The following is a 72089-nucleotide window of genomic DNA, read 5'->3' as shown; positions in this document are numbered from 1 at the left end:
AATGGGTGAGTGGTCTTGTCAGTTCAAAAACAGAGATCCCTGAGACTTTCGTCTCATCTAGTATTAAAACATCATTTCAATGCTGGATTACAAAATGACATCACATACATTTGGTTACCTGATTTCTGGCTCCCACACTACCCCCATTTACTAGAAACTGAAACAGAATCTAGCACAAATGTGTCATAATACACAAAGAGTTGTTCTAAGATGTGTTATGGCATCTGGAAGCTATAAAACCATTTCAAAATTGTCCACCCTTCCAAAGTAGCAATTAGTTCGCCCCTAAGGACAATACAGTAGGATTCCTAGTCATGGTTTTCAAAGACATTTTATCTATACCTGCAATCAGAACTGTAAGATATAATCTTTAAGGCCTAAACCAGGTAATTTAATTTCAGACTATTTTTTTAAAGTTATCTGGACTGAGATTAACCTCTTCTCTTCCAGTATCCTCTGTTACAAAATAGTAATTTCAACAGTTACAGTACAGTCTGACATACAAGTGCATTTCTTTTCTGTCCAGCAAGACCCATTGTTGGTACTTTAACAAAAGCAGCTTTACAGATACATTTTCAACACAAGCAACTGTACAAATCAGTTTGATATACACATGAAATATAATTCTTTACAAACCTACATCTAGCTATGCTGGCATATGTTACACATCCACTGCCCTACTTTCTCTGGCAGAGCTGGTACTACCTCACATTATCACAATCATTATTTTGCCTTAAATACCTGTTGTAAAAAAGATGAAAGTCTGTATCTATTTCTTTGATGAAAATTAATTTAAAAAATGAAGTTGCCAAAAAAGGTGTATTATTTAGTCCTGAAAAAATAAACATAAAGAGTAGCATTGGTGGTAAATATAATTTCTTGGAAAGGTAAAGCAGTCTTACTGTTAAACATTGCCTCCTCTTCCTCCAGTGTCTTGCTTAACACCCCATTCTTTAATGCCACAGATGTGTACTATGAACCTGAATCTATAGTGCATTCCCATGTCCCTCTTAAAGTCTCTCAGTAGAACCACAGTGACAGTTAATATTGATATTATTTACCAAGCACCTCTCTCACTATCTCCAAGAAGGCTGAATATTTTTAACCTCAAGCTGAGATGCCCTTACTATAGACTGAAATAACTTTGAGACAAGCTCTTGTTTATAGTGCAACTCCATCTGTACAGCACTAAGCTGTGGGGTTGTGTCTCAGAACTAGACCGAAGCCTGTACTTGGAAACAACGTCAGCTCGAGAGAGAGAGAGAGACAATCCCTGGCTAAGAAACATGCAAGAAGAATTATAGATAACTACAAAATTTTGAAACTTACACACATGCATCTTTAGCAGTTGTATGAATTTCAACCTCCCAGGATCCAGTATGCAGTTCTCATGTGTTTAATGCATCCTAATCCTGCTCAAAGCTTGCCCGTGAAATCACACATGTATCTCTCTCTCTCTCTGTCTGTATATATATATATATATATATATATATATATATATATATATATATATATATTTATATGTATATGTGTGTGTGTGTGTGTGTGTGTGTATATATATATATATATATATATATATATATATGTGTGTGTGTGTGTGTGTGTGTGTGTGTGTATCTATATCTATATATGTATATATATATATATATATATATATATATATATATATATATATATATAGTTTGTGTTTTTTTGTTTGTTTGTTTAACAAGGTGTGTGGGCTTGACCACAGGTTTTCCATTTTAGCTACAACCTAGTTATATGTAAGGAATAAAAGGATGCAAAGAGAAAAACAATACTTAAAAACAGTGTCACTGCAGTCTATATATGAAATACTAGGATATCAGTCCATGTAGGGGAGCTAAGAGTGGAGGCAGGGTAAGAGATATTATAGAAAGAATTAGAAATGAAAAAGTGTAGTAGTTAGAGCAATGTAAATGAATTGCAATGTTATTCAATGCAAACAAGAAAGCTCCAAACAGGAATGTGTTAAGTAGAAACACTAGTTCCCTGAGTTGTGCTTCCCATTAATTGTGGCTTACTGACAGATACATATTGGGGATGAGATATATGGAAAGCAAGAAGAGAAGAAGTCTGATCAATGTAGCTGGGAAGAATTGTGACTTTGAAGGTGTTTTTAGTTGAGATGGTTGGAAGTCAGCTTGTGCGCGTGTGTGTGTGTGTGTGTGTGTGTGTGTGTGTGTGTGTGTGTGTGTGTGTGTGTATTTATGCAGGTGTATGATGCAATTCTGGTATCTAGAATCATTGATGGAAAAGTCTAACGGTGAACATGTGTTAGGAATTATTTATTTTTTTATTTAATACATTTTTTAACCAGATAAACCCACTAGACACCAGTGCCTCTTTTCAGGGCTGACCTAGCAGCACTGCCTGATGATGTGACTTGCTCAGTCATATAGTAGGCATGGTAAGAATCAAACTTTATACCCATGATGAGAGATATCAGCTTATAAATACCTCAAAACCTTAATCCTCCAGACACAATTAAAAGTGAATTTTTCATTGAGATGATCACAGAGCACTGTAGCATGTATGTATGTATTTTTGTATGTCAAGTACAGGAGTCTGGAGTCAACTAGAGAAAGGAGCAGGATGCCTGATAAAGGTGTTTATCTGCGGGGTTATAGGCAAGTTGAAAGTGTAACTTTGTTGAATGGTGAGACAATTTTCTTTTCCAGCATTCAGACTATGATGTCTGCTTCTTTTTGGATGATTGGAGCATGAACTGACAGATATAATTTAAGGAAATTTAGAGTTTTTACTTTTTTTTCTGACAGAGATAATAGAAGAGGAGCATATATGAAGAAAACACCTTTTCTACTACAGAGGAACTTCTTTTGTGAGGGGGTGTATAATTAGGTAACCGGCTCATAGCATACAGGTTATTTTTCTGTATTCAGTATGTTGGTTAAAGATAGAGATAAGCATCTAGAAACAGCTTTAGATAAGGTTTACTGCTAAGAGAAGCTATTATGCCTCAATTTGTTGCAAGTTTTGAGTAGTAATTTTTACTTATGTATAATTACTTAAGGGGGTTGGGGTTTAGCCTAATGATTAAAAGTGTTTACCTCTCAGACACAAGGTACAGAGTTTGATTCTCACCTTTGAAAGTGAAATTGGCTAGGCTTAAAATGGCCTACAATTGCAGCCTGCCTAGTAGTAACTTATGAACCTATCCGTGTGAATTGTTTGGAATTAAGGCACATGCAAAAAAATGGTAAATCTTACTGGATTTGGAGTTTAATGCTGCCATTAGATAATGTAGCAATAGTTATAAATGTATCATCAGAATAGTTAAATAATGTTTTCCCAAAAGTTTTCTGTCACAAATGTTGATGAAATCTGCAAAGACTAAATGATCTGGGACATACACTTGAAATAAGTTGTTATTATGAAGAACTTCAGCTGTGAAATTATAAAGCTAGATGGATAATAACTAAGGGTGGAGATATGCACCTCAAAAGATCTGAGTTCTTCAATTAGAAAGGGATGAGATGCAGATTCAAAAGTGTTGTTAAGATATAGATATATGGAATCTTTCTATCAACTTTTCATACACAAAATTATTTAATGAGAGTGAAGTTGATATGTTACTGTATTCCTATCTCTGAGATTATAAAACTATTTTAATGATGCACTCAGTGAAATTTAACACCGCATTCTTCTTCATTTTTTTGCTTAGAAATGGTAGCAATGTTATAGCTCTAACACTGGACACTCATTGATCCAACACCTTGCAATATAGGGATAAAGTTGTGGCTTTGACCTTGCTGACATGGGATCATTTAGTAACTTGAGCACTGGTGGAGCAAGAAAGTAGATGTGGGAGTGAGTGACCATAGAGCATTTAACCATTTCATGGAGTGATGTAGGCAGGTACACTGATGCAGTGCCACTAGTGGAGTCAGCGAAACAATGAGGGAGGCACAGAAGAACAGTGGTATTATGGACCACTACTCTGCACATCACTCTGCTAGTATAGACTTCAAATCTCCTAGAGATGATGGATGTTATGTTTATATCCTGTAAAAATTCCTTATACTGCTGACAGTCAAACTGTAAAAAAGACTGAACTGAAGTTTCCTGGCTTTTGGGCAGTTAGATTTTAGCCCATAACTGAAGTAGTACTAAGTCTAGAGGAGTGAATCCAAATTCTCAGACAATTGGGGCAGAAGGCCTCCTGAGGATAAAAATGTATAGTTAATGGAACCAAACATCCTTCATAGCTGAGCAAGCTGCACACACTGGTGGTCTCTGAACATTCTCTGTAACTGGTGAATTAATGCGTTCAAGGCTAATAAAAGGGTGTTGAGAAGTAAAATGGGAAATGATATATGTAAAATATGATGGTACCTTATGGAGGTGGATTTTGGTTTTGGGATGTAGGCCACTGCAGAGGATTTCAAGAGATCTGGGAATAGTAAGAAGGTAAATATATGAGTTAAGAAATGTAATAGAAAAGTATTAAGAGGATTGAAATAAGGGACAAAATCATTACAAGCTGGGGTGACTGAAAGAGAGAGCTTAGTCAATGAAGATGGCAAAACCAGTTTAAAGAGAAATTATTATGAGAAGATTAACCTATCTGTGACACATATGATATCTTTCTAGATTTTTCTGTTTTTATTTTACAAAGGATTTCAGCTATTTCAGTAGAAATATTCATCTGACTTTAAATGTGCTCATTACTTGATTTCTACAAGTATTTCAAGACGTTTAAAGGATATTAGATGTTGTTCTTTTTAGTTCACTTGCACCCTTATTGTAGTTGGACCAAAACTTGTTTTTCTCTAATTTTGGGAAGAATACATGATGACAGCCAGAGAGCTGGAATATTAGTATTCATACCAGCAGTCTCTCAGGATCTTCGGATTACATTTACAGCAAATTGTTTGGTCTATAACTTAATGGCAATTTTAAGGCAAAGTTATTTTATCAAGACTACCATTTGTTGTGTAATGAGACATTAAAATAAATCAGTTTGCTGGCAGATGAAGTCCTCATAAACCAACAATGTCCATGCAACATTTCTGAAAAACTCAAAGCCAGACACAATATTTCACAAGAAACTAACCACAATGTTTAATAAAACAATGTATAAAACACCACTCAAAATATATATGTAGCTATTGCTGTTCAGTTCAGGTTGTGAGTTTACAGGTTGGAGTGGTTTCCAAAAAGCTATTGAAGCAACAGGTTTGTCCAGTCGCATTTGCAACTGTTGTCTACAAGCTTGAAAATAGGGCATTATTCATTGATATATTCTTTTATTCTGCACACTATATATTTTGTTGATTCAAGCAAAAAAGCATTCAATGACTGTTTTATTTCACGTTGTAGTACAATCCCTAGCCCTTAATTTAATAGCAATGCTGTCATTGTCCTGTAGATTGGTTTGTCTGAGACTGCCACTTCATTTGAGTAGTTCTGACTAGGAAATTGTCCATTACAAGTAAGATAAGTTGGTATGCATCTCTGGATACTTTGCCATGTGACAACTGTACTGACTGGTATATGGAATCAACTTTGGGTATTTGAAATAAAGATATCGACTTTCATTGTTCCCAGCCAATGCTATTCACCTTGAGGGTGGTGATCCCATGTCTTGGGCCCACACAGCTTCCATAGGTTGAGCATGATCACTTCAAAACACTAGCCTCAGACTGGGTCAAAAGTATAGTTCCTGTATCTCAGTTCTGGTGAAAAACTCTTACTTTTTGCATACACATCATGGGGTCAGATGTGTTTTGTCATGCTTTATCTGACTGCTTAAGGAATATCTGTTTTAGTTAAAAGCAGTATTAAGACATTTTAAAATTATTTTTTACCATTTGCACAATCTCTTTAAATTGGCAGGAGACAGGCTGACATAAATGAATTAACTATCAAATTAGTTTTTAGTATCCCTATATGGAGGTTCATTATTTTATAATGTGTATGCTCAGTTGAGACATTTTTTTATAGATCACATTTTTCATTTTAATATTGCTTAAAATATCAGAGCAAGATTTTGAAGAAGTTCAACTAATGCATTATACAGCCTTTTGCTAAATAAATGCACCTTGGATTTTGTACCAAACTCTTTAAGAATCCAAATATATTTTCTTGCAAACTATGAGTACCTTTCTTGTAATCAAAAATTATTCAACCGTTTTCTTGGTTCCTGCACAACACAGAAGACTGCTTCACCCTTCCATTTTATTTCCTTGCCTGTGATACAGTATGTCAGCCTTTACTAATTATTCTGTCTATATTATGGAAAAAATCATTACTAAGTTTTGTATTTAGAGCACATTGTATGGTCTATAACTTAATGACAATCTTAATGCATAGTTAATAAGAAGGATTTTACAAAACGATAAGTCTTCCTGATAAGACCAAACTAAATGAAGGAGATTTAATTAAAAATTCTGGCATTGGTCGTAAGTTATATTTTAGTAGTATGAATTCATGAAACACTGAAATTTCAATCCATTTGAATGAGGTCTTATACACTGATGAGCAAGTGATGAAACGAATTTAAATTAGAATAAATGTACATAGCTGCAAATGATTTTGCAGATATTCTTTGGATGCCTTTTCTTGTTATATATCTCAGATCTTCACTTTTAACCATAGGCATAATCACGTATCTGGAGGAGAAAGAAAATGGCATGGCAGCAGCAGCAAAACATGTTAGTAATGGCTGACTGAATCCTCCGATGGTCTGAGCTAACTAAAGCAAGCAATGCAGGATTTGTGGTCTCCACATTCATAGAAGCCAAAACCAGAATATATACATATACGTGTATATGTATGTATGTATGTGTGTGTGTGTGTGTGTGTGTGTGTGTGTGTATATATATATATATATATATATATTACATATACGTGTATATGTATGTATATGTTTGTGTGTGTATATATATATATATATATATATATATATATATATATATATATAGATAGATATAGATATATCTAATGACTTATAACAAAAATGAGGATGTCCACCTTCTGAACATGGAAATTAATGGTATACTGCCAAAAAAATAAAAGAATTAGAAATGATCCAAACAATGCACTTAACTCATTCATACTTGACAACACTCATGTTAGTGAAGTGTGTTAATAAAGAGTCAAGTATATCAAAGGTGAAGGACTGACTGAAGTAGTTTAACAGAAAGAAATGTTAATGTGAAAAGATCATTTAATTAAGTAAAATGGCATTATGCTTTATTTATAAATAAATGCTACTGTTATAGATTTAGCTATCTATCTGCACCACTGAATGCCATAACTCAGTAGTATGAGTAAGTTAAGGTACATTGTTTGCAGCCAGTTAATATAATTATGTATTTTATTTAAGTTTTTAGGCACTTTTGATATGAGATCCTATCGCCAGGTTACAAGTGGTCCATCAGCTGAAAAGCCTATTAGTAACCCATGGTGATATGAAACACTGCACAATGCTGGAAGCATAGAACAAACATGGCTGCCTAAATAACAACCACTACAGCTAAAGCTGCAAAAAAATTCCAATGTCTTGACAGCCAGTTCTATAATTAAAGGGCAGATGACAGTCCTGAAAGGTAAATATAAAACGAGAAAGAGAGAGAGAGAGAGATAGAGGCAGAAAGAGAGAGAGACTGTTTTGTGAATATCGCAGCAAAAATAAAAAAATCTGATTCAACAGTATAAAAGAATTTCTTTTTTTTTTTACTGTTAGGTAGCCTATACAGGATGAAGACTGTAAAGATGCATAAACAGTCTCTGTGCAAGCAATCCTATGAAGTTACATAATGAGCAAGGACTGCTGTGTACCTAGTCCTATGAAGTTAGAGAAGGAGTGAGGAGTGCTGTGTACCCAATCCTACAAAGTTACAGAACAAACAAGGAGTGCTGTGTACCCAATCCTATGAAGTTAGAGAAGGCGTGAGGAGTGTTGTGTACCCAATCTTATGAAGTTAAAGAACAAGCAAGGAGTGCTGTGTACAGTGTATCCAAGTCTATGAAGTTAGCGAAGTAGTGAGAAGTGCAGTGTACTCAATCCTATAAAGTTGCATAATGAGCGAGGAGTGCTGTGTACCCAATCCTATGAAGTTAGAGAAGGAGTGAGGAGATCTATGTACTCAGTCCTATGAAATTACAGAGCAAGCAAAGAGTGCTGTGTACCCAATCCTATGACGTTACAGAACAAGTGAGGAGTGCTGTGTACCCAATCCTATGAAGTTACAGAACAAGTGAGAGTGCTGTGTACCCAATCCTATGAAGTTACAGAACAAGTGAGAGTGCTGTGTACCCAATCCTATGAAGTTACAGAACAAGTGAGGAGTGCTGTGTACCCAATCCTATGAAGTTACAGAACAAGTGAGAGTGCTGTGTACCCAATCCTATGAAGTTACAGAACAAGTGAGGAGTGCTGTGTACCCAATCCTATAAAGTTACAGAACAAGCAAGGAGTGCAATGTACCCAATCTTATGAAGTTACAGAACAAGTGAGGAGTGCTGTGTACCCAATCCTATGAAGTTACAGAACAAGTGAGAGTGCTGTGTACCCAATCCTATGAAGTTACAGAACAAGTGAGGAGTGCTGTGTACCCAATCCTATGAAGTTACAGAACAAGTGAGAGTGCTGTGTACCCAGTCCTATGAAGTTACAGAACAAGTGAGGTGTGCTGTGTACCCAATCATATGAAGTTACAGAACAAGTGAGAGTGCTGTGTACCCAATCTTATGAAGTTACAGAACAAGTGAGGAGTGCTGTATATGCAATCCTATGAAGTTAGAGAAGGAGTGAGGAGTGCAGTGTCCCCAATCCTATGAAGTTAGAGAAGGTGTGAGGAGTGCAGTGTCCCCAATCCTATGAAGTTAGAGAAGGAGTGAGGAGTGCAGTGTCTCCAATCCTATGAAGTTACAGAAGGAGTGAGGAGTGCAGTGTCCCCAATCCTATGAAGTTAGAGAAGGAGTGAGGAGTGCAGTGTCCCCAATCCTATGAAGTTAGAGAAGGAGTGAGGAGTGCAGTGTCCCCAATCCTATGAAGTTAAAGAAGGAGTGAGGAGTGCAGTGTCCCCAATCCTATGAAGTTACAGAGCAATCAAGGAGTGCCATGTATCCAATCCTATAAAGTTACAGAAAAAGCAAGGAGTGCTGTGTACCCAATCCTATGTTGTTACAGAAGGAGCAAAGAGTGCTGTGTAACTCAATCCTATGAAGTTAGAGAAGGAATGAAGAGTGCTGTGTTCACAACTCAGTGAAGTTACAGAAGGAGCAAGGAGTGATGTGTATGCAATCCTATGAAGTTACAAAAAGAATCAAGGAGTGTTGTGTACCCAATCATATGAAGTTACAGAAGGAACGAGAGGTGTTGTGTACACAATCCTATGAAGTTAGAGAAGGAGTGAGGAATGCTGTCTTCACAATACTGTGAATTTACAGGAAGAGTTAGGAGTGCTGTTTACTCAGTCCTGCAAAGTTTCAGAAGGAGGGAGGAGTGCTGTGTTCATGATCTTATGAAGTTACAGAAAGAGCAAGGTGTGCTGCGTTCACAATCCTATGAAGTTAGAGAAGGAATGAGGAGTGCTGTGTACCCAATCCTGTTAAGTTACAAAAGGAGTGAGGAGTGTTGTGTACGCAAAACTATGGAAGGACCATGTACCCAATCCTGTTAAGTTACAAAAGGAGTTAAGAGTGCTGTGTTCACAATCCTGTAAAGTCACAGAAGGAGTCAGGAGTGCTGTTCACTCAATCTTGTGCAGTTTCAGGAGTGAGGAGTGCTGTGTTCACAATCTTATGAAGTTACAGAAGGAGCAAGGAGTGCTGTGTTCACAATCCTGTGAAGTTAGAGAAGGAGTGAGGAGTGCTGTGTACGCAATCCTATGAAGATGCAGAAGGAGTGAGGAGTGTTGTGTACACAATCCTATGAAGTTACAGAATGAGTGAGGAGTGAGAATACTTACTGGCATTCGAAAATATTTATTTGGAAGCTTAACTGAATTGTGGTAGATAGGAAGAGAAAGGGAAATTGAAACTGAAAGTTACAATACAATTGGCACTTCAGACAGAACAGAACAAGTGAAAGAGTAGCTGCATTCAAGTAAACATATTGCAAACCCAACTCTAGGATGGCAGTACTAGAACATGATGCAGAATAATTTCAAATAATTTTGGTATACAAACACCTAAGTGCCCATAACACTGATGTGCAATTTTTCATAACTGGTGTTTGGTCAGATTAAATTAAGGAAAATCCTGTTTCTGGATGCTGCACAAAATTAATGGGCTTCACTTTACTGAAATAAATTAACAGTGCAGCATACAGTTTTGCCATCAAAAAGTAGCATAACAAAACAATGGTTAGAGCAAGGCAAACAGAGGTAAACATTTATTAATGGGGAAGCCCCTAAGATTATATATACTACATAAAAGACTGGTCAGCTTTCAAATGGGAGAAGACTTAATTACCCAAAAAATTCTTCAGTCTCTGAAACAGTGGAGCTGCTGTGTGCAACTATACTAAATTTCAACAAAACAGACAATCTATATCCATCTCAACTTAAGGCAACAGCAGCAGGGTTTATATTGGAAGGAAAATGCAGGTTGAATACTATTTCCCACTGTTCATCACTTACTGAAAAAGCTTAATTCAATATTAAATAAGATTATGTATGAATATATCCAGCTGTGAAATATGGAAGTATCATGCTCTGGGTATAATAAAGTAATTATCTGTCTCTCATAGGTTCATAAGTTCATAGTTGTTTACTAAGCTAAAAACCACAAGGGCCATTTTAAGCCTAGCCATGCATCTGAAATTTGTGACAAGTTCTGATGCCCTTGATAATTGTAAGCATGGGCCTGGGAGATGAACCATTTACAGGTTACCTCTGTCCATTAGAGACATAGGTGCTAAACCAGGGATGAATTTCCAGTTTCCCATGCAATTGTTTAAGTTGCACTTGAATTGGATTGGGGAGGAACTCTGCTTCACATGGGTGTGGAGCCTGTTCCATAGACAGGGTATTCTCTGGGAAACATAAGTATCTCTCCAGCAGGTCCTGTTTATATCACAGACAAGGTTTAAGTCTTAGTGCTGTTTGTTTTGTGGATATGCAGGAGGTCCATCAGAGTGGGATCTGACAATGCCATGTATACCAGGTATAGATCTCCACTCAAAAGCCTGTAGGAGACAGATTACAGGGATAGGGCCTTGAGGCAGACTGCATAGGACATTTTACTTATGCACTGTATTCTTTTATTGAGGAACCAATGTGAAAGTTCTGGTTGTTGCATATGCCCGGATAGGTACATAACAAAGGGGGCATTGTACTCAATGATAGGTCTGATGAATGCCGAATACAGTGGAACAATGAATTCCTTGGATTTAGATGCAATACCTTTGTTTATAAGTTGTGCAACATGTCTCTAATGGACACAGGTAACCTATAAATGGTTCTTCTCCCAGGCCCATGCTTACACTTATCAAGGGTATCAGAACTTGTCAGAGATTTCCCAGTGTTTGTAGATGGCCCACCTTTGGGCAGAGAGATGACTGTTGCCTTTCAACATTCATGAGGCATGAAGCCTGTTTGGAGGCTAAAGTTAAACAGTAATTTCAGAGGCCAAGATAGGTCATGGTTCATGCTATTTATAAGGCATCCTGGGATATTGTATGGGCCCACTGATGCAGTGTTCTTGGTCTTAGAGAGAGAGCATTAAAGACCTGTTCCCTAGTGATAGTAGGGGGAGTTATATTTGATGATATTTCCTGAGGGAAGGTTGAGGGGGAGAGAGAGGTAAAGTTGGAGCAGAATTTATCAGCCAGGAGGTTTGCTATATCTTCTGGCTCAGTATAGGTGGCTCCATTTACAATGAGCTCTGCACACAATTGAGTATTGCCTTTGAGGTTGTGGGCATAGTTATAGAATGCTTTGTTGTTGTCCTTGTCTTGAGAGGTTAAGCTTACCTCAAATTTGGCTTTGGTAGACTTTATTTGCCCTCTGAGTTGTTTGTTTAGTTTGATGATAGTGCTTTTGTCTTGGTGGGTGCTGCACCTCCTGTTATATAGCCTATTGATTTTGTGATCCCACCAGGGTGGCTTGTTTATGGAATTAGTTCTTTACTTCTTCCTGGTGGGTACAGCTGCCTCTATGAAGCTATTAACATGCGTGTACAGGGTTTCTGTGAACAGTTCTGCATAGGCAGCAGTGTTCTCAGGGTTTATGGGGGCTTGAAATTTTTCCAGGTTGTCACTTAATAACAGGAGATTAGCCTTAGAATAGGTCCTGAATATTTCAGGTTAAGTTGGGAGTGCAGGTCTTATTTTTATTTCAAAGGAGACCATTTTTTAGTCTGACCTTACTATGGAAGGCATTACAGTAGGGGGTGTGTGTGCAGCACTCTCCCTTATTAGTGTGCACCCCTGGTTGGTGTACTGACTATGCGGTCCAGGGAGTTGTGTTTACAAAATCCATTGATCTCCGTGTTCTTAGGTTTGGTGTCACATATGATTCACAGTTAACATTGGGGTAATTAAAGTCACCCATGAATATGGTATGGGGTTGGATGGTTAGTGTTTCTAATAAGTTTAAATACATGGTATGGATTTCCTTGGGTAATAGAGGTGGACTTATAGCTTGCAAGGATGTGGTATTGGATTTTGCCTGTGGTAATTTGAACATGGAGCAACTCAAGTGCATTATCCTGTTTGACCAGTCTTGAAGTATATTTATTTTTGATGTAAATAGAGACACCTCCACCTTTAGTCCCTTGTTGTTATGTAGCTGGCCTGAATGTGTGGTAGTCATTTTAACCTTGCACTGTCAGTGTGCTCTCTGTGGCTTTGAACCATATCTCAGTAACTGCACAGATGTCAGCATTCTCTAGTTTAAAGAGAACTTCCAGGGAGTGGAGTTTTTTGTGTAGACTCTTAGCACTGAGCAGTAATACCTTTAGATCTTCTTGGTTTTAATTTGCTATGTCATTAGTGCTTTCAGTTTGGCATTGCCAAAAAAATGAACTATGGAGGAAGACAATGATGATCTTTGTGTTTCACTGTTGCCATTATATTAGGGTAATCTGCTGGTAGGTTGCCCTCAGTCGGCCTGATTAACAAAGTCTTGGGTCCTATGTCGGTTGCTGTCCCTTCTTCCATGATGTCAGGACGTCAGGGGTATAAAACATGCAGCCGATACCATTACATCAGTCTTTCTTGCTGTGCGGTGCCAGAAGCAGAAGCAGTTTGCAAGTGCCAGTCGGCTGACTCCTGAAATTTTCGTTTTCGAGTTTCAAAACCAAAGTCTTCAACTTAAAGCTAAGTACCCCATTGGGGAAAATTTTTCTTGCTCCTTACCGATATCAGTAAAAGTTAATAATTGCATTACTTGTGGAAAGCAAATACCTCATAAAGATTTTAATTTGTACTGTATTCCTTGCCCAGACCCTGACCACGACATACCTTGCTGTCAGTTTTGTGCTTTATTTAATCAGTGCACTATCCGTCGTCGGTACATTTTAGCCTCTAAATATTTTGGTTCTCGGTTTAATCCAGAAATTACTTTGGTTAGCCATCTGACTACTGGAATTCTGAAAAAATGCAAAGAAAAAGACAGAGACAGGCCTTCAAGGTCCAAAACTGCCGACAATGCTTCTCCTAAGCCAGTCACCAGATCGCCGGTACTCAGTGAGGTGCTTTTGCAGCCCCTGAAACCCACTACTTCTGACTCGCAGGCCTCTACTGACACCCATTCAGAGTCCGGTATGCCGCGAGATGCTTCTCCTATGGAACCCGCGGATGTCTCTACCTTGGATGGGTCCAGAGCCGCTGTGCAGGCACCGGCTTCTGAGAGTGTATTCAGGCCTACAGACTTGCATATTAAACCGACTCCACCTTCTATTCTAAGGCCTAAATCTCGATCTATGTCTAAAAAAACGAGGCCCAGGCCACATGTTCAGGCTCCTATGCCTAAAAAACAAATGATCAAAATGGTTAAAGATCTTATTACTCTAATCAGGGGTAGTCAACCCCCCACCCCCTTCTAATAGGCCTAGGATTGAGCTTGACTATGATTCTTCTGATCAGGACACTGTTTCTTCTAATTCTTCCAATGACCTAGATTTGTCCATACCTACTTATGAGGATTCTGATGCAGAGGATTCCATTCCCTCTGCTTCCTCCCCTGAGGATTTTTCTTTTGGGGAAACTTTACATACCTTAAGGGAGCCTTTCCATTGGAAAAGTCAGGAATTTTCTGAATCTAAAAAGAGGCTTAGGGATTTCCTTCTTCTACCTCAGCATAGGCCTTTGGCTATACCTCCTGTACTAGACATTGTTGATGATGTGTTTTCGGAATCCAGTATGGCCCCTGATTCCCTGCCTCTGGCTCCCAATAAACCTGACAGACACTACAGGGTTCCTGAGTCCCACAAGTTCATTTTCAAAAACCCTGTTGTGGATCCAGAAACCATGTCTCAGGGGCCCAAGGGCATTAAGGCTTCTACTGCTAAAAATCCTACCCCTTCTGATAGAGATTCCAGGGCGCTGGATAGATGGGGTAAAATGGTTTATATTTCTGCAACCTTGGCAATCAGGGCTTTAAACTGCCAATTTCATATGCTAAAATATCAAAAGCATATTATGGGACTGCTCAAACAGAAAATTATGTTGATTTCTGACTGTGTGGAAAATAAAGATTTGCAGGATTTATTGCATTCTGCTGAACAAGTTGGAAAACATACTTTGCAATGTGGTTTTGATTATTTAGAGGCCTCTTGCAGGGCTGCTGTTACTAGATCTGTGCTTGGAAGGTATGCTTGGCTTAAGGAGCAATCTCTGCCTGATCATGTTAAAGCAAAATTGTTGGATGCCCCTTTAAATCAGGACCACCTGTTTGGCAATAAGGCTGAAGAAAAAAAATGGAAGATAAAGGTAAATCTATGCAAACTGTAAAAGATTTCTTACAAGTGCAACCTCCAAGATTTAGTAGGCACTGGCCTACTAAGAACTGGTCCTTTCCAGCTCCTTCCAGATCCACTCAAGCCAAACCAAAATCACCAGGTTTCAGTCCCAAGGGACTCTCAGAACTAAGCAATGGGGGGCCTCCACTTCCAAATCTGGAAATAACAAGACACCCCCCTATGGTAAACAGTCTCAATGACTTTCCTTTAAAATTACCAAGCACTTACCTTTTAGCCGCCCCTTTGGGGGTAAAGATTGCTCTTCATGCAAAAAACTGGGAACTCAGAACCTAGGAAAAATGGATTTTAAATATAGTGTCCCAGGGATACAGATTTCATTTCCACACGTTGCCAACACCAAACGGGTGGCCAGACCTGCCCCCAAATCAGTGGGCAGAGGCTCAGAAACAAGTACTTTCCCTCTTAAATATGGGGGCTAGTCAACCGGTTCCAGAGGAAGAAAAGGGACAAGGCTTCTATTCCAGACTTTTCCTGGTACCCAGAAAAGACAAATCATGGCGTCCAATTCTAGACCTGTCTACTCTAAACACCTTTCTGGATATTCCAAAATTCAAAATGCTGACTCTTCACCAGTTACTTCCTATGCTAGGCAAAGATGCCTGGTTGGCAACTCTAGATTTAAAAGAAGCTTACTTGCATATCCCAATCAGAATCATGCAGAAGATACCCACGCTTCAAAGCAGGCTACTTGCATTATCAGTTCTCTGCACTGCCCTTTGGCTTGTCTACTGCGGCCAGGGTATTCACAAAGTGCCTGGCTCCAGTAATTACATTTTGCAGGCAAATAAATATTCAAATATATCCATACCTGGACGATTGTCTAATTCAGGCAGAAAACCAGGCCATACTTATAAATCATCTGGCGTATGTAAAAAGGGTTCTAACTTGTCTAGGGTACACCATAAACGAAAAGAAATCGCAACTGGTACCCTCTCAACAGATTACATTCCTGAGTGCAAGCTTGAATACAACTGCTCAGATGGCTTTTCTCACGCCAGAAAAGCAAATTCATTTGGTAACTTACTTCAAACAAGTGGCCACAAAAACCCTGCTATCTGCAAGACAAATACTGCAAGCCTTGGGGTTCATGGTCTCCTGCATTCTTCTAATTCCATATGTAAGACTGCATATGAGGAAACTTCAGTGGTACTTAAAAAGTCTATGGAGTCAGCATTGTCACAGCCTGGAAACAATGATTCTTATCATACCTTGCCTCCACCTGAAGGTCCTATGGTGGGTAGAGGCCTGCCACCAAAACAAGGGACTGCCATTCACACTACCCCCTGCTGCCCAAACCCTAATTATGGATGCATCAGACTATGCATGGGAGGCTCACCTGGCAGGGAAGTGCATTCAGGACAAATGGAACCCAAATCAAATGCACCTACATATCAATCAAAAAAGAAATGTTAGTTGTACAGAATGCTCTGACAGCCTTCATGGACTACATTTATCCAGGACAATTAATGGTAAAGACGGACAACACCATGGTTATGTGATACATAAACAAGCAGGGGGGTACACATTCCTACCCCCTCTGCAGACTAGCCATGGCCTTGTGGAACACGGCCTTGAGCTACCAAGTGCAACTACAAGCTCAATTCCTGCCAGGAAAACTGAATACACTGGCAGACGGACTAAGCAGAAATCTCATGGACCCACACGAGTGGAAACTGGAACCAGGGATTTTCAACATGTTGACAAGCAAATGGGGGAGCCCAGATATAGATCTATTTGCCTCCACCCAGAACTACCAATTGGACAAATTTTGCACAAGGACTCCTCACAAAAAAGCCTGGAAAGTGGATGCTCTGTCCTTCAGCTGGAAAAACCTATCAGTCTACACCTTTCCCCCTCAGCCTCTGCACTCCAAAGTTCTGCTAAAAGTCAAGCAGGACAAACCAAAAATGATTCTGATTGCTACAGACTGGCCACGCCAACACTGATACCCACTCCTGTGCAGTGTGTCACAAATATCTCCATGGCACCTGCCTCAGACACCTTCCTTACTGTCTCAGCAGGAGAACCAAATTCTGCACCCTCAGCTCCCAACATTGAACCTTGCAGCTTGGCTAATCACTTAAATTCACCCTTAGCATCTCTCAGCAAACCTGTGATGGATGTCATCTTGGAGGCGAGAAGACCTAGTACTAGAAAATCTTATGTTGACAAATGGAAAAGATTCTGTGCCTGGAACCAATCTTTAGGGATGAGCACAGCAACGCTCAATTTACCTCAGAGTTTGCAATATTTAACTAAGATGCTTCACAAGGAACTGTCTTTTTCCTCTATTAAAATCCATGCTTCAGCTATTTCAGTTCACTATAACACAGAGCCAACCCTCTTTTCTCATCCCCTGCTCAAACAGTATCTCAGAGGGGCAAAGAACTTGAGACCACCCAGGAGAGCTCCTACCCCTGCCTGGGTCCTTAACTTTGTTTTGGAAAAGCTCACTTTACCTCCTTTTGAGCCAGCTGCTACTGCCGACTTAAAATTTCTTCTTGGAAAACAGCCTTCCTCTTAGCAATCACTTCAGCTAGAAGGATATCTGAATTACAGGCACTTATGGCAGTGGAGCCTTTCATCATCTTTCATGCGGACAGGGTATCTCTGAGGACCAATCCATTCTTCATGCCCAAGGTGGTTTCCAGTGTGGCTCTTAACCAGTCCATTAATTTGCCAACCTTCTATCCCAATCCACAAAACAAAGGGGAACGGATTCTCCATTCCTTGGATGTACACAGACAACTTAGATTCTACTTGGAAAGAACTAAATTTCAAAGAAAATCTGAACAATTGCTAGTGGCATTTGCTGCAGGGGCAGAGGGGAAGGCTATTTCAAAACAAACCATTTCTAAATGGATAAGCCATTGCATTCATTTCTGCTATAAGCACCATGGAAAACCTATCCCCCAGGGGATCAGATCTCATTCCACCAGGGCTGCATCTACTTCTGCAGCCTTTCAGAGGTGTTCCTACCAGGGATATTCTAGAAGCTGCTATCTGGAGTTCAGTATATACTTTCACTAAGCATTACCATTTACCAGTTTTCTCTAAATCCAGAGCTGGCTTTGCCATTGCAGTCTTGCAGGGCCTTATAGCTGGTCCTAATGCTGTATAAATCAATCCTCCCAACCATAGCTTTGGGAATCTACCCAAATATAATGACTGCAACAGTGAAACACGAAGAGCATAGTAGAGTTGTATACACTTACCATAAATGTAGATGTTCGAGTGTATTCACTGTTGCAGTCCTAGTTACCTTCCCTCCAGCCCCCTGTTTTTCTCTTACTATACCTCTACTTTCCTTTACTATGCTTAAAAGCCTTTTTGGTGTATTTGCTTTTGGTTGGAGGTATATTTTTGTGTTTTTAATTTTATTTGCTCCCCATTTGGAGGGCACCTGACATCTGGGGCAAGAAAAACTGATGTAATGGCATCAGCTGTATGTTTTAGACCCCTGACGACCTGACATCATGGAAGAAGGGACAGCAACTGACGCAAGACCCAAGACTTTGTTAATCAGGCCGACTGAGGGCAACCTGCCAGCAGATTACCCTAATGTAATGACTGCAACAGTGAATTCACTTGAACATCTACATTTGGTAAGTGTACACAACTGTACTTTTTATCTAATATTCGAAAGGCTAGAGGGGAGAGGGGCAGACAATCCCTGGCAAAGCAGCATGGTCTGTTGACCATCTCCTTCCATGCTGACAAATATTGCACCCCCTTAGAATGACACCAGAAACTAAGCCAATTATTAAAGTTAATCATATTTTGATCATATTGCGGCATCATCCTTGGAGAAGGTAAAATGCTGCTGAATGCTAGGCTCATTCCAGCCTGAGACACATATTTGAAGGGCTCCATGATGTCTCTCTTCGTATAGTCTAGGGAGGTATGTCTCAGGTCATTTACTCCAACATGGACTGTGGCTGAGTCATATCGGTAATTATGGTCCAGTAGCATGAGTGCATGGCTGCATCTACTTCTGCAGCCTTTCTCAGAGGTGTTCCTACCAGGGATATTCTAGCCCCTGATAAGCAACTGATCATGACTTTCTCCTTACTCAGCCTGGTGAGAGGGACATCAGTGATTCTCATGATGGAGTCTCCAATTTCTTGAATGTTGGATTGTGAGGTGGCTTGCTTTATGGGCTTAGAGCTAGAGGCTCCATGAGCTGTATACTGTCTCTGTACTCCTTCTCTCACAAGGAGAAAGCAGAAGTGCTGATACCAAGATGGCTACTGAGAGGCAGAATGCAGGCTCTATTTTTAAAAGAGCAAGATAGACTGAAAGGGGGTGGGCACTTTTGTATTCTGGTACTATGGAATACAGCAGGATGGCCAATAAATGTAAATAGGTGAAGGGGAGTGATTTCACAAAATGATAACTTTGTGCTTACTCACACCAGCCAGTGAAAGGAGAGAGGGAAGGAGATATTTGGTCAAAGTAACATAAGGGGCAGGCAACTAGAAAGACAGTGGTGTTTAAGAGCACAACAGTAACAGGGTGGAAGGGTGGGAAAAATGTCTGTCTGACTCACAAAAGACACAGGTGTGGCCTCTTTTCAAGTTTTAATATGCAATTAATCTTGGTTTGTGATGAGAAGCTTTGCTTTCTTTCTTGTAAACTGGCCCCTACCAGTGAGCCTTGCTAAGCATGATTCAAAGCCACAAGTTATATAACTGCTTACTGACTCCGCAATTGAGTTACATAATTCAAATGTTTAATCTGATTCTTATTTGGTATTAATCTTTCATATACAATATTGTTTATTCCACTAATATGCTATTATACCTGAAAAACTGAGTAATGTCTGAAGGACATAAATCTCCTAATGATTTTCCTTTAACAAATCAATGACATGGGAAAGCCTGAAAGGGAAAGGGCTTGGCCAGATGGATGCATTATAAACCTGTAATGGAGTGTGTAATACCTGCTTAACTCCCTACCTTCATGCATATTTAAAAGAGGTTATACTATTCTATAAGCATTTGGTCATCTCTACTCCTCCAAATCCAAATAAGAGTCCTAATCTTCCAGCAAATTCTAGGCCTAGCTTTTTACTGTGAGCTGACATCAAACTACTTTGTTAATTACTAGCTAATAGCCTAATACCTGTCTTACATGACATCATACTAAAGATCAAGTCATTTTTTGTGAGAGGCAGCGCTCATATAAACCAAATTAGAACCTACTTAATTATTCGTTATTTATCTATAGTCACAATTCTGCTTGGTTACTCACTACCACCTGACATTCACATTTCCTATGACAAATAACTGAGTGTTGTGATCTGACTGACACTTTCTTTTGAGTGCACAAAGTACTTATCTAGACTGCATTGCCTTTGTTTGGACAAAAAGTTATACCAGCTGCTTCTTTAATTTGAGAGGAAGAATTACTTAGGGATGACATATATCTCAATAGACAGACCCACAAGCAGGGATAGAAACATAAAACAGATTTATAAGAAATTAAAAACTTTGCTGATGACTGCCCAATTCTTGCATGCAGTCATGTGAGCTCAGGTCCTTATATTGAATATATACTTAAAGAATTTACCTGAGTGCTATGTGTCAAAGCTAGTTTTTCAAAAACAGAGATGACAGAGAAGACAGAGAAGATGTCCATGAATGTACAGTAGAAACATTTTGAATGACTGTCAAATCAGGTTTCTTTGTCAAGTAAAATATTTAGGAGTCCTTATTGTGAACAGTCCTTGCCCAATTAAATCAGCTAGTAAGGAACTTGAAAATCTATGGGACAATCAATTCTTTCTTCCAAATTAAATCATGGCATCACTTTGAGCTCCCTCAACCAGACAGAATTTGAACCCTCTGTTTGATTTTCATTTACACAGAGTAAAAAGCTACAGCAATTAATTCTGACTTTTATATAGAAATAGAAATGGTTCACAATCTTTGTAAATCACTGTGTGTGGATGATAGGAAATAGGGTAGTCTGGCATAACCTTTATCAACATCTATGCACTAACAAACAGCGTCCACTCCGGTTGCTTGAAGGAGCTTTACTAAACTGACCAGAATGGATTCATAAAGGAGTTGCTTTGTTAGACTTCACTTCCCAGCTGGTGACCTTAAACATTTGACAATGTCTTCCAAAGAAATGTTCAAAGTAATATTGCATCAACACTATATTTCTGAACTTGCTAGGGTTCAGTGCATTCTACACAATAAATTAGCCTTAGTTTTAAAAATATACATTTGGCATTAACTTTGCAAATCAGACAGAGTAGAACAGAGCAAGTCAAAGCATAGCTACACTCATGTAAACATTTGGAGTATAACTGAAATAGATAACATACCATTAGAATATAGCAAATTCAACTTTAGGATGCCAGGGCTAGAACAAACAGGAGAAGAATTTCAAATAATTGTAGTATACAGACATCTGAGAGCCTATAACACTAATGTGTAATCTTTCAGAACTGGCATATGGTCAGATAAAATTAAGGGAAATCCTATTTATGAGTAATTCAGTCTACAAAGCATAGAATGAAAAACAGTATATTCTAAATGATGCAATGAATTAATAGTTTTAAGCATTCATCCAAAGCATTTACCATTTCTGAGAAGAATCCTTTATTGTTTCATCTTATTTTCCTTTTGATTAATGTGTATAATCAGGTAATGGGCTAACATAAACTGTATCATTTTTGTTAACCTGCAGCCTTGGGCTGTTAGTTGCTGCTTTATATGACTTGCTGTAGAAAAGGTTTATAATGCAGAACTTCAAATTCTTCAGTCGGTGTCACAGAGTCCAGTCAGTTATCAAAAGAAAGAAAGACTACCTGAAGAAATAAGAGAAAAGATGGACCAGCTAAGAAGGAATATTGACTGCTAACAAAGAAGCTAAAACAGCAGTTGTAATGGCAAAGAATGAGGTATCAGAGAAACTCAATCAGCTTCTGCAAAGTGACTCAGAAAGTTTAATAATTGTATTTATTTTACATTTGTTAACCGGGAAAGTCTGACTGAATACAGGTCCATTTTCAGCACAGGCCTGATGAGAAAAGCTCCAAATGTACAAAAACAAGTGTAAATACAGTGAAATTATTCCAGTGTGTTATCACAAAACTGAGATTTGTTTAACAATATGTACACACAGGTACATGTTTTTCTCACATACACACAGCAAAGGTTGGAAGCAAGTAGCTGAGAAAGAAATAGTTAAACATTTCATCTGAAAAAGGAAAACACATATATTAAGGTGGTTATCATACATGGTATAGTGTTAACTTTAAATCTTTCCAGTAGGTGGGTGATAACACCGAATTTTAAACAGTTAGAGAGTCAGAGTTTTATTCTTGTAGTGAGGTTCTCATTTATGAATTATGTTTGAGTGGGGGTTAGTCAGGGTTTGTACAGAGACAAAGCTACTGCATTTTTAGGTATTTCCTAAGTCATGTTTTGAACTGGGATAAGGAGGGGCCAGTGGTGAGTTCAGCAGGAAGTAGGTTCTAGTTTTTACTGGCAGAGTTGGAGAATAGTGATTCACCAGCTGAATTGTTGGTTTTAACAGTTTGCACTAGCAATTTTTTGGAAGAGCAAAGGATTTTAGGTTACTGTAGGGGGTGATAATATTTTTCAGTATGGGTGTACTGTCTGGTTGGTAGATGATTTTGTGAACAACTATTAGTTGGTTATATTGCAGTTGATAGGTAGTTCAAGCCAGTCTAACAATTGAAGGTTAAGGCAGTGATGGGTTCTATAAGCTGATCCTGTGGCAAATCTGGCAATGTTATTGTAGCACCTGGTAAATTTATTGAGGTTTGATTTGCTTAGGTGTATGAAGATGGGTGAGGCATAAAGAAGGGTTGATAGCAGATGTGTATTGGCAATAACAGTTCTAGCAAATAGGGTTAGCAATGGTTTAATCCTGTATAAAGAGCCTAATTTTTTATTAACTGTTTTAATAGTTTTGTCTATGTGAGCATCAAACTTGAGGTTGTTGTTGATGATCACTCCCAATAGTTTAGTACTAGGTTCTGGGGAAATTATGGTACCATTCTTAGATATTATGTTGAGAGGTGGTGAGGGGACCTTGTGAGTGGGGGAGAAGAGTAATAGTTTGCTTTTATTTGGGTTTAATAGTAGTTGGTGACCAGTGAGCCAGTTCTCTACTTTATTGAAAGTGATTTGGGACAAGGATTGTAAATCTGTGGGGGAGGTGCCAGAGCAGATTAGGGTTGAGTCATCTGCATACTGAATACAAGTTGCATCAGGGATGACTTTGTACAGGTCATTAATGAATATGGAGAATAGGAGGGGACCTAATATAGATCCCTGTGGGACTCTAAGGGTGACTGGTAAAAGGGATGATAGTTTATTCTTCCATAGTACAGTCTGTTGTCTGTCACTTAGTAAGAATGAAACCAGGTAATTGCTAGGTTATCTATGGAGAGTGATTTTAATGTGTTTAAGAGTAGCTGGTGATTTACCATATCAAATGCCTTGGATAGGTCAAGGAAGAGGGCTGAGGAGAGCTTGCTGTCATTATGGCTTTGATTTTTTGCATGGCAGAAGGAGAGAAGGGCTGCGGTTGTACTATGGCAAGGTCTAAATCTGTGCTGGGAGGGGGCTAGGAGAGTGTTTTGATTCAGATAGGCAAGAAATTGCTTATGGGTACATTTTTCCATTATTTTAGCCAAGGGAGACAGAATGGCTGTAGGCTTATAATTTGAAAGTTCAGTGGAATCTCCCCCTTTATGAATGTGGGAGATTTTCCAGATGTGGGGGATATAGGCTTTGTGGATAGTTCTATTGATTAAAATTGATATTGGGTATGCTATTTCATTAGCAGCTTTTTGGAGATATTCTGCAGATAGTAGGTCTGCTGAAAGGGTGGCTGGTTTCAGTTTTTTAAGTATGGGCTTAATAAAAGATGTTGGTACTAGATCGAGCTTAAAGGGGATCTTATTATCAGGTGTGGGATTGGTGGTACTTGGGGTATAGGGAGATAGTTTACTGGCTAGGGATTGTACAGTTTCTGTAAAGAAAGTGTTAAAGGTATTAGCAACAATTTTAGGAGGCTGCTGGAGGGTAGTTAAGGGGGTAGGAGTAGTTGATTGGCCTGAGTGGAGAAGTTTGTTTATGCCTAACCAGAATTTTTGTGGTTGATTTTGGTGCTTTTGTTGCAGATTACAGTAGTAATTCTTTTTGTCTAGCATAATAGACTTCTTTGTATCATTTTCAGCTTTTTATATATAAGGTATATATACCTTATATGTAAAAAGGTACCTTTTATATATATATATATATATATATATATATATATATGCTGACTCTCACTTGACTGTAAGGATGAAAATATTGCAAATTGTGTTAGTGCCTAAAAAAAAAAAAAAAATTGTTACTTAGCATTTGCGGTGTTCTTACTATGTATTCTTGCTGTGTGGACATTCTGTTGTAATTTTGCATTTGCAGTGTTCTTACTATGTATTCTTGCTGTGTGGACATTCTATTGTGTTTTATCTCATGCATTGTATCCTTGATTGTACTACCTTTGGAGCTTTTCTCCCTGGGCTTCCACTGAAAATGGGTACTTCTTGGCCCAGTGGACTTCCCCGGTAATCAAACTGAAATAAATAAATAAATACATACATAAATAAATAAATAAATAAATAAAGGTGGTCTTTTGCGGATTTAGTGGTTCTCCAGGAGGTCCACACTTTGTTTCTGCTAATAATTGTTTGTCTTGTTTCATTGGACAGTCATGGTGCTACTTTGTTATTGGTTAACATCCCCGAGAATAACAGTTTCCTGGGGGCAGTTAGTGGAGATCCATTGGAGGATACCCTCCAAAGTATTTATGTTGTCACCTGGGGAAATATAGATACATGCAATGTTTATAGATTTGCATTTGTTGAGTTGGACCTTTGTGATGATTATTTCTGTATTGTAAATAAACAAGGCATTTGGGGTACTAGTTTTGGATACTTCTAGAGTGGATTTATACAAGATGGCTACCCCCCCTCCTTTCTTAGAGATGTGATCAAGTCTTAATATATTGTACCCTGGGGGTATAATCTCATTATCAATGGTAGTAGGCTTGAGCCAGGTCTCGGTAAGGCATAGTATATCAGGGGGGTGGACATCCAGGAGTGCATGTAAGTAGTGAATTTTCTTGTTTATACTTCTAATGTTTAGGTGACACACTAGGAGTGAGTTGGGGGCATTATTTGAGTTTCATAGGCTAGTATGGGTGTTATTTGTGGGGCTGATAGTAATAGGTGGGGTTGGGCCTGGGTTAGGGTGGATGTTACCATCCACTATGAAGTTAGGTAGTACTCTAATAGCAAGTTTCTGGAGTTTTAATAAGAGTTTGTGGTAGTATTTAGTTCTAGGATTAATATATGAAGCATGGATGTGATGTTGAATTTTTGCATTAGAAGAGTTTGATGAAAGGTGGGGTTGTGGTTGGTTAGAATTATGCGGCTGATTAGTAGTACTGGTTTTGGTTCTAGGGTAGTGAGTGCCAGGGATGTGTTGTATTAATAGGCTGTGAGAAGATAGAGAATTATAAGTGGGGGTATTAGGCAGTAAATAGGATTAGAGTTTGAAGATTTGTTAAAAGTATGTGGAGGCATTGTAGGGGTATTTGAGTAATGCTTATTTAAAATAGAGTTGGGGTGTTTATAATTAGCATATAGTGAGAGACTGGAGAGAGTTTGAGTAATAGGGCTGGGTCCTGTGAATGATTGGTTAATGCTGATTGATTCTGATGACTGGGAGTGGTGTCAGATGAGGGGGAATGGCAAGGTGATAATAAGTGTAGGACAACTGGGGGGGTGGGAATTGGGGCAGGGTAGGGGAGTGTAGTGAGCCCACAGGGCAAACAGAGTGGGTAGAGCCAAAAGAAGACGAGGATCGAGGAGAACAATCAGTGGAGTGCTAAGTCTAAAGGTAAGTGTGTTGAGATATGTAAGAAGGTAAGAGGCTTAAAAAAGATAGAAGTGGGATTATAGCAGAGTGATATAAGGAAATATTTGTATGGCTATACTGGGACCACAGAGTGAGGAGAGAACAATAATAAAGAGATGACTAAGAACTCTGTTAGGGGGATTTGATGAAGAGTAGGTAAAGGGATTAAGAGACTCTAAAGCTAATAGTATGGCACCACCTAGTGGGCAGGTGGGGCACTTGGATGCACTAATAGTATGGATCCACCTAGAGGGCAGTGGGCTACTTACATGCAAGCACACTAATGGGGATTCCTATGAAGCAAGACAGAAAAGCTAAGTCAAAAGATGGTGCATTTGTACATCAGGCTTTTTTATACCTCTGTAATTAAGCAGGAGTGGGAGGGGAGGTGTGCAGGTTCAGGGTGGGGCAGGTGAGTAGACACAAAGTAATGCAAGGTTGTCAGTCAGAAAAACTGGACTAAGCCAGGTGCTAAAAGGAAAACAGGAAAACCAAGCTAAGTTAATTCCAGGTCTGTGTGGTGCAGCATTTTCCTAATAATTACAAATGTTATGCTACTAATCTCATACAGAGTGGTGAAAAGGACCACCACTGCTGCAGGGAAAAACAAAAGAAGTATGGGCTGCAGGTACATAGGTAAACTTTTACCAAGAGAAAGTAGTTTTAAGCAATTGACCTAGGAGTACTATAGGAAGAGAGAAATGGGGGGGGGGAGCAGTAGTGTGCACGCGTATAGTAAAAGGGGAACCAGTCTTCAGTTTGGAGGACAGATTAAATACAGCTCTGACATACACTAGTGTAGCTGAAATCACTTTAGTGTGCCACCGACGCAGGGTCTCACAGTGCAGGGCAATGAGACAGCCTTGGGTTGATTGGAGGATGGCCAAGACACAAGATGTAACTTTTGCTGGGGGGAAATAGTGTAGCTGAAAGCACTTTACTGATCCACCGTTGCAGGGTCTCACAGTGCAGGGCAATGAGACAGCCTTGGGTTGGTTGGAGGTTGGCTAAGACACAGGCTGTAACTTTTATTGAGGGGAACTGGTGTAGCTAAAAGCATTTTAGTGTTCCACCGATGCAGGGTCTTACAGTGTAGGGCAATGAGACAGCCTTGGGTTGATTGGAGGTTGGCCAAGACACAGGATGCAACTTTTGTTGAGGGGTACTAGTGTAGCTGAAAGTGCTTTAGTGTTCCACCGACACAGGGTCTCACAGTGCAGGGCAATGAGACAGCCTTGGGTTGATTGGAGGTTGGCCAAGACACAGTATGTAACTTTTGCTGAGGGGAATGCAAGCACTCTACTGGGGATTCCTATGAAGCAAGGCAGAAAAGCTAAGTCAAAAGAGAATGATCAGATAACCATTTATAAATGATATGAGAAACAATCTGCTCACCTGTCCAAAGGACATCAAAAGTGGGAAGAGGGAGAATCCCTATCAGATTCTAAATTATGAAAACACCACAGAAACTTTATTGCCCCATGCACAGCCTATGATGAAACAGAAAGAAGAACCACCACAGCAGAAGAAGAAGAAGAAAGAACAGTATTAAGGAAACTACAATAAGGAAAGCAATAGGTTTCAGTGATGTCATAGCAGATATGATCAAGATGTTGGGTGATTTAAGGGAGAAATGACTTCTGATGGTACTCATTATAGTTTGTGCAGAGTCATATCCAAGATGGGTAGACAGTAAGTATTTCAATTCCAGAGAATAAAAACAAGGGGATCATTCACAATTATGAGCAGCACAAGGATATTAAACTAAAGTTACATTACATGAAAATGCTTGAGAGGGTGACTGTTAGATGAGCAAACAGAGTAGTAGAAAATAAGATGGGAGATGAACAGTTTTTTACTCAGAGCATGATGCAGTACAACTAACTTAAAGCCTGCAGTGAGACAAGTACTGAAGAAGAAGTCAGAGATAAGGAATGAATTCAATCAGCCATTCCTAGACTTGTAGAAAGTATATGAGAAGGTCCAAAGAAAGATGATTTTGTCAATCCTCCAATAGTCTGAAGTTCAGAAAACTACAGCAAATTAGAGTAGGTTATTTACAAGGATCCAGTGATACAAGTTGGACAATGTTTCCATTCACAGAGGCATTCCGACTGGAAGTGGGAAAGCATCGGCTCTGACCCCATTGCAGCTCATGTGATGACGGAGTTAATTAGCAAATGAATTGAAAGGGACACATCAACAGAGCTGCTGTCAGCACTGAATGTGGAATTACAGGCAAATTCTGAGCATAAATGTCAGAAAATTACAGGAGAATTGAATGCAAAACATGTGGAAGGAAACTGAGTTACATACAAGATAGTTGCCTTGGGAGCAAATGGCAAGATCAAAAGAAGATGCAAAAACAGCTTAACGTCTTCAAATGTTTGGGAGGAGTGGCTCAGAAGAAGAAATGCCTAAATTAGGAGATCAAAGCTAGAAACAGAGGTAGTACAGCCAAATGGCACAGAGACAGAGTTAGTATGTGATAAAAGATTGCAAATGGCGCCGAATAAGAAGGTGTTCAAAACATAGTGGTGCAGCTAGTACATTTGTATGCCTTAAAACCTGAACACTGACTACAGCTGAGGAAGTCTAGAGGGGATAGAGGTGAGGTGCCTCAGACAGTTGTAAGATGCACACTGTGAAATGAACAATGAAATGCGGAAAACAGAGCAGAAGCCAAAGTAATCCCATTTGCAGAGAAGGTCATGGAAAACAGATTATGGTGGTTTGGTCACATGTGCAACAAAGCAGAAAACAATTTGGTGAAGAATATTTGGGAGTGACAGGAAGCATGAATAAGAAAACAAGATCATCCAGTAAAGAAACGGATAGATTATGTGACAAAAGACCTGTGACATTCAGACATGAGTGTTGAAGAAGGAAGGAGAGTGGCAGTAAACTGAGACAGGTGGCAACACCATGAACCCCAAGTAGAAAAATGCAAAGCAGGAGACATGATGATGATGATGATGATGATGATGATGACAACCACAGAACAGTCTGGCAATTACACTAAGTACTCAGTTATTCTGATCAAAGCATCTTGATTTGTTAAAAGCTGTCTAAACTTAACTTAATATACTATGTATATACGTGCACTGAAGCATTTTATTTCAGGAGTCTGTCTTTCAATTTAACAGTCGGATATATGCACTTTGCAGTTGCATCTTTGTTTACATGATGTTGCTCTTTGTGCCTTTTTTTTCTGTCATCTAAATGAACTAGTAGTACATTTGTAATATTTTAATTTATGCTATTACATATACTTAAACATTAACTTAAGAAAATACTCAAATACAATAAAACTTAATTAAAAATAACAAGGACCACTCAATATAGGATATGGAGTAGAAAAATAAAGCCATAACTCCAGTATTAGCAGAAATACCCTGGGAAAGTGCATTGATTTGACTGATTTGGACCCACTGACCAGGGATTATGTGGAGGCAGTCAAGGATGGTTTCACATATTTCACATAACAGAAGTACAAAACTGCAGTACAGCCACTGACATAAGAAATAACATGATTAATGGAAAAAAGTCAAATGATGATTACAGATGATTAATGTAAGAACAAATTGTAATAGTACTTACGACTGGGGAAGGAAATGGAAAAAGGAGATAGCAAAAGAAAATGAAACAGAATTAAAATTATTCAGTGACATCACAACAATTAGGAAATTGTCTGATACATTTATCAAAAAAACAGGAAATAAATAGATACAGCGGTCTGGATGGGATTTAACCCCCCCCTCAAATCGTTTTTTATCTTAATTGTGCAGTAATAGTCCAGGTAAAAATGAATTGCAGAGATATGTATCACTAGCATATAAGTGACTGGTAACACTTACAGAAGTGGACTTCACCATGTAGGAGCATTGAATGACAATCCCTTATCTGCCCCTTTTTTGACAGCACAAAGCCATGTGCAACTGCATATCAACACAGACCCATGAAAAGCATGACATATCCTGGTATCTGTGTGCTTTTTATTTAAACGTATGCGACACCAGCAAATAATGGTGTATGTCATCCATGTAGCACTACTTCACATGGGAGGTTTATCCTGAAGCACCTTTGCAGTATCTTCATGATTAGAGGTGTCATTACATTTTTGTGGACCTGTGATACCATATTCAAGTTTTCTTTATCATGAGAGCATCCTGCAGAACTAACATGCATATTCATTATCTTTTCTAGTACAATGTAATTTTTATTGATTATTTCTGAACTGCCCTATCCCTAAATACTGCACAAGACTACAGATTCTAATGCAAACTGCATCACGTTTTTTAATCTGGAACAAATGTACTAATGCATCTGATTGAAACAAGAATTAAAACAAAATGTCGGGAATACTAGAACCTGTATGATTGTTTTTAATGACTTATTCAAGGCATTTCTGGATGAAGACAGTGAAGATACAGAGGCAATAAAAATGCACACAAAACAATATGAGATACCTAAAATAATACTAGAATACTAATATGCATATATACATATATAGATACATAGATAGATATACATATGCACACATACACATAAATATATATGTATATATATATATATATATATATAGAGAGAGAGAGAGAGAGAAAGAAAGTGTAAAAGCCTTATAGCAACATGTCTGAAAATCATGAACATAAGGACATAGTGAAAATAACAAGTATTTAAACTTCAACTTCATATTTATAATTTTGCTAATTACTAAGTAAAGCACAAACAATACACAGCTTAACAATAATAGGACAGATTATGCAGGGAAAAACAAAATATTATAATAGATAAATATCAATCCCAAGCTAAAATGCTGGCATAGTAAAATAAACATGCCAGCAACTGGGATATTGAAATGAAAGCATTGATTAAATGAAATATAAGAACAGCTGTTGTAAATATCAGCACAAACAGAGCAGTAAACTGAAAAAATGAAGCTTGTAAATGTCATTTAGAAACTGTCCAAGATAAAGAAGCCAAGAGACAAGTGAAAATATGCATGACTTCATGCCAAGTCTTTGGAAAACAGGACAGCTTGTAAAGGCAGACAAAAATGGATAATGGTCATACTGATTACTACATATGCTTATGGCACTAGGGTTACATCATGTTATCCAATAATTTATCAAATTCTATTTTTTTTTCAGATCAGTCTTCCCTTACCTGTTACATTAGAACTCCAAACATCTTGAATGAGGGGAAATGAAAGAAACCTAAATATCTACAATGAAACAAACTTTCTGCCAGTCCTTCCCACCTAAAATCCCTCTCTAACCAACACATCCTCCAAAGCTTGAAAGGTATCTGTGGTAAACAGTCTATTACTGAACTTCCTATTATGTTAAATATGACAAGGGATTAAAGAGTTAAAGCACGTCCTGGCAAAACAGAGGAAAGCTGATGTCACCACATTGTCCTCCTATAGGCAGAAATCAAGATCATCAGGACCATTAGTTGACATCTAACAATTAGCAACTTTTGTCTGGACAAGATGTCTTGAAGCTGAAGAAGCCAGCATTTGTCACCTGCAATGCCATAGTAGGATAGTGACTATAAAGCACAGAAAACTAAAATTATTTAAGACAAAACATGATCAAGTTAGCTAGATAAAATATGTATATGAAAAATAATATGAAATATGTATATATATATATATATATATATATATATATATATATATATATATATATATATATATATATATATATATGGATGAGTAATAGAAAGTTCACCCATCACTTCAGTGGCTCTACTTGATAGAGGCACTGGGAGCTAACATCAGGCAGCAAGATGCCAGGGCACTTCTATGGGCTACACTTGTAAAGGTTCCAGAGCCATTAGCCTAGTACACACCTATGAACCTATGTAACACATCTAACTTGGAGACACTTGAGAAGATAAAGAAAACAAGATGACTTAGAGAGTAGTCACACACTCAGTTGTTTTCATCCTGATTTTTGATATAAATGGGAAGATTTTAAGGTCAGAATACTTATCTAATATCCAATCATTTTAACAAGCTGCTTAAGAAAATTATTTTGAAGGTTGGATATCAGACATATTTCAGAATGAACTAAACAGATTTGACATTACTGATATACTGTTCAGATATAAGCAACGTTATTTATCTGCATTAGCATTTTATTGATTCACTAGAGAAGTAACAACAAAGAAAAAATGTGCAAACACATACCATTTACTTAGACTATAGAAAAACTTTTAATAAGGTAATGCACGATGCAATCATAAAGAAACTGAACTTAGTGAAAATGAATCCATTCTTAAACAACTGGATATTTAACTTGCTAGTAAATAAGAAATGAGAGTTAGTCCTAACCACCTCAATAGGACGGACCAGTAAGGGTAATGAAACTGCAGCTGCTGCAAGTGTCAGTTTTAGGAATAGACCTGAATATCACATCAGCTGCTGTACAAGTACACTTACTTGGGATTACACAATGTTTTTTGTTATTGTATTCTTTAAACTGGAACCTGTTTTAGTGATCAATAATGGTCTTTTTGCCACCTTCTATATAATATCCACATCTGTAAAAAGATGGGGACATACAAATGTGAAAACTGTAGTCCATGTGGGTATGTAGTTAATTCTCCTCATTATTAAAGTGCAGGCAAAGGAAGGACTTATGTATGTACTTATGTGTTTCTATTCCCTTGGGCATCAGACAATGCTACACCCATATTTATGAAAACATCTATTCCATTAGAGACAGGAATATTAGCAGTGCCTTATGTTGGCATACTTTGACCTGTGCAGTGTGTAAAGGTTTGCTTTATGTAACTGATTTTAACTAAAGCAATCCTTGAGTCCTGATAGGGATGGCCTGTTGAACATGAAAGAATGCAAACTGCAGTTGACGTTTGCTGTGTTTAGTGCTTTAGGTTTACATTATGTCATCTTTGATCAGGTCCATCAATCACACAGTGGTTTGCACCATTAAAACCTAGCCCAAATGCTCACAAGCCCTCCCATCTTCAGAAATTTCTCTAAGGTAAATTTACTTCCACTATATCTTGACATGAGAACGTTTAAGAGCCTGATTCCCCTTGAAAAACCAACAGCAAGCACTGCCACATTCCTGCAGAGGTTCTAGTCTCACCTCAATACCTACATCCAGATTTTGGTCTCAATCAATTGCAAAAAAATACCAAGTTTGGGAATAAACCTCTTTGTTGGAACACTGTCATAAACAAGCTTTGTAGCAGGAAAAAAGGACTCTTCTCCTACAGGAACAAACCAAAAATCTCACACATCAAAATGTAAACTTAATAACTTAAACAAATAGCTTTTAAACAAATTTTCCAAGGTTAAGTATCAGCTGAAATTTGTTACTTCTGTCAACAAAAATTAGAACTCCTTCTTCAATACACAGCACTGTTCAGAGTTGGTACATCCCAACTCTATCTGCTCAGGCCCTAAAGACTCAATATTAGTATTCAAATTGTGTTCAAACTTCATGGCCCTATCTCATCCTAGAGACTTCATGCTTGACCACAAGTCCTAAAAGCTCTCACTTGATGGTAAAAAGTACTAGGTACATGGGGTATTTCCCTGACAGTTTTAAGCACTGTTTCAAAGCTCCTTGGTATGGTCAACCTCAGCCATCATCTACCTTCATGCATATGGCATGAAGAACTACAACAGTCATCCATTTACACAAGGGATGCTCTCCTGTTAAGTCTAGAAACTGCAGGTCCATAAGCTTTATCTGCCTTATCTGTGAGACAATGGAATGCATCAGTATAAACCTCATAAACACAGATATTGCAGTCTAGAACCCATTCACTTAGATTAGTTTGGTTTTGTGAAGGAGAGATCCTGCCTGCTTTGCCTGGCTGACTGCTTTGAAAAAGTTACTGAGGACTTGGATAAGCACAGGTCACAGCTTTCCCTGACCTAGCCAAAGCCTTTGGCTCCATGCCTCACTCAGGCATCATAGATAAGCTTTTCAAACTAAATGTAAACACCTATGATAGCTAATTTGTGTTACTTGAACTAGTAAACTAGTTCAAAGACAAAACCCAGCATATTAAGATTGTTGACACGGTCTGCTCCAAAAGGCTTGTTACAGACAGTCTCCCAGGCCTTGAACAGAGACCACTCTGTTTAGTTTAGATGTCTCTAATGCCAAAGCAGATGCCAATGGCCTTTAGCTAAATACATTTGCTGATGATTGTAAATGTGAAACCATTATCAGCTCCCCCAGGACATCTTGATTCTAAATCAAGGGCTATCACATACAAACAAATGGTGCCATGGCCATGATCTTAAGCTGAATATCAAAAAGTAGAACAGCTAATCCACTGGCAAACAGAAGCATCCTTCCTCCTACCACATAAGTTCTTCCTCCCATGGATGCTATTCTCAGATACGTTGGCACATTTGTTCACAGTGTGCTTTTCTTTAGCCATCATGTATTACAGTATTACAGGAAATCTATCCATTTAACCTAACTTTTCTTCAATTGTATTTCTTCCAGGTGTAAGGATATTAATCAGTCATCTCTACTATTCCCTTATTGGGCCAATAACTGAATATAATACTCCTTTAGACATGTACCTTTCATACAAATGATCCAACTAGAAAGACCCCAGTGTTCCCTTACATAGAAAATCAAGTGCCTGACTTCCATTAGGTATGAAGAATACCTTACAGCCCCATCTTTCTTCTCTGTCTCATACAAATACTTTAAAAGTGACCTCTGTCTGGCCTAGAAGGCCTCAAATTACACTGTCCTGAATGACATCCTTTATATTTGCAAAACTGGCAACACCACAAACACCTGTACAAAACACTTTTACCTTCACCAAAACATCAACAGACCCTGCTGACATGACAGATACCTCACTCAAAGAATTCTCTGCTCTGGAACAAATGCCCCTTCTTTTTAAGCAGTGTGATTTATTTGCCTTCTTCAAAAGCAACCTGCATTAATGAATGATTAACTGCAAATACACCCCTGGTCTTGTACTGACATATTTCATGGAAAGAGGTAGGAAGTAGTGGAAATTCCACTGGTTAGGCTACAAATACTCCACTTTACTAACTGCCTGGCAATGACCTATAAACCTGTAACTATGTTAATTATAGGTGTGTTTTAAAAACAGAATATTTAAGCACTGAATATGTTTCTGAATTGTTGTTTCCTATACAGTGTTATAGGATTTTTGAAATGCAAATCAGTTTTTGTTGTCATGTGGTGTTGTGTAACATTTCCAGCTGTAGTCTGATGAAATCTCCTGTTTTGTGGAAAGAGACCAAAATAGTTGTTATAGTGGAAGATTTTTAATAAAACATTTTTAATAAAACATTTTATTTTACTGCTAGTTTTCCCTACAGTACTCATATAAAAGAAGCATGACACTTAATCCAGTGGCCAGAATTCTAGGACTCTATTATCATAACACATGGAAAGCTTAGCTAAAACCTTTCCTACTTTTTACAAAATTCTGTTCTAAACAAAATCTTATATCAGTACATTCCATTGCTGTCTTTAAGATCATTTAATTTCAAACTTTACTGCACTTTTATTGGACTCTTTCTCATTCTGTTAGCCTTTACTAGGAAAATATGGCCATTTATGGGGTGAGAGGGGGGGTGAAGTTGGCACTGAATTGATCTGCCAGGATATTGGCAATATCCTTGGGATCAGTATATTTAATGCCATTCTGTTTTAGCTCAGAGCAGATCTGAGCATTGCCATTTAAATTCTTGACATAGTTATAGAATGCCTTGTGGTTGTCTTTGGAATCTTTGGCAATTTTGTTTTCGTAACTAGCTTTGAAGGATTTTATGAGGGATCTCAGTTTCTTACTGAGGTTGGTAAGGGAGTTTTTTGCATCCTGGGATTTTCCACTTTTCTGCAACAGTTTCTTCCTTTTGTTGTAAAGTTAGTTTATGGCAGGGGACCGCCAGATTGGCTTCCATTTTTTGGATGAGAGCATCTTGGTTCTATTTGGGATGGCACGATTCATGCATGAGTGGATGTGCTCGTACAGTGCCTTAGTGTAGGATTCAGCAGTTGAACTTTCAGTTCCCGTCTGCATGGGTGTCATGAAGTTTGTCACTTCTGACTTGAGTAGCATGAAGCTGGCTTTGGAGAAGTCTTTTATGGAGGTTTCCTTACTGGGGGGAGGGGGTGGGATGTGGATGTTAAGGATGATTAGCTTATGGTCAGACCTGACTAACGAGGGGGTGACCATAGGTGTGGAGGATCGATTTCCCATGTTGGTAATGACCAGGTCTAGGATATTGGAGCCCCGGGTGGGAGTATGGATTAGTTGATCCAGGGCATTGGAATTTATGAATTCCAAGAACTGTTGGGCAAAGGTTTTTGGTACATGAGTAGTTTTCCCAGTTAATGGCAGGGTAGTTAAAATCACCCAGTATTAGGGTGTTTGGTTCTATCTTAATATTTTCCAGTATGTTTAGAAAAGTGTAGTGAGAATCTTGGAGTATGGTGGGGGATCTGTAGCAAGCTACAATTTGGATTGCAGCCTTACCTAGTGTTAGTTGCACCTGGAGAATTTCAGACGCATTGTGTTAGGCAACTAGCCTGGTGGTGTGAATATCCTTGGTGAATATTGACACTCCTCCACCTTTAGTGTTTCGGTCCTGGTTTGGTGGCCGAAAAGTGTGGTAAGAGTTATAGCCTGGTATTGCAGGGGTGCTCTCTGGAGTCTTGAACCAGGTCTCAGTTACTGCACAGATATCGATGTTCTCCATTTTTAGAAGTGCCTCGAGAGAGTGCATTTTGAGGTTTAGACTTCTAGCATTGAGTAGCATTACCTTGAGATTTTGCGTGCTTGTACCTGTTATGGTGGTGGTTTTGTCCTTTGAACTTTGCCTAAAAAAGACACTATAGTGGTGGCAAGAGCCTTAGCCAGTAACCTGAATCCCAGGGGCGACAGGTGCAGACCATCTTTGGTAAAGCATCGTGGTCTGTCAATCATGTCGTCCCAAATCTTTCTGACAAACAAGGATGGATGTAATATTATCATGACCATGCAAAAATACTATTTTTGAGAGGAGTTAGTTTATTTTATTTAGTTTGATCAGATAAACTATTGAACAATGACCTTTGGATTTTCTGCAACTAAAAAACAGTCTTAAATAATAGCTTAGCTAAAACTGTAGATGCCAAGCTAAATCTTGCCAGCCTAAGTCCTACAAGTTGTTGAAAATAACTCCTCATCTCAGATCCTCAGTTTAACATTCATATTGACATGGATGTTGCTATCAATGTGTCAGTATTTAATGTTGCTTCTAATATACGACATCAGGTCCCTAATGTATGTCTATAAATGCTCCAACCATCCAGTTTCTAAAACTTTCTCATCTTGGTGCAGAAAGTTGAGCATGACATACGAGGCACCTCTAACCCCGGCAAAAGTCTTCAGCTCATTCAAGAGGATCACCAAGCAATATCTTTGATCTCACCTTTTAATATCTCTCAAACATGGTTTGCATCTCCCCTGGGGCCTCCTTCCAGCACACTTGCTGCAAGAATTAACCAAATCACCTCAACCCTCTCCTATCAAGCTGCAAAAACTCTCTCTGCTGCAAGATCCCCCCCGCCCAGATTGCAAAGCTTCTCATTCTGTCAAGGAAGGTCAGTCCAACATCCCTGGGGGAGGGGGGACAAGTATCCACAATCTTATCCCTCTGGTCAGTACACAAAGCTCATAATCCTATGTAAGGAGAGGGAAGCAGACTGACCAGCACAGTGACAGCTTTGTCCCAGGACTTAGTTTCTTCTTCATCAAATGTCCTGAAAAGCAAATGAAGTACTGCCATTATAGCACCCATTCACTGGAAAATGTCTCCGATAGCCTCTACCCTTACATGTGAATATTACCTACCCTTACATGTGAATATTACCTAAAGATATTTAAAAGCACCCCCACTCTAGGCAGCAACTCAACTGTACAGAACAATCTATTCCTTTACAGGGAATAAGCATTTTCTCTGATCTGAAGGCATTGACAGTCATCTCAGCCATGTCATGGTCAGCAGCAAATGGCCCCAGTACACGCCACAGATGATAGTCAATTGAGGCCAAGAGAAAGAATAGTTGTGTAAGAACTTAGCATAACCATAGATGTCCTTCTCTTCCATGTTGCAGTATTTTTCACTTTAGGGTGTTACTACCTGCAGTATGCCAAACTCTTGAAAGCATGGGTACATGCAATGTCGCATGTAAGAGTCATAAACTGATGCTGGCTATATCTCCGATGTCTGCACGTACCCAAATCAGAACTGTCTGCCACAGAGAGAGCCCTCAGGAATTAGGAGTAGTAAAAGGTAGTATAAAATCCTTCGCAGACACAAGGTCAGTAGTCAGGGGAAGAACCCAGTTTATAATATGGTCAAAGAGAAGGGGGGTAGGCGGGTGGAAATTAATACTGAAACATGGAAGAGAAGGTTATCTATGGTTATGTTAAGTTCTTACACAACTATTCTTGTGTCCTTCGATTCTCATGTTGCAGTACTCTTCACTTTAGCGAGAGTACCAAAGCTCTCTAGGTAGTGGTGTGGGTGGCAGGTGAGGGAGCAGAGTCTATGAGACTCTGCAGAATACACCTAGCAAACCCTGCTCTAGCCCTGAAGATGGAATCCAATTTGTAATGCTTGGTGAAGGTATGTGCAGAGGACCAAGCTGCTGCCTCCAGAAGAGAAGAGTAATCAATGTCTTTGAAAAGTAATCAATGCCTTTGAAAAGTAATCAATGTCTTTGAAAAGTAATCAATGCCTTTGAAAAGTAATCAATGTCCTTGAAGAGTAATCAATGCCTTTGAAAAGTAATCAATGCCTTTGAAAAGTAATCAATATCTTTGAAAAGTAATCAATGGCTTTGAAAAGTAATCAATGCCTTTGAAAAGTAATCAATGCCTTTGAAAAGTAATCAATGCCTTTGAAGAGTAATCAATGCCTTTGAAAAGTAATCAATGCCTTTGAAAAAGGCTGCTGAAGAGGAAACAACTCTGGTGGAATGGGCTTCAACAGATGAATTCAACAGTTTTCCATGAAAGGAATAGCAAAAGGCAATAGTCTTAGAAATCCAAGAGGCAATTGTCTGTTAAGACACACCCTTTCCTAGGGTCCTAGGATGCAAGGACACAAAAAGTTGATCAGACTGCCTGAGGGATTTGGTCTTGTCTAAATAGAACCTCAGTTGCCTACGATCATCCAAGGAATGCTATCCGTTTCTGAGGAGTTCCATGGCTGAGGGTAGAAGACAGGCAAGTTAATGGTCTGATTTAGGGAGATCTCATTAAACTACTTTCGGCATGAAGGAAGGCTTAGTCCTTAGGGAAACCCTATCTTTATGGAAGACAAGGTAGGCAGGTGAATCCATAAGGGCTTGTATCTCGGACACCCTCTTGACAGAAGTGGCAGCCACTAACAAGACCGTTTCTGAGAGTGGAAGAATGGGCTGCCTCAAAGGGAGCTAGTGTAGGCTTTTCGAGCAAAAAAGTTAAGGTCCCAAGGTGGGGGAATGGGCTTACGAGTAAGCCTGATATGAAGGACCCCTTTCAAAAAGAGCTCGACATCTAGCCAGAGGTGGAGTCAGGGGAAGGCAAGCAGAATTAGATGCACTTTTACTGAAGAAAAAGTCAACCCTGAATGCAGCAATTCACATAGGTAGGAAAGAACCAGTGGAACAGAAGCTGGAGATGGATCCGGTTTACTCTTATGGTACCAAATGCAGAATCTTTTCCATTTAAATAAATAGTTTTTCCTAGTACTTGGTTTTCTGGCCTCCTGCAGAACACTGAGTACATCCTCTGAATATAGGTGCCTAAAGGGGATCAAAACTCTATCACCCACACAGTCAGATTGAGAAGGTGGGGATGAATAAGGGACCCTTTGTCTTGTGATAGTAGGTCGAAGTGGTGAGGTAACCTGTGTTGATTGCCCTGGGCTAGATGAAAAAGTAAGAGAGACCAATGCTGTCTTGGCCAGAAGGGAGTCACCAACAGGAGTTCTCATTTGACCTGCTGTATTTTCAGGAGGACTTTGTGAATCAATGGATATGGGGGAGGGCATAAAGGAACATTCCCTCCCATGAGAAGGAGAAGGTGTCCACCTTCCAAGCTTGTGGATGAGGAAGCCTTGTGAAAAACAGCAGCATCTGTCTATTCTGGGAGGAGGTAAACAGATCTGCCTGAGGATTACCCCACCTGTGAATTAGATCCAGAGACACCTCCTTGTGAAGCATCCATTTGTGGGAAGGTGTTAAGGTCCTGCTCAGGGTGTCTGCCATCATGTTGCCTTCTGATGGGATATAGACTGCCTGTAAATAAATCTGTAGTACTGTTGGCCAGGACCAGATTTGAACTGCCAGACTGCAAAGAGGGTAGGATTTTGTTTCTCCCTGTTTATGTACCATGTTGTCTTTGATGACCTACAATGTGCCTGGCAGAAGGACCCCTTGAAAAGTTTGAATTACAAAGTAAAGGGCCCTTAATTCTTTTAGACTGATGTGGACCATTCCCTCTGCATCTTATGATGGATGTTGGTGCTGTAAAGTACAACCCCTACAACCTAGGTCTGATGCATCTGTGTAAAGATGCTGTTTGGGTGGAGGAATCTTTAAGTGCATCCCTTTATTGAGGGTGATAGTAGAGATCCAGCAGGTGAGTTCCTTTTTTAAACATGAGAGAAGAGGAAGATTTGTTTCCAAGGGATGAGTGTGCTGGTTCCAAGAATTTTTCAATACTCGCTGAAACTTCCTCATGTGCATCCTGGCTAGAGGGAGCATGGCGATCAAGAAAGCCATTAATCCCAGGATTCTCAGGAATTCTCTGGCTGACATGAATGGTAGTGATACGACTGGAAAATATGGGTGAGAAATTCCACTTTCTGGGCAGGGACAAAGACTGACATCAAGTATGTTCTTATCCTGCACCCTAAGAAAACAAGGACTTGTGATGGGGTCATTTTGGACTAAGTGATTGACAGTGAACCCTAGATTTTGCAAAATCCTGCAAGCCCAGTTCAGGTGTTGAGACAGAATCCTGGTGTAGGATCATTAGATCATCTAAATAAGGGTGAATTTGTATGCTCTGTAGTACGCAATGACTGAGGCTAGATATTTGGTGGTGAATACTCTTGGGGCTATGGAGAGTCCAAAGGGCAAGGCAGAGAACTAAAAATGTGAGGAACCCACAGAGAAATGAAGAAATTTCCTGTAAGTGGGGAGAATAGGGATGTGAAGGTATGCATCCTTCAAATCAAGGGAGGCCATGAAGGCTTCAATGAAGCAACCAGGAACACACCAAGGAAGAAACAACGAAAAAGGATCCACCAAAGAACAATTTATTGCAGAAATTTTTTTCTCTCTCTCTGACGTCTCGGCCTAAGCCTTCAAGGAGTACAAATGACTAAAATTCTATTCACATATATATACACACCACAATAATTCATTGATTGAAACAATTATACAATTAATAGTAAAAGACACCATAATTCAATTTATAAGCATTCTCCAATTAAAATCTTCATTAAGACCTTCAGGAAATAAAGTTTTAAACTTTAAAATAAAAACAGCTTCTTTTTGTTGCAACAAACGTTTTATATTTGAACAATTATACTTATAATCTGGTATTTGTTCTAAAATAGTTGCATGTAAACAATTAAAATTACTATTGTGACACTGTAGAAAATGCATTGCTACAGGACTTTCTTCTTTTTTGTTAGCAATATCCCTGACATGTTCCAAGAGCCTTATTTTAAAGGCTCTCTTGGTCTGTCCAATGTAAAACTTCTTACAAGGACAACTTAGGGCATAAATAACCCTTTCTGTACAACAATTGAAAGAATTTTTAACTTGAAAAGCAATACTGTTGATATATTCAAAAGAGGGAACAACGAACTTACAGGCTTTACATTTACCACACCTATGTGTGCCCCTACTTATAAGATGATGATGTACAGCATCACTTGGAAAATTAAATTTACTTTTTACTAACATGTCTTTGATGCTTCTACCCCTACAATATGAAAATTTTAGATCAGCATTTAACCAGGTTTTAACATTATTCAAAGAGCATAAATAATTCCAAAATTGAAGGACTATTTTAATAAATTCACCAGTAAAACAGCTGTACTTAGTAACAAAGTACATGGTTTCTTTATCATCTGAACTAATATTCAAAGTCATTACATCGTCCTGCTTCCTATATGTTTTATTGTATTTATATTGTCCATCAATATTTCTACAAAATTTTCCATAGCTCTCCTTTAATGTAGCCTCATAATATCCCCTTTGTAAAAATGAATTATATAACAAATTTAATTCTCTATAGAATATATTTTGATTGTTACATAATCTATTAATACGCAACATTTCACTATATGGTAGAGAATTAATGGTATGTGGTGGGTGACCACTAGCACTATGTACATATTGCGTTGTACCTGTAAATTTTCTATTTACTGAGGTGATTAACTCATGACCATTCAAAATTTCCAGTTTAACATCAAGAAAGGGAACACAAGTATCTATCTTTAATCCCTCAAATTTTAAGGAAAATCTGTTAGAATTTAAATCAACAAAAAATTGATGGGCCAAAGACTGTTCACCTTCCACTAAAAAAATTAAATCATCCACATATCGATAATACTTAATGACATGTTTATGATAAAATTCATGTCTATATATATATACTCAAGCTCAAACAGACCCATGGCTAAGTTTGCATACATGGGGGCGAAGGCAGCCCCCATGGCAGTGCCCTGTTTCTGACGATATAGCTTATTGTGAAATTCAAAAAAATTATTGGTTAAAGAAAATTGAGTTAACTCCACAATGTATTCAGTAACAGGAGAGTTACCTAAAAAGAACCTGATAGCCTCTATGCCAAAACTATGGCTAATGCTTGTGTACAGGCTCTTAACATCAATGGTAACCCAAAACATGTTATTATTCCATTTAACATTTCTGATTTTATCAAGAAAATCAAATACATCAATCAAAAAAGAGGGTAATACTTTGACATAGGATGAAAAATAGTTATGTAAAAAAATACCCAAATTACGTAAAAAATATTTGCGACCCGAAACAATGGGTCTGCCAGATGGTTTCAATAAATTTTTATGTATTTTGGGTAAACAATAAAAATAAGCCATGTCACAATCATCAACTTGAAATTTATTTTTAACATCACTAGTCACGAAGTAACCTAGTCTCAAACCTTTAGATATAAGATTTTTATATTCCATAATAGCAGAATTGTAACTTTCAATGTCTACCCTTTCATAGGTATTGATGTCATTAAGATGTTCCATGCACATGTGAAAATAATCATTAGGATCAAGAACTACCAATTTGTTGCCTTTGTCGGCAGGTTTAAAAATTATGTCATCCCTTTTGCTTAACAAAAGCAAGGTTTGCCATTCCTTAAAAGTCATATTATATCTAATATTACTTTTATTGCGCATAAATGAATTATACGTTGTTTCAATAGTATGGTTAACCATTTTCACAAAATTCAAAACTTCACTGTGTAGAACATGAGGTGTAAAATGACTATTGGAAGGTATTTTTTCTGTGTTTAACCTAGAATATGCATTAACAAACTCATCAGATGTACATGAGTAGAAGCTATCAGAAGAGACACTAGAATTGTTGTCAGAATCACCCTGAAACTGGCTATTACTCTGACTGAAAAAATACTTAAGATGTAATTTCCTGCCAAACTTATACACATCAGTTTTTAAATCATGTAGCCTTGACACAACTGTGGGTATAAATTTCAAACCTAGGTTCAAAACTGCAATTTCTTCATCACTAAATGTATATTTAGATAAATTTACAACATAGTCACTGTTATAATTTTGAACTGGGTTACCATTTACCTCTCTTATGGCCCCCCTGTCCATTCTGTTCATATGTTGTATATTGTATAAATTCCCGTTGGCGTTTCTGTCCTTGCAAATTCCTGGAGGGCTGAAATGATTCATTACGAAACGTTTGCCGAAAACCTGCTGGTTGTTGAGCTGCCGGTAAGCCAGGAAACTCTGGATCTCCATATTCTTCCTCGCCAGAGGTGAAAGGAGGAAGCCTTGTGAAAAACAGCAGCATCTGTCTATTCTGGGAGGAGGTAAACAGATCTGCCTGAGGAATACCCCACCTGTGAATTAGATCCAGAGACACCTCCTTGTGAAGCATCCATTTGTGGGAAGGTGTTAAGGTCCTGCTCAGGGTGTCTGCCATCACGTTGCCTTCTGATGGGATATAGACTGCCTGTAAATAAATCTGTAGTACTGTTGGCCAGGTCCAGATTTGAACTGCCAGACTGCAAAGAGGGTAGGATTTTGTTTCTCCCTGTTTATGTACCATGTTGTCTGTGATGACCTACAATGTGCCTGGCAGAATGATCCCTTGAAAAGTTTGAATTACAAAGTAAAGGGCCCTTAATTCTTTTAGACTGATGTGGACCATTCCCTCTGCATCTTATGATGGATGTTGGTGCTGTAAAGTACAACCCCTACAACCTAGGTCTGATGCATCTGTATAAAGATGCTGTTTGGGTGGAGGAATCTTTAAGTGCATCCCTTTATTGAGGGTGATAGTAGAGATCCAGCAGGTGAGTTCCTTTTTTAAACATGAGAGAAGAGGAAGATTTGTTTCCAAGGGATGAGTGTGCTGGTTCCAAGAATTTTTCAATACTCGCTGAAACTTCCTCATGTGCAACCTGGCTAGAGGGAGCATGGGGATCAAGAAAGCCATTAATCCAAGGATTCTCAGGAATTCTCTGGCCGACATGAATGGTAGTGGTACGACTGGAAAATATGGGTGAGAAATTCCACTTTCTGGGCAGGGACAAAGACTGACATCAAGTATGTTCTTATCCTGCACCCTAAGAAAACAAGGACTTGTGATGAGGTAATTTTGGACTAAGTGATTGACAGTGAACCCTAGATTTTGCAAAATCCTGCAAGCCCAGTTCAGGTGTTGAGACAGAATCCTGGTGTAGGATCATTAGATCATCTAAATAAGGGTAAATTTGTATGTTCTGTAGTAAGCAATGACTGAGGCTAGATATTTGGTGGTGAATACTCTTGGGGCTATGGAGAGTCCAAAGGGCAAGGCAGAGAACTAAAAATGTGAGGAACCCACAGAGAAATGAAGAAATTTCCTGTAAGTGGGGAGAATAGGGATGTGAAGGTATGCATCCTTCAAATCAAGGGAGGCCATGAAGGCTTGTTAAAGAATGAGAAGAAGAAGGTGCTGTAATGTGAGCATTTTGAAGGTTGGCACCTTGAGGAAGAGATTGAAGAAGGATAGGTCGAGGATGGGCCTCCAAGGACCATCCTTTCTTGGAACCAAAAACATCCTAGAGTAAAACCCCCGAAGTGATACTGGGCCAACACTCACCTCAAGGATCTCACCGGATTCCTGAGGCACAGCTTGGACGTCTGGCCTTTTTTAGCCTTTTTCCTTGGCGGCTTGTCGGAGGTGCTCTCTCCGCTTTCCATCCCGGACGCCAAGCACTGAAGTCACTGATTCTCCAAATAGAGATTTAAAGCCAACAAATGGCTTCTCAGGGTTTTGGGGACAAAAGATTGGCAAATATCACAAGACTTGTAGTCGTGACCTGCCCTGAAAGTGAATAACACTGATCGTGCATGTCCTTGTGTGGAATTTGTCTTCCACAAGTGCACTTTCCCATCCTAGATGACATGCATCTGAAACAGGTAAAGAAACAAGTAAAAAACCCACAAGGGTACTTATCTGAATGCAGACAGCCTGAAGTGATCGTTGAAAACAGATGGCTGAAGTCAAACAAATGTTGGATTACTGGAGCTGGCAACTGGACGTTTGAAACGGAATGCAGCAGAAAAGTTCTGATTTGGGTAAGTGCAGATGTCACAGATATAGCTGGCATCAGGTTATGGGTTTTACATGCAATGTCACATGCTTTCAAGATTTTGGTATACTGCCCGGATGTCTGCTGCTGCAGGCTGCAACTCCCTAAAGTGAAAAATACTGCAACCTGAGAAGAGGAGGACATCAACCTGTCTGCAGACAAAGATGCAACACTCAAGTAACCAGCACTTAGTTTGTGTTAGTCTGCCTTGTGGTAGACTATCCTCTGGTCTGTCTATTTCTGTCTTTCTTTCTAGCTGCTAGGTCATATCTTCCTTCCTATACACCACTCACTGTGCCATCAGGCTGGTCCAGGGCCATATATCTAACCTGGGGCTCTTCCCTTTTGGGACTTTCTGGCCACTGCATGTCTCTAAGATACTGTCCTCCAAGGACTAAATCTTTATCCCTTTCCTTTATTCGGCATGTTTTACATTCCTACCTGCTCATACATTAACACAGCTACACAGTCATTGATTTAACTCTCTCACCTACCACAACGTACGTTACAACATGCAACTGTTAAAATGATATTCTCTCATCTGTACCTACTACATCTGTGAATCAGTACTCCTTATAGGCCCATCTTCTCCCAGTTCTCCTTCACACCCAGTATCTTAACCCACTTCAAGCTTCTACTACTGCAACCCATGACATCATTGTACATGTTGTACTTTTCAATTACCTGCTCTAATTGCTTCACCCATGACTCATGTTTAGGACAGCCCACCAGGAAATGGATATACCATACCATCACTGCACACAACGTTAGTGAATCAACTTTTATCACAATGGCCTATCTCAATACCGGAAGAATGCCAAATTCCAGTAATAATGGCCACACAGGTAAAAAACGCACTCTCTAAAGCTAAGAATACAGCATCCATGGGACCAGATAACATCCCGGGCTGTGTACTACATGAACTACAATATGAACTGACACCTCACCTAAGTGTCATGTTTAATCATAGCCTCACCTCAGGTTCCATGCCACTGAGTGGCGCAGAGCTACATTTATCCCACACCACAAGGGGGGATCCACCTCAGATCCCAGAAACTACCATCCCATCAGTCTGACAAGCCTTATCTACAAGGCCATGGAGCGTATTATCATGGAACTTATAAACCAAGACATTGGCAACCTTCAAACACTGGACCCCACCCAGTTTGGGTTTGTGAAGGGCCGATCTTGTCTCCTGAACCTGATTGACTTCTTCAAATCAGTCTCCAGAGCCATGGACAAGGGTAAGGTGGTCCACACAGCCTATCTAGACCTTGCCAAGGCCTTTGACATCATCCCCCACTCTGGAATCATAGATAAACTTACTAAGCTGGGCATTAATCCCTACATCACCCAATGGGTTGCTAACTGGCTTACAGATAGAACCCACACTGTAAAAGTAGCCAGCTCCAAATCCAGCTCCAGACAAGTGGAGTACCTCAGGGTTCAGTCCTGGGACCGCTCCTGTTTGGCATCTACTTCTCTGAAGTACAGGCCAACACTAAGGGACTCTGGCTAACAAAGTTTGCAGATGATTGCAAACTGGGAGCCATTATTGAATCCCCAAATGATGTGGATACTCTACAAAAGGGCCTTACAGAAACAGATGCTTGGTGCCAGAGCCATGGGCTCAAGCTCAATGCCAAGAAATGTATAGTTATCCCTTTTGGGAAAAAACATGTATCTGTGAATTACCATATAGGTGGCAGTACACTAAACACCGAAAGTGTGATAAGAGACTTAGAGACACAGGCAGACAGTGGTCTCACCTTCGATAACCACATCGCCACAACAGTCAGGAAATCCTTCTATGTGGCACACCTCATCACTAAGGGCTTTTCATCCAGAAAAAAGGAGGTCATTGTCCCACTGTACTCATCCCTCATTAGACCCATTATAGAATACAACACCCCATTTGGTATGTACCTCTCAAGACATCTGCAACAACTGGAAAGGCTGCAGAAATACCTCACTAAAAGAATCACAGGCCTAAAGCAGATGCCCTATGCTGACTGCCTTAAAAAACTCCAGCTATACACTCTCGCATATCGTCTACTCAGAGGCGATCTCTGCTTAACATACAAGGCCATGTCAAACCCAAAGCTGTTGGACATGCTACACTTAAAGAAATCCTAATCCCTCAGAGCCACACGCTCCAGGGATCTAAATCTTGTCATCACAGTAAACAAAACATGCTGGAGGGATAGGTTCCTGACCCAGAGACTCCCCAGACTCTGGAATAGATTGCCCATACATGTCAAGCAGAGTGCCTCTTTGGCCCTCTTCAAAAGGAACCTTGACGATTGGATGGGAGAAAGGAAATTCACCCCGGGGATCACGTCAGTCGCCCTGTTAGACAGGGGTCCAGGGAAGTAAATAGTGTGGGAAGAAATAGCCAGGGAATTGTTATGGCTAGGCTTATATAGGCCCTAGGGCTGATAGCCTAGTACCAACCTATGACCATATGAACCTATGAGACAGGTCACCATCTAGGCAACCATAAATGGTTTTAAGGTTTTCTATTTTTTCTACCAGTTCTGACTGTGCGCTCACTCAGGCAGGTGGTCTGAAAGGACATGCAGCAGGCTGACCACAGAGGATGTTCTCTGAGTACCACTCAGGGTGTTCTCTCCAAGCAGTCCTGTCCCTTTCCACAGCATGAGCTGTGATATCTCCAGTCTTTAACAGGGAGAACCCCTACCTGTGTGCCACTGCATGCATACAAAACATACCATCCCTGTAGGACAAGGGATTGAGACATGCCTCTTCACTCCTCCATGTCCCTGTCTGGCTACTCCAGTGCCAGGGCCTCTAAACAAACCATGGTCACCTAGATCATTCATAGCCTGGATTGTATCCCTTGTTGCCGCAGTCCCATTGACATTTTTTAAAGGAATCTGTCACCTGAAATAAATTTTGTGAATCTGTGGTTTGTGTCAGCTCCAGCAAAGACAAACTCCTAGTGCAATGATTTTCATCTACTAAATCTGATTTTACTTTGAAATTGAAATATTCTTCACATGACACCAGTACTCTTATCCTATGTTTTTTTTAGTTTCTCTTTACCTTTTTTATTCAGTTAAGTTGACTTTTTATTTCTCAGCCTTTACATAACTACCTTCTTTGTTTACCCTCACCTTTCTGCACATCTGCCCTTATCTCTAATGCATTCTCTTATTTTGTTAAGCTTGTTCCTACACTTTTTCTCCTTTTATGATGCTTTTGGAACAGTTCCTCTGCTTGCAGGTAACTGATTATTGTGCATGAATCTGTATTATTTTGTATACTTCTTATTGTGGAACATGTTGTCTTTCTCTAACTGGTAATGTGTGTGTTTTGTGCTTTTTAAATTACAGATTATAATATATTATATTAACATTTATTTTTAAATAGTTTGAAATGTCTCATTTTGAAAGGCATCCCTGTATATTTTTGGTATGTAGCATTTTAATGTTCATACTGATTTTAAGATAGTTTGATAGTGTATACAGGAATATTTCCCCTCCAGGCTATACTGAAATAACATCACAGTCAGTTCAAATATATCCAATGACAAAAGAAGTAAGGAAATTAAGCTAAATGAATGTAAAAAGGGGAAAGGCTTGTTGTAAAATACTATTACATGGCTGTAGAAAAAAATGGATGAGCTTTTTTAGCTAGTTAACTCCTTCTGTCCCACTAAGTAGAAGTTACTTAGCAATCACATTATTAGGGAGAGTACATGATGATGTAAAGTGTCCTTAATAAAATGTGAATGAATAAGTGGTCGAAAGACATGCGTGCATAAATGGGCATGCCTTAGTGGAAGGTTGGGCGTCGAGCTGGCACCTTGGCGTTTCGTAAAAAAATCTACTGCCAATCATTAGCAGACCGGAGTTCCACTGTGAAGACCCCTTACTGGGAAAAGCCAAAAGAGAAACAAATCACTCATAATTCAGATTATCCAAATTATGGGTGTTGTACTTCCCATTCCATGCAGATAACGGTATGTTATTTGGGAGAGAATCTTTAAATAAAGTATACTGATTCCAAACGAACAGTTTTAAGCCTTTCATCCTCATATATATGACATCCAATATCTGCTCATAGGCTAAGTAAATCTGCTTTGATACTTACACTGAAGGAAATTGTAAATGATGATAGATATGTACTATTTGTCCTCTGTTATTAGCTCCAGATGGTAGAAACAACCACAATAAAAATGTTTTCTCATGCATCTCTTAGCTCCCTTATATAGATTTTGGGAATGAGCATCCTGGCTACAAGTTTGGAATGAAAGCATATTGCTATAAGACAGATCCCTAGCATGTAGGAATGTAATTGACTAATACTGAATAAATCTTACGACAGTTCTTCTCCTGAAAGACAGTCAGTGCAAACTATAGAAAGATGTATAATACATTCCAACCATGGTGTTTCAATTCATATGTAATAGCTACATTTTATACACAGTATAGATTACATTGATTATCAATTGTGCCCTAAGCAACAAGAACCGTGGGAATCTAATCTGAATAACAGACCAGTTTCTAATCCCGTGAGATGTTCATAATACACTAGGGAATAGATGTGGTTTATTGTATTCCCATTATGGCCAATGCAGATTCTTTGGTGCATCATTGCATAGCCATATATCCTTTGGTTTATGTTTCCATGGTGACAGATGTATATCCTTTGGTTTATGTTTCTTTGGTGGCAAACGCATATCCTTTGTTTTATATTTACATGGTAGCAGACCCAGATCTTTGTGAATTACTTCACCAATGTATTCATCATTAGTACATCACTTAAGATTATGTCTGTTTCCATTCCTCCTAGATTAGGAATATAAACTGTACCATTTGCACCATCTTTAAATAACCAGTCTCTTGAAGCACCTTGGTATCCTTGGTGTCCTAGTACTTGTTTATTTTTTTTTTACCTGAGAATAGTTTGAAGTCAGTTTATGATATTGAACAAAAAATTGTTAAATACATAAGGCAGACTGCATGTCAGCTGAGGCCAGAAGCACTCTACCCCCAAAAATATACCACAGGCTCATCCAGACCTTTCCGATTAACAAAATACAACAAATACATTTTGAAAGCAAACCTTTTTTTAATGTTAAGATAATTAAGTTGGTTCCATGTAAGGTAAGGAATTGTATGCTGACCAAAGACCCTCCCTAGAAAGGGGTATCTAGGATATCAAAGACACATGTTGATAATCAAAGTAAGTTTTCCTGGTAGGCAAAATACAGCAGGTGTACAATGTTAAAGAGAAATATGATGCAAATCAGTCATAAAAAATACAGCAAAGCACAGCAATGAGTTTAATAAAATTAGATGACATTGTAAAATACTGTGCATAATGAAATGGCAATGCCAGGTTGAGTTGTACAAATGACAATTGTAAGACAAGTAATAAAAAAGTTGGCTGTAAAAGTGAAATGAATGCTAACATTTCATGCTCTGAATGCATTGTAAAGTTCACGCAGTAATATAAATACGTATTCCTATAATATATAATATAAACATTATATAGGAAGTATCTTTCTTTCGGCTTTTCCCGGTTAGGGGTCGCCACAGCGGAACTCCGGTCCGCTAATGATTGGCAGTTGATTTTTACGTGCCGAGTTGCCAGCCCTGAAGCACAACCTTCAACGAAGGTACTAAGAACATTAATTTACCAAAAAAAAAAGTGTGAGACAAGCAATTTAACACCATGTGTCAGTAACAAAAAATAATCTAACTTGGTTCACAATGGACCACTTTCTTACATTTTGGATAACTTCTGATGAATGATCTAAACCCCTCAGTCACCTCAGTATAGGTCTAAGTCAGCAATTCCAAACTGCTGGATAAGTTATAGGCCAGAATTCAGAGACAGACCCATCCAGAAATGGTAAGGCTGCTGCAAACAAGAGCATGTTATTAGGATTAAGGAAACCAGTAATTCAGAGACACATTAACCACAATGATGAAATACCTAATTATCGACTAATTTGCATGTCTCTGAAGTGCTCTTCTGTTACCTCAAGAGGTGACAGACCCAATTCTGCTGCCATTGCAATAATCACTGTTGATGGCCAATGCATCATGGTAGCACAAGCAACCCCTTCATTCATTACCCCATACACATGCACTCATCCAAATACAAACAATCATACACACACACACACACACACACACACACACACACACACACACACACACACACACACACACACACACACACACAATGCACATAGAAAACACTACTCGTCTGATAAACTCACCAGCACCTTCCTCTAATGCAATGAAACCATTAAAAGTAATGGATGAATGTGAGCTTTCGACCAAGTTAATTACCTCTGAAGGCAGTAAGGATTTAATCAGTTGAACAGTTCTGTGACTCACTCAGCTGAGGGAACACCACATGTCTAATTGCGATATGCTGCTTCCCATTAGAATTTGTGGTAGCCCAGAGAAACAGGCCATGGCACCTCTTCAATGTAAGGGCTGCAGTATGGCTATCTATGAATCAGAAACAGTTGCCAGTGGTCAAGAGGGGTTACTGCTGCAGGCCACCTTTCTGAATACCAACCATAATGTCATGTTGTCAAAATTTCTGGTCAGTCAGTGGGTTCTGACCTAATAATTTTGAAGGAATCAATCCATGACAAGCTGACTGTATGCAAAAAGAACACCTGAGAAGAAAATTACTATAAAAGCATCTCTGGAAGCCTTTGCAAGTGCCTGAGAAAAAAGAAAAAAGCAATGTTAGAGCAGATGGAAAGAGTGAAATGTGTGTGTGTGTGCGTGTGTGTGTGTGTGTGTGTGTGTGTGTGTGTGTGTGTGTGTGTGTGTGTGTGTGTGTGTTACTAAAATCTACCCAAGTAACACAGATGGGAAATGTATTCTCTCATGTTAATGCCATTCTTTCAGTGTGATGCTTTAGATATAAATTCAGCATCTAACACAATAAAACATTGCATACGTTAACTTAATAAGGAATTTTCAATTCTTTGTGATATTATTATGGAATTAAGAGAAGCTATTTTCTTAATGCACATTAGCAGGTAGCCCCTTGCTAATTATATATGGGGATATTATTGCTCTAAGTGCTTGCACAACAACTTTCTCTACTTGTGACACCCAAGTCTGCTGAAACAGGACTACTTTTGATCTTTTAGGAAGTACAATGTACGACATAAACAAGTAGCATCAGGTAATAAATATCACAGGACTACTGCTTGTTGTTCTGTAATTATTCCCGCCCTTACACTGAAGGTGTATTTAAAGGATATCACTGTGTGGCAGAATACTGTTTTGGATTACATTTTGATGTCAATGGTTTGTACTTGTGGACCATGCTGGTATTCAAAGCTTTCTCCAAAATATATAGTTAGTTCATACGCAATCAGGAGAGCTTGTCTCTTCAAAAGTGCTGTAAACACACTGTCAAAATGTGCTGAAGGCATCATTGGGGAATAATGTTATTTTGTTCTATGATCCCAGTTTGCAGTTTTGAGCTGTAGTAGTAATAAGCAGAGAAGGACATTAGGGAATGCACTGCATGGGTTATTAGAGAAAGGATTACATTTGATATGAGAGATTGCCTGTTGTCATTTACTGCAATACCACAAATGCCAAACACCAAATTGGAGCTAAACACATCTTCACAATGGTGAAAGACATTTCTCTGGCAATTATTGCAGAGATTATTATTTTTTCTCTGAGATGCTATGCAGTGACATTTTGTCTGACAATCTTCATTATGCCAGTCTGTCAAGAGTGTCTGACAAATGCCACTAAACTCTTTATTCAGGAATCTAAGCACGGGAATGAAGATGACTTCTGTGTCACTGTGATACCAGTGTGATTGACCAGTAGAATAAATGGCTCTTCCTGTATAATAAATTACTAATTTTGACAGTAAGGAATTCAAAGCATCTATGATATCTAAGTAGAGGCATACTTGAGGGTTTCAGTGGCTGCTCATTGTATGAACTTCAAACATTCTCTGGGTAAGACATGAAGACAGATGTGACTGTGCTATTCATTAGTTGTAATGCAGTGGAGGGGAGTGGAGCTTCCAGAGCAACATTCTCAAACAGCACATTTAAAGCCAGAATCTCAAAACACACAGGTGAACCAAACTATAAAAGAAAGCTTGCATTTCTGAGTCAAAGGAGTCAAAGATCCCTGGCTTTTTTAAATGCGTTGCTTTTAGCAGGCTACACTTTAAGGCATAATCCCCTCTACTGTATTTTCAACAAAAGAAGGGAGCAATATCATCTGTCTACAAGTCTTCATCCAGATAGTGCTTTATAAAGTATCGCATTTGAAAATTCATTTTTATTAAAGATTTAATAATCTAGCTTTTCTGTCACTTTCCTAAGAAAAAATAATGCCATTGTTTAACTTACAATTCAGTTACATAATTTGCTCTGTAGAGGGCATCAGGTTAAAATTGTGACAGTGTCACGGGGATAATAAATATGCATTTGCCAGTGCCGAATATTATTTTTTGTAAGCCTAGGCAAGAATCCTATATAGACTGACTCAGGATTCAGAGAGAACTGTGCTATATGGCAGGAAAAGAAAATGGCCTCCATTTAGAAATCTGGGTCTTAGTAGCTCAGCTTATTAGCTACACAGCATGACTCACCATGTGATAAAAGTTGAAAGGCAGCTCTACACTGTACAAACCTAGCTAACTTTTGAATGTTGTGTTAAACTGCAGAAGAGACACACAGTGATCGTATTGAAGCAAAGCTTGCAATTATTGCTGTAATAGTGACAGTGTATCTGGCATGATCCAGTCCACCTTCGACTAAGACAGCAGGGCTTAAGCAGGTCTGCAAGGGAAACTTCCATAGGCTTTTAGTCCAGTTCTTTATGCATAATACTCAGCACTTCTTACAGCCTCACAGGATCTCTCAGTCCTTTGCTGTTCTTCAAGCTCTCAAAAGGGGAAATGGCTGAACCCATTTCACATATCTGTTCAATATTATATTATCCTCTGTGTGTTATATCATATTACTATTCAGTTTTCCTCTTTTGATGTTTGGAAAATAACTCCTTCCAGTTTTTAACTTACTCTGTCAACGTCATATATGTGCCTCCTGTTTAAACAATGCCTTTTTTTGCAACTTTATTCTTTGTGTTGCTGACAATTCAGTTTTGAACTCTTTTCAGTTTAGTCTACTAGGACAGTTTCATATCCTGGAGCTTTTAATTGTTTTTAACTGAGTTTTTTATTTTTTCCAACTAACCACTGATGTGTGGTTTTGTGTCTCACATTCACATCAAATAATTATTTAGCACTTATTTGCCAAGGGGAGCAAATCTTCAGGATTTGAAAAAAATGTGAATCTTGTAAATATGGAATTGTACGCCAAGACCTCTATATGCTATGTGTTATCTGCCTTCATTCTGGTCATTGAAAAGTGGAAAGTACTTATATCATTTAGGTCAGTCAAGAAGGCATCAACCTTGCTCATTCCCACGTAAAGTACCTGTACCTGTCTGGGATTTGTAACTACTCCTGCAGCCATGCAGCTTGCTTGAAAATTAGTCAAACTTGGTGATCCATTCAGTAATTTAAAGTAGTTCATCCACATTTTTAGCAAAGGGACAGAGTGTGCATATATATATATATATATATATATATATATATATGGGTTACCTTCATTTGATTGACAGCACATTTGAATGAAACCCATTTGATCGAAATTTCATTTGACTGACAACCAGTAATTCAGTACACTTCAAGGTACATAACAGGGATTGGTTCCCCTCCCCAATGTCGTGCAACCCTGGAGTTGCTATATATAGTTGGGGGGTGTGGGGTTGCAGCCCCCCACACTGGGGGGTGTGGGGCGAAGCCCCCCACCTAGTTTCCTTCAAAAGAAGAAAATAACACAAAAAGTACAGATTGTGAACGAAAATAGGTGGGGGGCTTCTCCCACCACAGCCCCCCAATGTGGGGGGTTGTGCCCCCCACATCCCCCATAAATATATATACCAACTCCAGGGTCGCGCACCTTGGGGAGGGGGACAAATCCCTGTTATTTGCCTTGAATACTGGTTTTCGATCAAATGAGTTTAGATCAAATGAATTGTTGTGCTGTATCTGAGGAGAGGGACAAATTGTAAATGCGCTGTAGTGGTTTGAAATGTTACTCAAATGGCTGTAGCTGCTGTGCAGGACAACCGCCAAGATGTTCTTGCCAAGATAGTATGTCTGCATTGTTTGAGGTTGAGCTGACTAAATAAATTTTTCCAGACTTTTTGTCTACCTGATCATTTATGTCCACTAATTTCTTCTGTAACTCTTCTGTGACAATTAACTTAGTCTATGGGAAGATGACAAGAGCTGCTTTGCATGCACAGATTGATGTGGGCCTTATTTCTTCTACCTGTATTTCCAGAGCAGAAGGGGATGCTCTTTTCTTGGCCTGTCCTGTTACTGTCTCCTTAACAGTTTCTGCTCTGGCTGCAGTTACTATGAAGCCAATCAGTAACCTGCAGATGCCGCAGATGTCATCAGAAGGGGCACGGGCAGGGTCTTCCATGCTACCTCCAAGTTTCCTTTGGCACATTTGGCATCAGACATACCATCAATGCCAATGACTCATTACTAATATACTAAAAGTTTTCATGTTTTACTTTGTTACTTTTGTAATTATCATCGTTTTACACCTCCATACTTTTTCTGTATGAAAACTTTTTTTTCTTTCATCTTTTTTTTCTTCTTTGTACTTTTATAAATTTATCTACTTCACAATTAAACTGTATGACAATTTTAAACAGAACTTGAAATCCCAGTCCACTAAAACGGTTCAACTCCCTTTTGTTGCTTAATATTGTTCTGTTCCCCAGAAAATCATTGCTCATATCCTCCCATCTACATGATTATTTATTATTTAAAGTACTTTCATTTGATAGGAGCAGAAAATAATATTTGAAACAATTTATGATGATGATAAAAAGTAGCTAGTTCACTGTAAGGTTACTGTCTTAAATGATAAATGCACCCTCACCACCAGAGCTAGTTTCTTTTAATTGCATGGTAATGGTTGTTTCTACACAGACTGCATACAACTCCCTTCACTGCTGCAGCAGTGTCATGAATCTTCACTTTCAGTTAAATGCATAGATACATGCATGTTTCTGCTACTGCAAGTTGTTTAAACCCTGCATGGCCACTTCATACAACAAATGAGAACAAGGATTTAATGTAAATACTTCATTGTTAATGATTGATACGGTCTTGAGTGCTTATTGTATAAATTACCTTTACTTCATTTATCATGGAGCAACATTTTATTTGATTTTATTTCAGTTTGTTTTTTTACCAGTGTGAGGAGCTGGTCCACATTGTCCGTTTTCAGACTCAATTTCAGGCTTACTTCCTTCCTTCCTTCCTACCTTTATTATTATGATGCAAAAGTATTTTAATACTTTTAAAGTAATTTATGAAATTATATGTTCGCTTCTCAGTATTCATATGTTTACATGATTCTAGCACAGATATATGTTTTCCCTGAGGTACGAAGGCATAGGGTAAACATGAAGAAAACTATTTGCTGTTCGGAAACAAACGTACTCACCAACATCAAACTACAGCTTCAGAAAAGGAAGACATTCCTGTGTACAGAGGGGAATGTGATTTGGGTGGTGCATTCATATCTAACTGTTGAGATGATTCCCCTGGGAAAGAAAACAATGACGGAAAGAATAATAAGTATGTGAAGGAATAACTCAAGAAACTTCCAGTCCCTGACTGAATAGAAAAGTAACAAGTAAGCAGAAAGGGTGTGAGAAGGCCGGGCCATGCCTTAGGGGTGCCGCAGGGAAGGAAAAGATAAGCAAATATGAAAGAAAGCCAAATGTGGCAACATGTATGAGTGGTACATCACAAATGTTAGCCTGTAGTTTATATGAAATACATGCTAAAGCAAAACAATGTGTAAAAACTGCAAAATGACTGAGGAAAAGGAAAACTAAAACAGCCCATTATTTTGCAGATGTGATAAAGTTAAAGTCGCTCATGGACTGGGATGCAAGTTGCTATAACTATTCATACATTTAAATCAGCAGAAAAAAATTATTTTATAAAGAGAAACTCACTGGTGGTTATATATCACTGAATGAATTGATAATTATTCCATTAGCAAAAACAATGAATTCTAAACAGGCTGTCAAACAATCCTACAAACATTTTCACTAGAAGCTGGTTAAATATAATTTGTGTTCATGAAATGCTCCCAACACATGTTTTTGTGATGTGGGAGGAAACCAACACGAACGCAGAGAGGACATGCCGACTCCACACAGAAGGCATCCCAGCCAAGAATTAAACTGGAGAACCTTTTGCTGTGAAGCGACAATGCTTCCCCTAAACCACTATGCCCAGAATCTATATTAATGAACTGCAAACATATGAGTAAAACCTTATTAACATTTTTGTTTGGTGTTTTATGAGTCCAAGTAAAGCTAAGCTTTTAACCGTGTTACCAGTTGATGGCTTATTGGCTGATACTATGAACATTTTTGAAAAGTGCCTTGATGGAAGATGATATAGCTGAATCTCCTTTTGGATGCACCTGTCTTCATACTAAGTATGTGCATATAGGATGAACGGTGTCCTGGCCTGATGCACACCTTTCAACATATTAACATTGAAAATAGAAGCAAAGGCCCTTAAAAATAGGAATATACAGCTGAAAAACATGCTGCCTAATTAGCATAACATTTGAATAACAAATAGCACATGACTTTTCCATCTTTTAGTAGGAATGTGGGATGCTACTCAAGAACACATTTAAAAAGCAAAGCGTGACAAAAATGATGGAAATATAAAAGCACATTATCAAAGAGACAGTGTAAAATCTGTAGACTTTTATGAACTGTATTGCAAAATTATACCCCAAGTGGTCATGTATTTTTGCTTCAGAAAAAGGGAGATGTAAGATATTTCTTTAAAGTATGATTACCACTAGTATGTTAGTCATTTAGTAGAGTTTTCTCTGTACTAGACAGCTTCATAAATCTGCTATGATGAGAGGGATTCAGATTGTGTGAAGGTGTAAAACAAGCCAGAAAATCGGAGCATAATTAAAAAAATAAGGGCATCCGAAATCAGTCTGAACACAGGAACGTTTCATCAAAATAGGGACATTTAAAAGGTCTGGCCTAATGACTCTATGGCTATGCTCTGCAACACAACAGGGGTTATTTTTTTAATTCTGTCTCAGACTGTGTTTTACGTTTTGCTTACCTCCACAAATCCTGACTGCCATGCCTTTGCTAAATAAAGTTAATCCCATTCATTCCTCCTGTACTGGGTGAGGGCTGCCCAAAAAGGCCATCATTTAATCAGCTACAAGGGAGCTTTCTGTCCCCTCCATTATCCTGAAATGAATGTATACAGTATAGGCCCTATCTTAGCTTATGCTTGGTGTGCCTCCTTGGTTTTCTAATAAGATTAATGGCAGTAACTCTAGTTATGTGCTAGTGATGCAGCAATGGATTCCTGTGGTTCATCTGTACTATAATCTTCTGCTGTGATCCATGGTAAAAATGTAGATTCAGCTTGGTACAACTTTTGCAGTAGACTTGAGGACCAATTAAAAGATACAGATAAAATAGTTAGTTGAAAACTAGAAAAGAGAGTGGAGCAGAGGAGCCTAGTGTAGGCTGTTAGGTATGATGATGAATACATTGGCATTGATTCTTCAAACTCTGTGAAAAAGAGAGTCCTTATTTTCAACATGTACTTAAGAATGCTGATTCTGTGCACAATGTAGCATATTTAGAGACAAATTTAGGTATTTGTAACCAGTTTATATTCCCTTCTTGTTATAAACATAGAGGAATTATCTTTGCTTGCATTTGATTGGGTTTACCCATCCAAATCCATCCGTGCATCCACAAGTTCTTTTTCCCATTTTTTGCACTTGGAGTTGGGGTGTCACTTCAACAGACGCAATCATATTTAGGCAAGTTTTGCACCACCAGGTGGCTAGCCCTGCCTGTTTGAAGTCAGATTAAATTCTAATTCCTTCTCGTGTACTGGGTAAATGCACAGATTTGTGTAGTCAGTTAGCGTTCTAGCTTTAAATCTGAATACCAAAAAAAAAATGATAGAAACCTTCTCTAGCACTAAAGCAAACAAGTTACACACAGAGTCATTGTGAATAGTTGTGTAAAGCATGTCCTTCCTTCCACACTCACAAGACAGCCAACACCTATGCACAGCATCTTTTACCGTCCACAAACCCACAAGGTTTACTAGGCAATTAGGAAATGCAAGTAGATTTCAAGGCCTTTCTTCAGCATCAAACACCTAGGAAGAATATGGCATTTCCAGTCATAGCTGTGAAGCCCTGATGTCCAGAATCAGGGAGAAATCCATAGATAATTGGGTTCCCTTCAGCTATTAGTACTATTAGTTGACAAACTGACAGAATAAGACAACCTTTCTAAGTAAAGTAGTTCTATAGCACTGATTATTGACATTATTTATTAGTTATAATTAGCCACTTTTGTTGCTGTAGCATAGGACCAGATTCAGGCCTGCTGAATTTAGCTTTGTTTGTATAACATGAGCATTTATCCAGGTCATCTTTTTTGGAGAAGGTTCCCCGGCACCCTAGAAGCGGGAGTGTGCAGTTAGAACTTGTCTGATTGAAGACTGCTGGAACATGGCTCAGTTTTGAGTTTTTTCTGGTTAATTGGATAACTTGTTTAAATCAGATTGTTTGTTTTCTATTGTTTTATATATATATATATATATATATATATATATATATATATATATATATATATATATATTGCACTTTATTCATCTGCTTTTACTGTATTTGTGTTTCTTCCTACTTTATTACTAAGAGCATTGACTACAACTCTGAACTGAGATATATAACAATAAGCATCATTTTATGCACATTTAAAGTGTTTTTTTGATTGTATCTGCTTTATTTTCTGAAAAAAAAAAATATATATATATATATATATATATATATATATATATATACTTGTTTCTCACCTTTCTAAGATAGTATAATCCAGTTTTCAGGTTAGTGTTGAATTCAGGGCTGTGTTACAAATCTCTGTGTTTGCCCATACCTTACTTGTATAGAAGGAAGTTTCTTTGTTCACCTGTGAGAGAGGGGAGCTTTGAGTAGCCTAATCTGTTCCTGGAGGAGTGGTTTCAGCCCAGAAAGTAGTAGTTTATTGGCCATTTTGGGCTAATTTCTATCTCTTTCATTTCCCCGCTATAAAAACTACATTTGCCCAGTTTTGTGCGCTGGGCAGCGCTGATTAGCTAGGGTATAACTATTTCTAGCTCCACAAAGTCTCCTCTTCAATTTTTCCCTTGGAACTAGACAAAGTTTCAACTTAAACATTCAAGCCATTCATTTCTCAGCCCGGCACTTGCTCAAAACTCATAGCAAGCACTTATAAACCCTAACACTACAGAAGGACAAGGCTCTCTATTCAACCTTACCATCCATTCAGTAAAACAGTTTACAGTATCTATCCAGGCACATCTAAAGGGCAGTTTCAGGTGTACTCTCCAGTCCACCTGGTGAATCTGGGCATTTTGAAGCAATGCTACAACTGCCTCATGTACACAGACAACCCTCTCCTCCTACCACCAAACACTAATACACGCAAGAGATGCAATTATACAGCCAAACTGGAGGCTAACCTCTCTCAACCCAAGTCTGGATCAGACAGTCAAGAGGAGCATCACACCACAAGTCTCACATAGACCCATTAAATCAGCACTGGCAAAAAACACACGTAAATAAAGAAAAACATACTCGGAGGCTCTAAATAAAAATCTGCAAAAGCAACAGAGCCCTCCAAAGCAGGCATCCAAGCAACCTCCACCCCCAACACAAACCATGAAACACATTCTTCACATAATCAGTGTGCCACGCAATCACAGCCCCCAAGGCAAAATAACATACCCAACACACTAGTAATAGGTAACTCTATAGTCAGGCACACTGATGTCCCACTCACTAGGCTGAATAAGGAGAATGTTACTGTTAGCTGACTGTCGGGTGCCAGGATCTGCCACATAATACAAGCACTCAGGTCACTCCAGAACAAATGCAAATATGACTCTGTCATTGTCCGTGTTGGTGTGAATGACCTGAACTGTATCTCCCTGGACTACATGAAAAGAGACATGGAAAAGCTCTCTGATCATGTAGCCCAGGCTGGTATGACCTTACCCCGAGTAGCATCCTCCCCTCACCAAGAATGATACCACTGTATAAAGAAAAAATGATCAATTTCAACAATTGGCTAAGTTTCTGGTGTCATTCAAAGGGGATCCAGTGTCTGTCTGCCTGGGATGACATGCTAGACAAGCCACGCTGCTTCGCTAGAGACGGCTTGCGCCTGTCACCCTTAGGCTTTCAAATACCAGCCAAGGTTCTTGCCACCCCCATAGTGTCTTTTTTAGGCAAGGCTCAAAAGACAAACACAGCACCGTAAATAGCACAAGTAACAAAAATCTGAGGGTGATACTACTCAATGCCAAAAGTCTAAACCTCAAAATGCACACACTCGAGGCACTCCTCAGTATGGAGAAAATCAATATATGGGCAGTAACAGAAACCTGGTTTAAGGCTCCAGAGAACACCCCAGCACAACCAGGCTAAAACTCATACCATACATTTCAGCTACAGAACCCAGACCGAAATACAAAAGTGGGGGCGTAGCCATATTCATCAAGGATACCCACACCTCCAGGTTAGTGGCACAGCAGGATGCTTCAGAGATTATCCACGTGCAACTAACAATGGGCAAAACTGCAATTCAAATTGTAGCTTGCTACAGATCACCCACCATGTCCCAGGACCCCCATTCCGCATTTCTGGAAACACTGGGTAACATAAAGGTCCTACCAAACACCCTAATATTGGGTGATTTCAACTACCCAAACATTAACTTGGAAAACTACTCAAGTACCAACTCCCTTGCTCAACATTTCATAGAATTTATAAACTCAAATGCCCTGGAACAACTGGTCAACACTCCCACCAGAGGTGACAATATATTGGACCTGGTCATCACCAACATGGGCGACCAGTGTTCCACACCAGTGGTCAACCCCTCACTGGTTAGATCTGACCATAAACAAATCAATTTGGATATCCACATTCCGCCCCCACACCTGGACAAGGAAACCATGGTGAAAAACGTTTCAAAAGCAAACTTCACGTTACTTAAGATGGAGGTGGAAAGTTTCAAAGCCCCCATGCTAAAGGATAACGCTATCCAAGCTGCAAAGTCCTTTACTAATGCATTCTACAGGCACCTACAAAAATGCATGGATTGTGCTATCCCAAGCAAAACCAAGAGTCACTCCTCCAAGAAAAGGAAACCAGTCTGGTGGACCCCTGCCATAAACAAGCTATACAACAGAAGGTGGAAACTAGTACAGAAAATAGTAACATCCCAAGAAGGGAAGACATCCCTGACCAGTATCAACAAGAAACTACAATCCCTCATAAAAATCGTCCAAGGCGAGCTTTGAAAGAAAACTTTCCAAGGACTCCAAAGATATCCACAAGGCACTTTTTAGCTATGGCAAGAATATAAGTAGCAATGCTCAGATCTGCTCGGAGTTAGTGCAGAATGGCACAAAATACACTGAACCAACCAATATTTCCAACAACTTGGCAGACAGGTTCAGTGCAAACTTCACCCCCCTCACCCCCAAAAGGGCCCATAACCATACCAGAAGAATGTAGAGCCCCTGAAATCACAGACACTCAGATTAAAATAGCCCTCTCCAAAGCCAAAAACACAGCATCAACAGGACTGGACAGTGTCCCAGGCTGTGTCCTACACAAGCTCAGAGACAAACTAACCCCTCACCTAAACACACTGTTCAAACTCAGCCTCTCCACAGGCTACATTCCCATAGAGTGGTGCACAGCAACGATTATTCTGCTCCACAAAGGTGGAGCCACAACAGACCCCAGGAACTATCGCCCTGTAAGCCTGGCTAGCTTGGTCTGCAAGGCTATGGAGCGCATCATCATGGAACTCATTAACAGAGACATTGGGAACCTCCAAACACTGGACCCTACCCAGTTTGGCTTTGTTAAGGGCTGATCATGCCTCTTAAACCTGGTGGACTTCTTTGAGACAGTTACCAAGGTTATAGACGAGGGAAAGGTGGTACACACAGCCTACCTAGACCTCGCAAAGGCCTTCAATGCCATTCCCCATTCTGGTATTATAGACAAGCTCACCAGTCTAAACATGAACCCCTATGTCACAAGATGGGTTGCCAATTGGCTCATGGACAGAAACCACATGGTGAGAGTTGCAGGAGCTAGGTCTGACTCTAAACCAGTTTCATGTGGAGTTCCCCAGGGCTCAGTCCTAGGACCCCTTCTGTTCGGCATATACTTCTTAGAGGTACAGACAAGTACAGGAGGACTATGGCTGACAAAGCTCACAGACAACTGCAAATTAGGGGCTATAATTGACTCACCGGCTGACACAGACATCCTCCAAAAGGGTCTCAATGAGATGGATACCTGGTGTCAAAATCATGGCCTCAAGCTAAATGCCAAAAAGTGCACAGTTATTCCCTTTGGAAATAACAAAGTACCCACAAACTACCACATAGGTGGTAGTCCCCTAAATACGGAAAACGTAATAAGGGATCTGGGGAACCAAGTAGACAGCAATCTCTCCTTTGATAATCACATTGCCAAAGTGGTTAGAAAATCCTTCTATGTGGCCCACCTAATCACAAAAGGGTTTGCATCCAGATCAAAAGAGGTCATTGTGCCCCTCTACTCATCACTCATCAGACCCATCATAGAGTACAATGCCCTATTTGAGATGTACCTTACAAGACACCTGCAACAGCTGGAAAGACCACAGAAGTACCTCACCAAGAAGATCACTGGCCTCAAACAGCTGCCCTATGCAGCTCGTCTGAAGAAACTCCAGCTGTACTCGGATGCATACCGCCTGCTCAGAGGTTATCTCTGCCTGACATACAAGGCCATGTCCAATCCAGAATTGATGGACATGCTACACCTAAAGAAAACCTTATCCCCTCGAGCCACATTCTCTAGGGATCTAAACCTCACCACAACAATAAATAGGACGTGCTGGAGGGATAGATTCCTGTCCCAGAGACTTCCCATGTTTTGGAACAAGATTCCAACCTACATTAGGCAGAGCTCCTCACTAGCACTCTTCAAGAGAAACCTTGACGAGTGGATGGGAAACAGAAAGTTTACCCCAGGGATCACTTCAGTGGCTCTGCTGGACAGAGGCACAGTGGAACTAATCTAAGGGGGCAGCAAAAGCCAACACATTCTGGCTAGGCTTATAAATGCCTTTGGGCAGATAGCCTAGTACCTACCTATGAACCTATGAACCTAGAAAATCACTAGTTTTAGGAGGGGTTAGGAGGCACAGACAAAAAGCTTGAGTCAAAATCAGGTCAATTCCTGAAAAGTAGGTAAAGTAGGGTGGCATATCTTATGTTAGCCTGCTGCATATCTTTGGGATGTAGTTGGAAGCCAGATTACCTGTAGAAAACCCAAATATATATATATATATATATATATATATATATATATATATATATATATATATATATATATATATATATAGGTCTCCAAAAGCAGGGACCAATGGTGCAAAAACAACAAAAAAACGGAAAAAGGCACTACCAACCAGGAATGAACACGAACCAAAAAGGAATCCAAAAACAGTTTATTCCACAAACGCTAGTACTGTTACAACACGTTTTCGTCATCAACTTCCTCAATGAATGAAAAGCACCACTAAACAACGCTATATATACACAAACCTATTAACATCAATTAAATCAATAAATCAATTCTTAAAAACAATTAATCAATTAGTTAATTATTCTAAAATAAACATTTTCACAAAATAAAACTCATACATTTAATAATTTGATTAAAACCACATCTAATATTCACATCAATTTTAAATTCATCCAAAACTTTTATTAAATAACAAATGAAATAAAAAATAAATAATAATAATATTTGATTCAGACAATCTTTTAACTTGTAATATAATGTATATGTCTCCACCAAGTGGTGAAACTAAATATGACATTTAAATTAAATAGTTGTAAAAGGGATTTATAAAAAGTGTATGTACATAATCTGTATAAAAGCTTATAAAATTGAGTTTGATTAATTGTTTTAAATGAATGTTTACACTACATCCTGTGTGTATTAAATTGATGAAACACCTATAGAAGTTAAAGTTTGGCAGATCTAATTTTAAGTACAGGTGCAAGAGATACCATTTCGTTAAGACCCGGAAGTCTACTAGAATCCAACATAAGTTGCCAATACAGCTCCCTATACTCAACAAGTGTTTCCCACATACCACCCCTTGGACTCATCGCAACCACTTCCAAGATAAAAAATTGAAAGCCGGATGTTTTACAAGCGGTGGTGTGCTTGTGTAGTGCATTTTTCTCATTTTTTGTTCTTATTTCGTATAGATGCTCGTAGATCCTCTGCTTTAACTTCCTTTCGCTTTTCCCAATATAAAATGATTCACATACCTTGCAAGTTGCTATGTAAACAATCCCTTTGGTGTTACAGTTAGCATAAGTGTTCAATATTAATTTCCTTTTCCTAGAATTTAAATAAATAAAGTCTCCTGTTGATAAAAATGTACAATAATTACAACACCCACATTTGTATAAACCCTTCTTCTCTTTTTTACCACTCAAAATATTACCTTGATCTGAGCCCCTCTATAATATATTTTTAATGGTGTTGCCTTTTCTATATATGTAAACCAGTTCTTTTTCAAAAATATACTTCAAGTCTGAAATTTTCGAAAAGTTGTTCCATTCCTTGTCAAAGATTTTCTTGATGCCTCCAGAATTACCATCGTACATTGTAATCAAACTAGATGTGTAATCTTCTTTTGGTTTGGTAACTTCTTTTGTACCATCCAAGATTTGGGTTTTACCTAAAATAGGGGCAAATCTATCAATTCTGTTTTTACACACTTCTTCTGAAATTTTATCAAAAAATCCCCCTGGATATCCTCTGTTTAAAAACAGTTCTCTGAGTGTTCATACCTCACTTGTAAACACCTCATCTTCAGAGGTCATCCTGCTTAACCGTACTAACTGTCCCTTTACCACACCTTTTTTCTGATGTGGTGGATGGGAACTAGTATAGTACAAGTAAGAGTTAGAGAAGGTTTCTTTCCTGTAAACCTTGGATGCAAAATGACCATTGTTTTTGGTAATATGAACATCAAGGTAAGTTAGTTCATGTTCATTAAAATTGAAAGTAAACTCAAGAAAATCTGTAGTGTTGTTCACATATTCTACTAACTTATCGAAGTTTTCATGTTTACCAATCCATAAAAAACATAAATCGTCCAGAAATCGACCATATAAAATTCAATAACCCTGGTAGGGTGAATTCAAGAGATATTTGTTTTCCTAGTAAATCATAATAATGTTGGCATGTGTGTATGTATATATAGGTCTACCTGATAACACCGACACGCCAAAACACAGACAACGAAATAACCGACATGAAAAAAATGAAAAAAAAAAGTTCAGAAACACGAAACTTCACATGCCCAACAAACCACAATCCCGACAATCAACAAAACAAATACCTTTCCTGAAAAACACACACACAACACAAGCACACCAAAAACTTTACAAACTTACACTAAACCTTACATACACAGCTATCTATGCACTTACCTTAACCCAAACCCTAACCCTAAGGTCCATCGCTATCGCACACTTACCTTACTCGCACCCTAACCCTAACTCACTTAATCCGCCCCAACCCTCAAGTCTGTCACTATCGCACACTTACCTTACCCGCACCCTAATCCTAACTCACTTAACCCGCCCCTAAACTCCGTCACTATCGCACACTTACCTGACCCGCACTCTACCCTAACGTCCGTCACTATCACACACTTACCTTACCCACACCCTGACCCTAACGTCCATCCCTATCGCACACTTACCTTAACATGTCGGTGTTCTCAGCATTGGGATTCTCAACTGTCGGTCTTCTCCATTGTCGATCTTCTGGTGTCGGTGTTCTTGTTGTCGGCGATCTGTGATTTCGGCATTTTCAGGTAGACCCATAGATATATATATATATATATATATATATATATTTTTTTTTTTATTTCATTTATTTTACATTTGTTGACCGGGAGAGTCCAACTGGATACATGACCATTTTCAGCGGAGGCCCAGGGAGAAACGCTCCACAGATTAAGAACAGACGACTATGAGATTTCGGGTCTACTTTATTCCTACGAAAGCCGAAATGCTGGAATACAACTCACGTGAACCATAATGAGCAAAACGTGAATAGGTCGAACGCACTAAACCGAGAAATTCAAAATCTCAATCTCTCATATTTGGCCGACCCCACCGCCCGCAACATACTACCTACCGAAACAAAGTAAAAAACAACACATACACACACTAACTAAAACCCTACTTCTAACCCTAAAGTAAAGAACCAAAATCCTACTCTTACACTAAACCCTACATACACAACTATCTATGCACTATTCTTAACCTCTCCTTAACCCTATGGTCTGTAACTACTGCACACTTACCCTACTCAGCTATACCCAAAAAAACTAAATATTCCACACACACATACACTTAACAAAACCCTACACTAAACTTTACATACATTACCTATCTATCCACTTACCTTAACCTGCACCCTAACCCTAAGATCCGTAACTATCTCACACTTACCTTATAGAGCTATTCCACAGACGGGCCAACTATGCAAATTCGATATTTCCACTTTCGTGGTTTAGTGCATTCGACATACTCACGTTTCGCTCGTTATGTGTCGCGCAAATTGTATTCGAGCATTTTGGCTTTCGCGGGAATAAAGTAGACCTGAGATTTCTCCATAGCAAGCAAGTATTAATAGGAAACACATGATTTAACAAGATTCCCTAGTTATAAACTTAAAAAGTGCAATATTCATTGATAGTCGCAAGTTGTAACAAAATTCCATAGTTTAAGTTAGAGTAAAGTAATACTTAGAATGTAATGGTTTCCAGTAATAACATTGATTGAGACAAATGTAAATAAAAGGGGGTTGGGAGTGGATGTTAGGGTTAGTTTTTTGAGATGTGGTTGGGTTTATAGTTGGAATGTGCATAATTGCTGACTGTTGGTGTGGGGGTTCGCAGGTGAGGCACTATAAGGAGTCATGATTCTTCTTGAAGGGACAGAAGTGAAAAGGAGCATGAGAGTGGGTCAGAAGGTGTGTATGATATGGGTCAACCTGGTGGGTAGCAAGGGCATATATATATTTACACACACACATGCACAGGGAGGACATGCAGACTTGAAACAGAAGGCACACCAGCTAAGGAATGAACCTGAGAGCCTTTTGTTGTGAGGTGGCAATGCTACCCACTTCACTTTTGCACAGCATGTAGCTTGAGATAAAAAAGATAAGAAATGTCTCTTGGAAGACTTATGACTGCTAACAGAGAATCTAGATCAGAAATCCAGTATTGATTCTAAAGTAGTAGTTGTATCTCTTAGTAATTTTCCTGACAACACTCATGCAACCCAAAAAGTCAGAATTTTTTGATGAAAATTTGCGTTTACATGCTACTTTTCAACCAGTCTTGCAATATTTTTACCCCAGTGGTGATGGATCAAAGCTGTAAGCTCATTTTATAAAACACTTGAAAACTGTACAAGGTTCTAGAAAGGGGTTCCTATTACATTGTCGAATCCTTGAAACTTCGAACCTAAGAACTTCGAACACAGATGTTCGAATTTTCAAGAATTTGAAAGTAAAAACATAAAAAAATACAAATCCAAAAACATACCTAACTGCTGCAAGCAGGGGGCCTTGCCCCACCTGCTTGCAGTACTTTATTTTTTGTCTTTTGTTTTTATTTATTTATTTTTTTTACTGTTATCGAAGTTCTGATACTTCGAAAATAAGGGTTCGGCCTTATGGTGTTTGAAGTTTCAGAACTTCAATAACGTAATAGAAACCCTCCAGAAAGCACTCTTGAAAATGGCATCTACAAAATGTATCATCACTTTCATTCTTCAAATTCAAACTAGCTTTGTGACCCTAAATGCATAAATGTGATCATCTGCATATTTCAGATGTTTCCCTTATAAAGTAGTAAAAAACTAATTTAGTGACTACTGCTTTTATACGTTTTATATAATTACTTGACTACCTGTCAATGGATTAACATGGACTGTATTAAAAAAAAATGAAAGAAGAAGTGATTGGGTCCCTAAATGTACAACCCATATCTCAAACAGCCCATGGTTACTGTTCATCAATGAAACCTCCTACAGTTAACCTGCACCATGAAAACTGATAAAAGCAAAGAAATGCATTAGGGTTTGAAGTGATACAGAATGTAAAGAAGCATTATATTGTTATAATGCATCTCTATGAATTGTGAGGCATTCTAGTACAGCAACAGACAACTCATGTTCAGAGCCTAAAGATAAATGAATGCAGTAATTTAAAATAATGTGATTGAGGTTCTATCATCTCCACCCCCCCCCCCACTGTACCAATTAACTTTATGCAAGTGACTCCTGATAGGACCATCACACCTATTTTGAACTGTTTTCTTTATTTTCTTAGAAAATGACCTGCTTTTCCTAACGTTGAAAAAATACTGTCTCAGTAAATGCAAGCAATATGTTAAAGGCTCAGAATGCATATTGACATACCAGAGTTAATATTTACTTTGTTACTGTTTGTTACACTTTAAAATGAACTAAAAGCTTATTTTCTCAATTCCAGAACATGCCCTTGCCATGATGACCCTACCTAGTCTTCCTTCCCTTTATGTACCCTCAAAAGGACATACTTAGTACCTCATTACACCTCTCTCTCCAATGTGTCTACTATGCATTTGCAAAATTTTATACAAACAAAAAATGTTTATTGTTGACCTATTGAACTATATCAATGTAAAATTGTTACTTAGTTTCTTTTTAATGCAACTTTAACTTTATGCATATAACCCAACATGCATGAATCGTTTTGCTATAACTGCTATTATACCAATATTGTTTAAAATTGTACTTGTTTTAAAATGTATTACTGGAGCTTTTCTCCTTGGGTCTCCACTGAAAATGGACCACAAGCCCAGTTGGACAAACCCGGTTAACAAATGCCAATAAATAAATAAAAATAAATACTGTAATTGTTTGCAAATATGAATGCATACTGTGCTTCCATCCTAAATAATGCTTTTAATTTAATTTGCCTTCGAGGTATTTAAAAAGCCTAATATTCATTAAATTGTAGCAAGTTAGATTTTTTTTTTTTGCTTAATCTTTTTTTCATCATCTGATACTCTGGTTTACTGCCTTTTCAGACCACACATGACAGTTCTAGAGGTGTAAATATCTTCAAACACCATTTTCAGATATCAGAATTGCTAGATTTTATTCACATTTGTTTTATATAATATTCTGTGCCAATGCTTCCAGTTTCTGTTCTCTTTTCTCTCACTGTCCCACTCTGTTTCACTCTTCCTCTCTGCTCCTTCATTCCACCTTGCACAAATTGCTCTCTCTGGGAAATGATGGATTTGTCAGGTCATTAATAATGTATGCAAATCCCAGAAAATGCAAATATCAAACACAACAGAAAAAAGATTAAAACACTCTTTGGAATGCATGCACAGATTTTGTAATTGTATTGAAGATAAACATGCCTACAGATAGCATTGTTATCTTGTTTTATTTTCTTAGCCCCCCCAGAACTAGTTTATCTATGTTCAGAATTATTAAAACAAATATGGCAAGAGCATGGATCTGTTCTGCCTTTTACAAGTCTTAAACATCAATTGTGTTTGAAAGTATGAAGACACAGAGTCATTTGAGAGGCAAGGGTTTGTTCACTGAAATTGTTTTTCATGGTGCACTGCAGGTTTTCTTGTTCACACTGGCATGACGTTAGTAAGCATCTCAGCATCAGCTTCTTGTAGTTTGTTTTGACTGCTCTCCATCTCTCTCTCTTTCTTTTTTAACCACTCTATTAGCAATATGTAACATCATTGTTATTCATGGAACACTGAGATTATACTCTGAATTCAGGAAGAAGACACCTTTCTGATATAAGAGCTATGCTTAACAAAATCTGTTAAGCACCTTAGAGTTGTATTAAACTCTACTCCCATGCTAGATCTTATCACCAGCCAGCACAGAACAGAGGAAAGA

The sequence above is a fragment of the Protopterus annectens genome, chromosome 2.part0 (assembly GCF_019279795.1).
Source record: "Protopterus annectens isolate FY-2018-M chromosome 2.part0, PAN1.0, whole genome shotgun sequence".
Classification (NCBI taxonomy): domain Eukaryota; kingdom Metazoa; phylum Chordata; order Ceratodontiformes; family Protopteridae; genus Protopterus; species Protopterus annectens.
This window is presented reverse-complemented; position numbering follows the sequence as displayed.